The 70,684-nt window shown below is 49.2% G+C and overlaps 2 protein-coding genes across 3 annotated transcripts; both read left to right on the top strand.

The window, feature by feature from the left end:
• Positions 1-28,669: 28,669 nt before the first annotated feature.
• On the top strand, positions 28,670-40,382 carry DLL4 (delta like canonical Notch ligand 4). 2 transcript variants are annotated; one of them, XM_059819292.1, is made up of 11 exons: positions 28,670-29,030; positions 29,164-29,427; positions 29,860-29,917; positions 30,635-30,904; positions 31,907-31,967; positions 32,076-32,206; positions 33,639-33,808; positions 34,878-35,097; positions 35,566-36,274; positions 37,011-37,119; positions 38,562-40,382. In XM_059819292.1, exons 1-11 carry the CDS (start codon positions 28,977-28,979, stop codon positions 38,565-38,567), a joined length of 2,052 nt encoding a protein of 683 aa, XP_059675275.1. In that variant the 5' UTR covers positions 28,670-28,976; the 3' UTR covers positions 38,568-40,382. The 2 variants fall into 2 exon arrangements, with proteins under 2 accessions (XP_059675275.1, XP_059675274.1); XM_059819291.1 differs by lacking the exon at positions 38,562-40,382 and having other exon boundaries at positions 37,011-37,291.
• Positions 40,383-68,660: 28,278 nt separating this feature from the next.
• Positions 68,661-69,849, top strand: CHAC1 (ChaC glutathione specific gamma-glutamylcyclotransferase 1). Its single transcript, XM_059819815.1, has 3 exons — positions 68,661-68,921; positions 69,013-69,048; positions 69,310-69,849. Exons 1-3 carry the CDS (start codon positions 68,661-68,663, stop codon positions 69,739-69,741), a joined length of 729 nt encoding a protein of 242 aa, XP_059675798.1. The 3' UTR covers positions 69,742-69,849.
• Positions 69,850-70,684: the final 835 nt, after the last annotated feature.

Below are 70,684 nucleotides of genomic sequence, written 5' to 3'. Positions count from 1 at the left end.
ACAATATCAACAAATGTTCTTGCTACTAAAACCATTGCTTTGTTCAGGTGGAATCCATAAACCTTGTTATTCACAGACATTTGGGGAGCAAAGCTTTCTTTCCAAGAATGCTCATGGAAAGGAAATCCATTGTGTAGGCCAACATGAATAGCCCCTCACATGTGCAGTTTGTATGGGAAGCATCCAGGTGGCTAGTGAGAAAATAGCTTCTTATCAAATAAAGTAATGCATTACAAACAGCTACCGATGATTCCCAAGCAGTTAGAAGGCATCCCCATCTGTGAAGCATACGTCAACCAAACAGGAGTCCGCAACAACGCTGCATAGCAAGCGTGCTGCAGGAACGGCCAGCCGCAATGCGGCAAGCATTCTCCGTGGCCCACAAAATCCACCATCAACCAAAGCGTTCACACTCACTACTTGCAAGACATATCCAGAGCAACAAAAGCACATTCAGAGTATGAAAAGGAGCATCCCAAATATTCCTTGGACTGGTATCTTACAGTTGCCTTATAAATAGTATACCTTAAAACAAAGGGTTAAAATGTCAGCACAGCGTCCACCGAAACACTTTCCTGGAACTGGCCCGGCTAGCAAACCCATCTCCTCCTGCTTCTTAAAATCATGTAGCTGATAAAAAGCAGAAAGGCTTTCATCGCTATTCTGTATGCATAATTAGGTTTAATTTGCAGAGCAGTGAGTTCTTAGTTAACAAGTACACACACACACAGAGCTTGTTCATTTATGTGACTGATACCCAGAAACATAAATCCTCAGCCAGAGTTTGGGCAGCAAATACAAAAATGCTTTTTGATAATTTTGATACTGGAATGCAACAGCATGCACAAAAATATGTCCACCAAGTGCAACATATTGTAAACAGGAGCATAAGTAAAATAAACAAATACATGTCATTTCATCTGGGTCACAAGTTGACTCAACATGACATTTCCTTTTGTAGTGAAGAACGTTGGAGAAAAGAGAGCCTATTTATACATACTGGAATATATTTGGGTAGGGTTTTTCCTAGCTCTCTTAGCTGTTTTTGCAGTTAGCTGGTCAAAGTTTAGAGGCTTTTCCCCCTTTCAAGGTCAAGATTTTCTTTCTACTTGATCTCACAGGATCATAAGTCAGATTCCTGCATCCTTAAAAATGACGTTGCTGTACAGCTGTGATCAATGACCTCAGTCGTGTGATTTTGCCACAAAGTCAAAGAGGAGACTAGGCTGAAAACAGTAGCTCTGAGTTCAATAGTACTAGCTTTTTAAAAGCATCTGAGGCAACCTCCATTTCTCCCATGTTCGCTTCCTCCTCCTGAATGATGCTTTGCAGCTGTGTCTCTTCCAGCAGCGAGGCAGTCAGGGCTCCCTGGGGAGCCCATTTACACTGTTGCTCTTGAATGGCTAAAGTGGGAACACGCGTCCTGTGTCTCTAGACACACACGCTCGCACACAGAGCTCTGTGCAGCCCGGTGGGTGGTTTTCATGGAAGAAAAAATTTTGGCTAAAGCTTCTCTTCCTCTGCCTGCCTCGTACAGAGTGAATGCAGTGCTGATCTCGGACGTGTCCCTCGTGCTCCCTGAACCGGGCATGGTGCTGTGGTCAGGACCGAATGCTCACATGGGGATCACTGTGCTGGCCACTACCTACACCAGAGCAGAAGGGGAGCAGCGATAGCTGCTCACCTCCTTGTGCAGGTTTCCATCTGGAGCACTCAAAGCACCATGCACAGGTAATAAGAATCACTGGGAGGTATAGAGAGGAAGAGAGATTGACCCAGTCATCCAGCAAGCCAGCTGACTGCAGGATACATGGTTTGAGCATCAGGTTAAGCTAGAAGTGTCACAGCACCCTACAAAAAGTCACTCATTTACCATGAGCCGCATAGTATGGCAAGAACAAATAACACGTTGCGAAATCCCATTGAGAAAGCCAAGCCTTGCTCTGGGCTAGGCACCCCTCCATGGCCCTTTGGGAAGGTGACCAGCAAAGCCAAGGCTCACCATGGAATATCACGTATGTCTGTGTTGAGGTTGTTGGAGGAATCAAGAAGTAGGCTTTTCTTCTAACAAGGAGATGAGGGAACACTGGCCAAGGCAGGCAACTCCCCAGAGCTCTCTGTCCACACAGAGCGATGCTGCAGCACTGAGCAAATGAGATTATAGTCATCAACAGCTCATCAGTCCTGTGAGAAGGGCAAGAGTAATCACCTTTGCTTAACAAACAAGGGACCTGAGACGGGTCAAGTGCAACTACAACAGTGCTGGGAGCAGCGTAGCAAGTCTCTGCCCCGCGTCTCCAGGGTTCGCACTAGACTGGGCCAACAGCGTGGTCCATCAGCCTCGGTCCTCTGGGCAAAGCCATCCCTCTAAGCCAGTCAGCTACAGACACCTAGCAGAGAAGGAGCCGGGAACACACTTCAAAGCCCTTGGCTGTGCGTTACCAACTCAGCTGTCGTCTACACGACTCCCCGCATCACCCCGGTGCTTCCTCTGGTGCCCCTGACAAGGGGCTCCTCGGGCTCACAGCTCACCGCGGCTGCAAGGTTGGCAGGAAAGGCTGACCTAACCCTGCACCAAGCGGGCCCTCAGACCTATTGTCTTGAAATCAGGGTAATGATGGATGCCTAGGATGTTTCATCATTTCCCAGCACTGTTACAAGGCCCACATTTAAACCTCATCAAAAACTTTTTGGTTTCCTTTCTGATTTTTATATGCCTGGAGTGCTGGCCATACCTACCCCAACCTTTGTTCTCCTGTTATTAAACAAGTGGTCCATTTTTCTGAGGATGAGTAGTGCTGTAGAGCAAACCCGTCAATTAACCGCTTGCATGAGCGGCGAGACCCCAGTGAGGTGTTTGCTGCTTGGGATGCATCCTCCACATCCTCTCCGTCCCTCTCCCCCACCCACCCAGGCTCCATCGCTCCCTTCTCAGCTTTTTCCCACACATGCCACAGGGTCAAATAAATGAAAGGCTGGATGAGTCAGCGGTAGAAAACAGGGCAATGAGCTTCCGAAGGCGTTTGACAGAGAGGTTAAGACAAGAAGGTTAAGAGGCTGAGAGGTTAAGAGGCTGAGGGCCCTGGGCTGAGCTTAAATAGAGCCCCGGGCTGAGCTTAAATAGAGCCCCTGGGTCCCTGGGCATAGGGAAGCCCCAGGTGAGGCTGGTCATGGTCGTCCCAGCCCAGTAGTGCCCTCAGGGCCCGGCACCGTCACCTGCTGGATCCTCCTTCGGACAGGAGCGGTGTGTCCTCCTTTGTGCAAGGGCAGCACGGGTCTGTGCACGCAGGCAGGCACAGCATTATTTTGACATTTGCCCCTCTTCGTTTTCCATATTTCCCTTCTGTTAATATTTTTCCCCGCACTTGTGCAGAAATCGATACCCTAGGTTTCCAGTCTTGACCAGGACTTTTCCACCACTGCTGCAATAAGAGCTATTAAAATAGTAGCCATACCACCATCATTTGGAAAAGATACTGTGCGCAACAACTTGCGTGTTTCGTTGGCTAACGTAATAATGCGGCAATTACAGCCCTCCTTTGGGTCTGGTCCAGCTGTTTGTCCAAGAGGTCTCTAGGTGCAGCTGTTCTCACCAGCAGACCCAGATCCTTTTAGTTACTGCTGAAATTGTGCCATAATCCCACTTACAGATTTTGTTTTTCTTCCTTGAAAGCACCTGCTCAAGATGCACTGCTACTTTTGTTATTAGATAGTCAGGAAAGGCAAAAGCTGAATTCTGCTCTCAGGCATTTCACAGGGCGACGCGAGCTCTCATTTTGGAAGACCCTCTTTTGCAAGCTCTGCAAAGAAATTCATCTACATCTGCTTCCCAAACTTGCCTTCTACCTACAGGACACTTGAGATCGATGGTATGAATTAACCTGCCTGTAGGTTAATTAACCTGCATGTAGGCTGGCTTAAGAAAATGCATTTCACTGCAGCAGTGAGTACAATGTAAATATCTATGGGAGCATGGGCAAGTAACTCAAACCAGAGAGGAAGAGAATGTGTTTCTCTCCACAAAATGAGATTTTCTCATCCTCTCTGTGCTTTTGATCCTTAGTACATGTTCAAGTTATTATTTGCACGAGTTGTTAAAAATGTGTGAAGGAGGTGAAAACTGGTGACTCCAGCAGGGACAGGAGCAGTGCAATTTGGGAAGAACAGCGCTGTTATTCAGCTGAAAATCACCCACGTGCATACGAACCTAATGCCATCATCGACACGCGGGAGCAGCAGGGCCTCCCCTTCGGAGCGGGAGGAAACGAGCCGCGGCCGCCGGAGGAGGCAGCTCGCTGGGGTCAGGCGGCACGTGCAAGCCTGTAATGCCGGAGGTCCCAGCGCCAAGAAAAATATCTTGGCCGCGCTTCCTCTGTGCCGTCGGTGGGCAGGACAGCCCCAGTGGTTTCCTCCGAACCGGTGGGTAAGCGGACAAACGGGGACGTTTGTTGTGCTTGGAGCCAGCCGCCTGCCCACCTACAGCCGCCTGACAGCGTGGAGCTCTGCGGCCGTTTGCCGTCGCGCTCGCCAGCGGCGCCTGGGCTTACGCCAGGCTGGCGGAGCCCCGTGCAGGGTTCGGGCTGCCCTCAGCCCTCCTGGCCAGCCTGGCTGTGGCCCCGGAGGCTGGGAGAGGTGGTGGGTTCGTGGCTGGGAGAGGTGGTGGGTTCGTGGCTGGGAAGGATGTCCCCATGGGTCTGCCCCAGGTGCTGGCAGGCTCCTCTGGCACCCGCTCACCAGTGGTGCACAGCACAGCTTCTGGGGTTCATACCCAGAATATACAATTATGACTTTTTTCCCCCTCCTATCCCCTCCGTAATTCTGGCCTTTCTCCTTTAAAGCCCAGCAGCCTGATTTCCCCTTGTCTTCCTCATATCCACGGAGGTGCAAAATAGATCACCAGCCTGAAGATGTAGTTGTGTACAGTAGAGAGTCCTGCTGCCTTTGCAGGGAACTGAACAGCAGCCCCAGCTGCGAAGAAGGGGACAAGGTACCCGGGGGGTCCTCATTCCCAAAAATAAGCCTGGTCAGCTGTACCTCGGCTGCCCTTTTGCAGGCCTGCACCTCACTCACAGAGCACATTTCTTTCTTATTGTTTTTAAAAAAAGAACTGAGGTCACCTCGAACATCCTCTTAATATTGGGGCTGAATGGACCTACCTTCTTAAAGCTAATTGCAACCCCTTTAGAATAAACAAATCGCTTCAAAACCACCAAATAAAGTCAACCCCTCTTGCAAATGTGGCTGTCGTGGTCTGGTGGACGTCGATGTGCTGTGAAGAAAACTCTGTCACGTGCCACGGTCTCACAAAAGCATGAGAAAACACTCGCAGCCTTCTCTTAGATAAGAAGCCACAAACAAATCAGAAACAACAAGCGAAAACTCAATTCAAGGTTTACTCCAGGATGGACGTCTTGCTACGATAAATTAAGGTGTTTTTCATTATTAAAAATAAACAAAGCAATGAAAGTGAACCATGTCACCATTCATATGCTTAAAAAACATCTTTAATCTGCTTGGGAAAATCTTTTTTTCCCCCTAACAGGAAAAAATATTAGTTGTCCAGATAACAAGCAAAACAAAATCAACCAAAGGGCATCAAGAGACTTCCTGAAATTGAAAAAACAATGTTTTGTGTAACAAGTTTAAAAAAAAAACAAAACATACGCAGCAAGCAGAATGATTCCTCCAGCTTCTTCAGGTCGTCAGTGGTTTCAGGAACATGAGGAAGAACTACACAAGCAGTCGAATGTTTTATTTAACCTTGCAGCACTTTACAGCTGTCCTAAGCCTCTTCCTTTCTCCCTTCCCCCCCCCGGAAACCATTTGTCTTTCTAGTGCCTTATTTTTAACAGCTCAGCTCAGCCCCGAAGGGACATGTGTAAAAACAACGAAAGAACCTAATCCGGCAACTTTGGGGTTCCCAGTACTGAAATAGCAAGCCTGATGCAAATCAGGATGGAGGCTGGGTTGCAAGAGGGAGCGATACCTCCTCCTCTTGCAGAAGGGAGAGATGGAAGGAGGCAGAGCCGCGATGATGGGCAACCCAGCCGCTCGCCTGCCCCGCGACTGGGAGATGCGGGCGACGCTGGGCCGTGCTAGCGGGGAGGCTCGGACACCCCATTCATCCTGCGGTAAATCAGCCCCTGGAGATGCGCGGGGAAGTTTGCACAATGTCTGCCCAAACTCTGCCTGGATCCCCGCCAGGGCTGGGAAACTTTCATTCTCAGGAGTTCACAAATTCCACCTACAAGCGCCTGATTAAAACAATACGGGAGGCAGCATGGCGTTCCCCCCCGCATCCCTCTCTCGGCCACTGCGCTGTGAAACCACAGGAAATCATTAGCCGTGCCTGCTAAGAACTTCTGAATCCCAACAAATTGATGTATTCGGAGCTTTTTTTGTTGTTGTTTAAAGTTATTTATGGTTTCCACAGGTTCGTTTGTGATGCTGATTTATGCAGTTTGGCCATGTAGATTAAGCATAGCAACGTAGGGTTCAAAGGCCTCCCATATTAGTTCCCCCAGTTTTAAGTAACGCGCTTGGTTGCAATCAGGCAATTAAGTCATGAAATTATATCTGCTCCCTAATAAATACATAAAGAAGCAGGTCCAACCCTAACACATTTATAAGCCAGTTTCAAATTTGGTCTCAGAGATGCTGACAGATGCTTTCTGTGAATATTTACGGCAGGAGAAGTCAGTCCATTGAATGTTTGCAAAGAGTAATCCCTAGACAGGTGTAGTACTAGCCAAGCAAATTGATTTAGAAATGTCAACATATATTCATGGATTATTTGCCCAGCTCAAGCACTTATAGTAAATGTCAATAGATCTAGGAATAGGGTTCAACTTGCCGGTAAGGAAACCTCTAGCCCTGCGGCAAACGCACGTATCGCAACGGGAAAGAAATGCAAGCCTGCTGACTGAAGGAAACCCCCCCAAAGAGGGTGATGGGAGAGAAAAGCACAGTCAAATCCACATCGACATTTTCTGGGGCCATTCTGCCAAGGGTAGGTTGGCAATCTGTGGTGCTTTCAGCGCATCTGATCTTCCCTGCCAGCACAAGGTCCCTTTGTTCGGCAGGGTGGTTCCCGGCAGCCCAGAGCCGGCCTCCGAGCCAGCCACCAGCCGCCGGGTGAAAGGGGCACATTTCCCATCTGGGCACACAGCACGTGGGTGTCTGGGAACATTCCTAATGCTCACCTGTACCCTTTGGCAAGGTGACAGTCCCACACCTTTCCTCCTCCACCGGGCACAGCCCTTGCCCGTGTTCCACCAGCGGACCATGACACCAGGCTGCGGGCCAGGAGCAAGAAACTCTTTAGTGGATAAATCAAGCAATATACGGCATGTCTGTGCTGTATATAGTGCTAATGCACCCCAGGGGCCTCCACGCATGCAAACCAGAGGATTTGCCCCTACAACCTTTTACAAGAAATTGTCTTCAGGACAGAAAAGCAGCCCGGGGTTTGGTTTCAAAAGCTGCCTGGCAGAGAGCTCCCTCCCAAGGCAGGGCACGGGCAGCGATGTGCAGCCCCGGGGCAGCTCTGGGCTGGCTGTGAACCACTCCATCCCCTCTCTAACCTCTCCCTCCCTCCCTAAGCAGCCTGTCCAGGACAGGGAGCAGCCCGAAAATGAGAACTCGTGCGCAGAAAAGGGCCACGCAGTCTCTGCTGGCAGCAAAGCTCCAGGGAGCTCCCTTCCTAAACAGCGGAGGCTCAGCCATGTCCCCTCCCAGCTGCTGGAAGCCTTTGCCTGAAGGAATAAGTGATTTAAGGAGTCATTATTAATAACAATCAATAGAATTTCTTTTTTTATTTGACGGGTTTTGTAGAGCTGGGACACATACCCCGCCCCGAGCCCACCCACCCAGGGCGCGGGCAGACCAACGCCACGCTCACGCCGTCCCCGCGGGGAGCGGGCTGGTGGCTGCTCACCACGTAAACCTGAACACCCGGCAGACGCTTGCCTCTTCATCCACCTGAGTTTTGTTACAGGACAAGAAATGTGCCAGAGGCCACAAACCTCTCTATCGGCCGCAGTCCCTCCCGCAGTGCCGCTTGCGGCGTAAGCCAGCCTGGTGCCGATTGCGGCTCTTCGCCAGCCCGGTGGCTCGGCTCGGCCGCAGGAAGGCTGATTTTTAATCTGACGGACACCCTGTTTACACCAGCAAACCTGCTTTGATTGCAGCTGGCTTTCGCCAGACCTGCCCTCCCCACACCTAACCCTTCGCGGCAGACGCTATCGAAGCGTTGCCCTCCCTCCCCTGGCCGCAGCCTCCATCTGCTCCAGGGACGGGCCACCACAGGGCTGTGAAGCGCCCGGCTTGGCTGCCCGCGAGCCTCCGTTCGCTCGACATTCCCAAGCGAGGGCTTCATCCTGCAAAGTCACCAGGCCCATCTCGAGCCGAAACTCACTCGCTCAGCCGCACCATATCCTGACAGGATGTCAGCAGTAAACAGTAGGTAAATACTCATGCTTTATCATCGGTTCGTATTTGTTGTTTTTAGAGACCCGGACTAAAATTCCCACTGGAAAAAAAATGCATATGACAAAATAGCTTCTATTTTCTGCCCGCAGGAGAGCCATGCGAAGAAACCCGTTTCCTCCGTTGTTATTCCCCACGCAAAAAAGTTTGATGATGTTTGTGCCACTTTTTTTAGATCTTTTGCATCCGTCTGCTTCATTCTTGGGAAGAGATTTGGTTTATTTACAGACTTATTTTACAGATCAATAAAGGGCTGCCCCTGTTCCCCACAAGCGTTTGCCTTTTGCACGGCGTGCCTTCCCGGGGCGCGGCGAAATGAGTCAGAAAGCCCCGCGACCATCACCCACGGGCAGAGTGGGCACCCACCCCTGGCATGACTATTGCTCACACAATTCAAATTCTGGCGAATGGTTGTGGGTGGCATTTGGAAGTGAGCTCTCTGCAAAACCAAAGTAGCGAGCGGGTGCAGCAAGCAAAAGCCTTACTCTAGCATGACTAAAACATAAACAGATATTTGCTGGAAATCATTGGCAGCGTTTGCTCAGCAAAGGTTATTGTTAGAAAATATAATTGATACTAACGTCTGGGGTTATCTCATCTGATTGTACCAGCAAAATACGGTATCGCTCAGTAATTACTTTTAACATGATTTTCACAGGAGAGCAGTCGATACTGGAAAACAGAGTTGTCTTTTTAAACTCAGAAAAATACCGCCTAATTATGAATTAAACTCCAGGCTGCGGCAAACTAGCAGCCTCCGTACTGAGTTTGAGCAAGCAGCACTTTCCCATTAAACTTCAGATGATTCTCACAATCATTTCTTCATGGAAGTAACACTTTTCTGAAAAAATAACGCTGTTAGCCCACGGAACATTGAAATGATACAATAGCTGCCTGCTTGGAGCTCACTCGCCACCTGCTTTTCCTTGTTTTGTTTTCTAGCCTCTAATTACTGAGCAGAGTCAATTCCTAATGAGGCAGTTTGATTTCCTGTTTTTCATACTTCTTGAGCTGCTTAAAGAGCCCGTCCAACATAAAAGGAACCCTTTTCTAAACAGATTTTAAATTAATTATAATAACCTTGGTGGTGGAGGTTGTTGTTGTTGCTCTGCGTGTGTGCTTGTGTGTGTGTGTGCGCGCATCTGAGTTTTCCATGGCTGTGTTTCTCATTTAATGTTTCCACACGAAACAACCATTTTTTTTCCCTCCGGTTTCCCCCCCCAACAATGCAAACTGGAAATTCTTGTCCAGGAAATTGTAGCCACAGAAACACTGTGTCTGGGGCTGAGGAGGAAAAGGTGGTGATGTCATGAATAATTGGGCTGTGAGAAAAGATGGAGCATGAATAAGGAGGGAAATATTCTGACGTCTGTCTTTAAAGCTGGAAGATAAACACTTGTTGTGAATGGTACACACTGCCTTCCAAAAGGGCTGGTAGGAAGAAGAACAGCATTAAATGACCGCTCAGAAATATATGAATGATGCTAACGAGGTCTCTCAGCCCTCTCCTAGCCCCACCAAACACGTAACGCCTCTCTGTTCGTGTCTCGGCGCTTCCCCTGCGGATAGCGGTGGCACTGGAGAGCTGCTGCCGTTCCTGGGATTTACAGAGGTCTTAGTCCTCCTCCTGCCTCTGCTCCCTCCTCGCTCTGTCCCTGCCTGCTCCCTGGGACCCTGTGGCACGGGGAAGGGCTGCTGTGGGCTGGGGCTGCGCAGGCTGCAGGTATGGGGCGGCCACGAGCTCAGACCTTTCCCCAGAGGTCCCACTGGACACCGCTCCTCTCTGGCTGGCCATGGGGATCTCGCGGACGAGGTGCCTCGGTGCGAGGATGGTACGAAACACTGCCAGGCAGAGCCTCCTGACACAGCAGCAGCCCCTGCCATCATTCACCCCCATTTCCCCAGCACCCCGACTCCCCTCGCTCTGGTCCCGCGGTGGCATTCGCTGAGGCCACTCGCAGAAGGCACCTAAGGACTTTGCTGTGGTGACAGCTCCCCCACCACCCCGTTCCTTCTGTTCTCCGCCCGGAGCCTTCCCAGGGGAATTTCCCACGGGATGCTTTACGTGAAGCAGAGCCCTCTGCCATGCCTCAGGAACAGGCAATGGGCACCGCAGCGTTGAGAAGGTGGCCGATGACGGCTGCGTGTTTGCACGACAGCCGCTCAGAGGGCATCCAGCCCAGCCAGGACCGTCATGCTGGGCCGCTCGACAAGTGCGCAGGAGAAGGGCACTCCGCGTCCCGCAAGGTTTGGAGGAGGAAGCAAGAGGCTTGCACCAGTCAGCCCCTAGACCTGCTACATTTGCGAGCGCTGAAGTTTCGCTGTGGAAACTCATATACAGCTCATTGAAAAAAACGCAACCTGCTGCTAGAATTGTAGAGAGAGTCAATCCACGCTATAGCCCTAAAAATTCAAGTGAGCCTCGGCTGAGGAGGGCTGCATTCCAACCCCACCCAAATCATAAAGCTGAGAAAACTTCAATGGGCTCTAGCTTCTGGATTATTATTATTATTATGACAGGGTTTTCCTCTCAGGATTCAGACTCTCTCTAAATGGTGGGAAAAAGGGTTTTATACAACCTCCAGTCTCCACATGACAAAGTGACTGCCTATTCCTACAGTCATCTGAACAGAATAGACGGAATAAGCTATTGTCTGTGCTCAGAAGTCAGCGACTGCACCGGCACTTGATTGGTCCAGGATGTAGAGGAACAAAAAGGTCATTGAATAAAAGAAGAACAATACTTTTCATGAAACAAATGAGCTTTTGCTAATTTATAACATGTTTGGTTTGGGTATCATATACATCAAAATGATGTAATTAGTAAATGTCATTTTCTGGAGAGAGAGAGCTCAGCAAACCCTTAATGATGGGAATTTCCTGCCCCGGACTGGAGTCTCTGGACTACCAGGGCATCATAAAGATGCTGTATTTCACAAATAATTACAGTGGGCATGAAGCGGGACCTAGATGTGTGACAAGGGAAAAAGGAAAAAGTCCACCTACTGTGAAGGTTAGTTGCGCTGGAGGATTAATGAGAGAAATACAATGGACTGAAGGCTGATTAAGAACTGTCTTGCACATTCCACACCCAGCATTTGAAACCTGGAATCTGAATTGGTCCTACCTCCAAATATCAACATTGCTCAAATTCGTCACCATTTGGCTCCAGCCCTGACCACTCGGCTGATGATCTTTCTGTAATGGGCACAATCCTAAGTTCAGCTGCCAAAGCACCTCAATCAGAGGGACGTCCAGACCGGGACAGAAGCTTTGCAGTTTGTGCAGCGCTCTGTTGTACGCATTGAAAGTCACCCTTGCAATTTAATAAGAGACCTCCATACGCTCAACGCAAACTTCAACTTCGGCAGTTTTGAGGGCATTGCTCCCCTGCACGCACGCACACACACAGAGTCACATTCACAACGCAAGGCATGCTCACACCGGAGGTTATGCTTTCCGGATCTAAGGGGAAAAACTGCTCTTATGATGCTTTTCACTCAGAAAGCAGTCAGAAGTACTGGAGACTTCGTGTAGGACACGTTTCTCAAGCAGTGTCATTCCAGGTTGCATAAGGCCATCTCTCAAGACTCCCAATACTAACAAAGCCAGACCCACTGCAAGACATGAGGGACCTAGGAACATACAGAACCTTCTTGTTAAAAACAGTATTTCACCCTTTCTTTGCAAATTAGACTTGAAGCTAAGGTGAGGGTAGACTTGTCCAAGCCCACCAGAAAAAGCAGCAGGCTGCAGCAGCGAAAGCCAGAAAGTCTAAACCCCCTCTTCAGGTATGCATCCGCCCTCTTCAAATAAGCATATCAGCTACATCTGGGAGACGCCCAAAGAACTCCTTGCATCTCTTCCTCCAGGTCCTGAAGCCAGTTCTGAGCTGAACGTTGTTATAACGACAGAAAAAAATTGTTTCTGCTTGCTTTATAAGGGCCAAAGAGACAAGGCAAATACCTAGGGGTCCACCAGACTCAGAAGAGTCTGCCAAAAAGGCTATGCCCTGACCTAGCTGCTCAGACTCGGGAGGTGACAGAGATCCACTGATCTGTTCTCATTTCATATATTGTTGACCCTTTCCCTCCAGAAGTTTTGCATCAGCTCTACCCTTTCGGACCCAAAGCTCCTGCTGTAGCATGAAGATCCTCAGGACACCTCAAGAGCAGTGTGGGCTCAGCTGCTCCCAAAGCCATGCCGACGGGGCAGGGCGCTGAACCGAGCTGCCACCTAGAAAATCTTTTCTCACGTGAAAAATCCAGTAGGCAGGTTTATGAACAGAAATCTCCTCTGGCAACTGCTGCGGCATTCTCTGAGCTGTGCAATAAATATGTTATATTAGTTCATGTTTCCTTCTCCACAGGAATTACTCAGGCACATGCGAAACAATAACACGATTTGGAAAAACTTCCTTGATCATTTGTACTGCAACTTTGTTCTTTTCGGCAAATTAAACTTATGTGGGGACCAAACCGAAGGCCCAAAGGGCCAGCAAGTACTAATCACAGAGCCTCTTCTGCCAGTAATGGGCATGTTTGAGCTGGAAATGTTCAACTGTTAGGGATTTTCACCTCTCTATTAGTAAAGGAAGGACACCTCTAAATGTGACATTCTTCTCCCCAGGAAATACCCTTACATTCTCTGCTAGCTCAGAAAGGAAAACACTCCAGTGCAAATAATTTACTTCACACCCGCTTCTTTCCTTTACTTCAATTTGCTTTTTCAAAAAATTCCTTCTGCTGCCAATTCTTCTATCTTTTATGAAGATTAACCCAGCAATTCCCACATTTGTGAGCAGCTCCAACGGAAATCTGCTAAATGAATAATCTCGAGTCAACAAAACCGTGTTCTGATGGGCCCTGGCTGAGCCAGCTGCATTTCTGCGACTGCGAAAAGGAAAGCGTGAATTTTCTCCTTGGAGGTAGAGCTAAAAAGCAGAAAAGGCTGCCACGCATCTGTTGATCCACTGTACTTACATCACTGTTTCTCCGCTCCCAGCAAAGCAATGTCAGTATAACCCTCTTTGTACAGCTGATGTGCAATAGCTCATCTCCCCCAAAGGCTCCACGGTTGGCCTGGGCACGGGCTGAGGGTGCCCCAGGCAGCGGCACTCAGCCTTTCTGGCTGGGGGACGCGTATCTGTTCCCAGAGGCTGGAGAAAGCTGTACGCTGCGGCTTTTCTCTGGCCACGGGACCACGTTACAGGACGCACGTTGTGCAATCCTGCTTCTGCACTGGGCTATTTCCCTAGGTTATTTTCAGGAAATTTGCTCCAGGTTAACACTCCTGATCTCAGGCGAAGCAGGAAAGCCGGAGACACCGGAGCACCCGGACCCCGAGAGCCCCCAGGGAGGGCAGGGCGAGCAGGATGGCAGCACTGCAGAGAGTGGGGAGCCGCGAGATGCTCAGCCGGCTCCCGCAACCCTGCCATGTACGGTCACAGAGGCGAGGACCGCAGCCAAGTGAGGTACCTATTTCAGTACTACCCTGCCTGCTGGCAGCCCTCTTAATCATAAGGGGAACAAGGACGCGGCCCTTCCTGCGCAGCCGGGCAGATACCAGCGTATGACACACCAGGACAGCAAGTAAAGGTGTTGACTCACAGGTGATCCACCTTTTTTCAGCAAACTTCTCCTTTACCATAAATGAGCGCATACAGACCACTTTCAGTTCCTCTAAGTCGCGCTTCAGTTTAACTCTGCCTTGGGCTCACCAGGTGATAAGAACACGTCCGTAATCTCAGGGTAATATCAGCTCTCTGCAGCTACAGCTCTTATTAAAATAGCTGTATCGGCCACAAGCGGGGTTCAAAGAAATCAGGTTAATGGGCTGAGTGAGAGGGCTTGTAGGTGGGGAGCGAAAGGGAACTTGCTGTAAAGATTAATAGCCTATGACTGCATGTGGGTGTAGAGATGTGTGGGTGGCAATGCACCAAAGAAATGGGTGGCTCTTGTTTATTCCAGTGGTTTCCTACATTTCTGATGTCTAGATGGACAGAAGCAATAAAGATATAATTCCGGTTAAACATTCATGTATTGTCTTCTTAGAAAATATGCCACTGAGCTAACCACACAGTCTCTTCTCATCATACCAGTCCAGTAACTGCATTGTTCAAGCCTTGCCTTTGGGTTTGGTAAAGCGTGTGTTCTCACAGGTCCCTCACCCAACTGCTGGTAGATGAGGATGGAGCCACCACTCTGTGTCCTCAAACACTTTGTGGCCCTTTCCTGTCCCTTTCCTATGGATGGGGGGACTAGAGCCCTGTGCAGAGCTCCAGAGATTACAATACTGCAGATCGGAATTACGGGCAGTTGAGTTTCATCCCCAATTCCTCTCCTAAAATCTTCTGATGTTCCACCTGCCCGTTCACAAAGGGAGGCGTGGAAACGACAGCAAGCACGAGAAAGTTTCACAGATTCGCTGGGCAGAAGTGACCACCTTCGGCATAACACAGGGCCATCAGATGTCATCTGGGCTTCAGGCCCTGCCTGTGCACAGAGCAAGGGAAGGACTTCTATAACCGTGCGGTATCCAGTAGTGTCCTGGAAGAGCAGTGAGTTTTCGGTGCAGATATGTACATGGTATCGATGTGGTGAGGGTCTCTGCACACGTTTGGAGTAAGAGATCATGGAGAACAGAGAGATACTCAGCGTTCGGTGTTACCAGCAAGCTCACAACCAAACTCCACAGAAATCATCACATATCTATGAACCTCTGACCACTTATTAAAGCAACTCCCTGGTTTGGGGAGAGAGAAAGCGATAGGTCTAATCAAGAAATCTCCTGTGAATGCTAACATGCACACTCCCACGTGTCCACGCACCTGATTTCCAGGAAAATGGCCACAGCAAAGCAGTCATTGCTCCCGGAGTTTTCATACTTCAGTTTTCTCCGATTTGTGAGCTGCTTTCCTGCTGAATAGCTGGCACAAATGGTCAGCCGTTATCTCATCTCCACAGAAATAGCCTCCTTTGCCAGACTAGCGTTCAGCACTTACTCACAGCCACTGGAGAGCTAGGTCTCTATGGAAAACTTCTTCCAAACCTCTAAAAACAACCCTTTGATCAATGCAAAACATCATTGATCCTGATTCACATGTTTGAATTAGGCTTACACCCTGCTTGGCGCTGCTCTGTTCCCTATTGCCCAAATGCCTCTGCAGATGTCCCAAGAGCAGGCAATGGCAGTCCAGCACCCCAAACACAGTAAGATCTCACCTAGATGGAGGAAAAGAAAGTAATAGGATCTAACAGGGAAAATCCTGATGGGGAACACTGCCCTGAGCTCAGCCAGGGGAATTCTTCCCATTACTGTGGCAATGCATTAGGACAGGATAGAGACAACAACTCTGGAAAGAAAGTCAGGTACCTTCTGACCGTCCCTGCATGGCTTTACCAGGTATGGTTACAAACTTTGCACTCCAAATTTCCAAGGACTTCTAACACATCAATGACTTCTGTCTCTTAATAACCTTTAGGTGAAAGCAGAGTAAATTCACTTTCACCTGTTGGCAACTGAGAGCTCCACATTTCATCCAACCCGGAGGCTTTCTGGAGTACAAGCCCCAAGCCTAACCACTGCTGGAAATCAGCAACTCGGCAGCCTCCGGCGAAATCACCAGCAGAGCCTGCTGGCTCAGGGAACTGCTTGTGGCTTCTCTCCAGGTCACCACCAAACGTGTTAGTGACCAAAAGTCACTGCCATCTATAGGTACTACCCATCTTGCATACAATGAATTGGATGGTTTCTGCCTCACTGCCAATGGATATTGATTCACATGCAGACCCTGCAAGCACCTTTACTGATGGGTGTAGTACAAGCTTCCTAATGCTACCGGCTACCCCTCTACATCGGCAGAAAGGAACATCAGATGAGCAGCACAGAATACCTTGCACTGCCACTGCTTGTGCTGGAGTGGATCCATCAGTAAGAGAAAGTATCAGCCTGTAAAGCTGCGTATCCAAAATCTCCCAGCAGCACTGAATTAAAGAAGAATGAGTTTGGGGCATCACAGGAACCTGGTCTGAACCGTGACCCACTGACACAGAATTTGGTGGCTGCTTTCATTGGTTTAACAGTATCTGATAGGATTACGGGCAGCACATTTCCAGGCTAGCTAAGCTCTACACAAAGCACTACAAGACACACGGCAGTACTGAGGCTGTTGTTAGAGGTGCTTTGGAGTCCACAGCAATACAAGGCTTAGACTCTTCAGCAGATTTCTAAGCAACAAAACTTATCAATCTCTGTTATTTCAGGAGTGAACTGAAACCACTTTGGTGGTGATACACCACAAACCTCAACCTTACTGTGATCATTGCTATGTTTTGCTAAGAAAGATCCTGTTCTTCAAGTGTTGTACTTGTACAGCAGCTTTCATTGGTATTTCCTCATCCAGGCTGCAGTTACTCAGAGTATGGTGATTTCTGTAAATCTTCTAATCACCCTTGCTAGCTGCCTCTGAATGCCTGCACAGTTGGAAGTAATGTGAATAGCAATTTTAAGATCGAGCTTGATTTCACCAATTTGCCTATCTGGTAAATAAGAAGAGAAACAAGAGTCAGAGCTAAGAACCAGTTCTGAGAACTGATGCCAACCAATGAACAGCAGAGGCATGCAGATGTTGGTTGGGTTTTTTCCACAAACTGTTGCCTTTAGAAGAGCAGATACAGTCTGGGCTGTTGTAGGTCTGTGTGCTAAAGCAGGCTTCTTGGGCACCTCTTTAGACCCAGCCTTCTGTCCCACCTCCTTCTCCACACCATACAAAGAAAGTACCTCCATACTTTTTCTCCTTTTCCCCTAGTCTTATGTCCTTTTTCAGCTTACCATCATTCTTTATGCTGAGATCTTTACAGGCAACATCACCTTACCTACCCAGTGGTTATCCTCCCCTTAAACATCCAGCACATCCCACGATCTCTGACCTCAGCTGCAAACCCCAAGCAAAACCATACCAGCAACAGATGAAGGATAAGCATCTTCCCAGTCACACAGCTCATCTCTCTCCAACTCACCGCTGTTATCCTGCTATGGCGCTGACTAACAGCAGAGCTCAGGTCAGGGCAGTGTTTTCCATCACGAGGAACACCTGTGTCTGGGTTTAGGAAGAGCTTCCTGGCAGGGCTGCCTTGCCTCAGGTGAGCGTAATGATGCCACCTTCATTAAGAGCCTCACCAGAACCACAGAAGTACATTAGCAGGTGGATGTATTTCCTGCCTTTAACCATTTCCCTGCTGTTTGCAGGATGAAGAGAGACTTTGAAACAGGTTATTTTGAGAGGATATTTTGTGGGATTATATAGCTCCTGTGCCACCCGCCCTAAGCGTACCAGTGAACTGGACCCCCCCCAGGCAAGAAGAGCAGGCAGGAGGGAGCAAGCAGAGCTTGCACTAGCAGTCATATCCCTGCCAGACTTTCATCTCCAGCCTCTTCCTCATTACTTCCCTGCTGAAGCTCCACTGGTGGCTGTCGCTGCTGGAGAGCTAACGTAGGGGATGCTGTCCCTGGCGATTTTTCTGCCCTGTCATCTACACTTGGCCTGAGAAAAAGCAGATATCATGGTGGTTAAAATTGAAGGCAACAGGACATAGACTACCCTCCCATTCCAACTCCTGCTACCATGTCTGATGGGAGAAGGGATGGGAAACGACCAGGAAAAAGGCTCATAAAGGCCTTGCCAAAAACCTCAAATAAAAAAAAGCTACATCTAGGAATACTTTAAAGCTGGAATTAGTCCTTGCAAATGAATGCTCACTGTTTTCATCAATTTGAAGAGTTAGCAGAAATTAATCAGCTGTGAATTGTTTCTAAAATGAGACAAGAAGCAGCACTCATCCTCAGGGGGCTGCAGCAGGCATGAAATGAAACACAACATGAAAATGTGGCCAAAACTCTTAAACGGGAAAACAAGCAGCCACCAAAATAAGCAGTTGTGCAATATATCGTGCAAAGTGCCTTCACTGGACAATTCATCATGAACAGAATAAAACGTTTCCCAGTACATGAGACAAAGCATCCCAGTTTGGCGATATTCTCCAAAGACTTGAGCTGCCACTGTGTACGTTTCAAGACTGAAGGCTAAAGCCTCTACTAGATCCCAGATAATAAACACACTGGACATCTAAATTGTTATATGTCTTGGCATTTGACCAGCAAAATGTCCATGTAAAACCGTATGCCAGTAAATCTGCCTTCTGCTTTTAAGCTGATTATTCAAGGGTTAACTATGAGATCCCCTAATGAATTAATAAAACCCAGACATATTTTAAAAGCTATTGATTAATCGCAATATCTATTTTGGAGCATTCTGAATGTATAAACAATAAGATGGAAATGCTTTGTAACCTACGAAGAGTTCATTAGTTGTGGCAGATGTCATTCAAAACACTCCTTCCTCCACCTTTGCTGCCACGCTCCAGATTTTGTTAGGAATGGGCCTAAACCAGAATCTTGCATTAGACTCTCCATCCCCCAAAGTTGAAAGGGTGCTCAAAATCCAATCCCCAGTGCACAACCCGATTTTACCAATTAATCCATTCAGCATCGTGATTGTGGTACAGATCCCCGGCTTAATCCAGATATCCCAGCTTGCACCCTTTCTGGGTTGGAGCAATGCCTTTTACTCAGGTGTCCTGCTGCGGCGTAAGGAAGGTTTCAATGGAAAGAGTGTCAAAATGCAAGCAATCTACGAGGTTGTATTTCTTTATACCTTGTAGCTAGTTCTACAAGTTTTGCCATAAGGACCCTGCTCTTGCCAGAACTGGGACACCCCCAATCCCAATCTCAGCTAGACATCCCAAGCGCTGGCCAGTGGCTGATGCTCAGAGACACGACCCTTTGCTCCCAGCTCTGCCACAGGCTGCTGTGCATCGGGGCAAACCGCATCGTCCCTGCTCTACTCAGGCACTAAGGAAGGGATTAATCTCACCTCGCTTACAGCTTTCTAAAAATTAGGGGTCTCAGCTGATGCAGGTTCCTCTGGAGTCAAGAGAGAGAGAAGGGTTTCTGCAGATGATGATTCATCCTGTCTAGCACAGAGTCCCCTCCCGGGATGAGCGATATGGTCCCATCTCTCAGTGTTGACTCAAGAGGAAACGTAGATAGTTAACGTGGCCTATATACCTATCACACGGCTAAAGTAAGGTGAGACGATTCCCATCCTAAGCTCTGAGAAGAGGGGTTTCCTACCGCAGGTTTGTGTATGTACGTACAGGAAGAACCACGCAGAACGGCCCCTTGCCTCACCCCAGGCTTTTGAACAAAATAGCACGTCAGCCTTACCCAACTGTTTAATCCCTTCACCGTGACAGCTACATCCCCTCCAGGATGGGATGGCTGCTGCTGTCTGCCCTCCCACAGGTGATCTGGTCACCTGGGCAGCCTTTAGTTGTTGCCCCTCCTTAAGCAGCCCCTGACAAAGGGCCCTCAGTGACTGAAGACTTCTAGATCCCTCCCTGCCGGCTAAGGGTAGCAGCACAGCCCTCCGTAAGAGCATTAAAGAGCCTGACGGGGAGTCCCCACAGTCCCTCGGCTCAAGAAGGGCTCCTGTGTAGGCTGTGAAGGAGCACCTCCATGCCTGTCCAAGGGCTGCTCTCCGGGCACCACGCGGGAGGAAGGAGTCAGTGCCCTCAGCGTACCATGGTTTTGCATCATTTAACACTCACAGATGAAGCGTTTATTGCTCATCCATTTGGGGCTCACTATGTGGTCAAGTACCAGCTTTCTTCAGTCTGCTAAATTACCTGATGAAACTTTTCACTTAAAGAACACAGCCGGGAGCCCGGGCAAGCACAGCTCTTACCAGCCAACTAGATCTGCTGTCACATATGACTGACAAGATATTTATGCTGATGGGTCAACAGACAGACAGACAGACAGATTCATTAATTTTCTTCTCCCTTGTCCCATTATCTAAGCCCCTGTGCCATCCGCAGCCACTGGAGTGAATGTTCATTTCTATTCCATTGTCATACTAACTACTGCTCTAGTTTAAGTATTCTTTTGAACCCCAAGAACAATGTGCGCAAGGCGCAAATCCATCCCGCTCCTCCATGGCTAAGTAGGGCCATTAGACAGGAGAAACAATAGAAACGCAGCGGGTGCTCTGTGTCTGCTCCCTGCATGGCCGCACACAAAGACAAAAAGCGAGGAGGGCTGGATGGGCCAGGGGTGGGTATTGGATACCCCGATGCACTCATTTTCCCAGCATCCCCGGATCACAAAGGAAAAGAGGTTTTGCGTGGGCCTGCAGAAGCTACATCAGTCGCTGGGCACAGGACCTCATTGTCTGGTTTGTTTTGTTTCCCTGAACAATATGTCACATATTTACTTTCCTCTTGGAGGGCTGATGCTAGCATAAAATCATCACCACGTTATGTCAAAATGTCAGCGTGCCACATCGCCACATCTCCACATGAGGCTGCCTCATGGGCCCCCACTAGGATTTCTGCATCCAATCATTTCCCATAAGCAGTGTTTGCAGGATGTGAGATCTTCTTAAAATAGGACAAACCCAGAAATCCTGGAGCCGGTGGCAGCTCTCGCTCATGTCTCTGTCTTGAGTGACTCCATCTGGACGATCTAGGATTGCTTTTGATGGGCTGTGGAAGCAGCTGCTCCTGGTTAAAATCTTTTTTACTAGAAGTAAATATAAATGTTACGGATAAAAAGTCAGGATGGTCTTTCTCTCTCTTCAGTCATTAGCAAGTTTTACCTCCAGTGAAGGGATTTTAAAACAGATTTTCTTTCTGAAGTGCCCAGCTGTATTTTAAATACCTTCAACTTCACCGGTGTGCAGCTCGGCGAAGTTGCAACTGCCTTGCTGCAGCTTGTCCTGGTGCACAAGCAGGTGCACCTCCACTGAGCCCTGCAGACCTTCTCCTGCCAGCGCTGGCCTCCACATCTCTCCAGAAATTCAGTCCTGGGCACTCAACAGCTTCTGCCCCAGGCTGGGCTACCAGGAGAGTGAGGAAAGCAGAAGAGCTCGGCCAGAACCCGGTGCGGCCACCACGCCTGATGGCAGCACACCCCCTGCTACGAGGGACCAGCCTGGAGGAGGGAGATACCACCGGGGTGACGGCGTGTCTTTGACCTCCGCTGGGTGCAGGGTTGGATGCCGTGCACCTCCGGCCGCTCCAGAAGCGCTTCCCAATGCCCCCCTCCGCTCTCCTCTCAGTCCTGCCCTGCTGGGACAGCCTGCGCGATGGCTGCGCCGAGGCCGTACGTGTCTGACTCCGGGATTTGCTCTGCCAAATCTCACATGCCAGAGGTCTGAGGCTTCTTCCTCCGACTGTCTGAAGCGAGCGCCACAATGCTGGGCCCCTACCAAACATCCCGTGGGCTCGGTATGGGGGACGGGAGAGGAGGGACTGGTCATACAGGCGGAGCGTGCATCCACACCACTCCCCGGGGGAAGGGTTAAAACTGCCTTTTACTGTTTTTCTGTGACAGACCTCTTTACTCAGTGCTATATAATATAGCCCCAAACATATTCTAAGTAGCCAAGGGCTGCCCAGCCATCTGTTTGAAGACACAGACTTTCTGAGGCAGGAGTTCCCAAAGCCTGGCCCATGGGACATTTACTATGGAGCCTGCAAAGAGAATTTTTCCCCTTTAAGAAGCCGATCTGTACTTGTTTTGTTATGCTGCTTCAGGCCGGTGTCCCATCCATGAACGTTGACCCATACGTGACTTGTATATGAACAAAAACGTGGGAACCTCTGCTCCAAGTGAGGCATCTCCATCCTCTTCAACTCTCCCCTGCCAATCTCACCCACAACCCTGAGGTTCGAAAGAAGAGAAAGATTTGGTCATCTCCCAGGTACCTACTCTCAGTTCCAACCATAGCTTCCGGGGTGCTTTTTATGAGAAATCCCAATTTGATCCAGCTATCCCAGGTGAAAGTGCCGAATGACTGCATGACTTTCTTGCTGACTTTCAAAGGAAATTAGGCTTTTACAACCAGGTGCATTTGCAAATGGTATCCACGGCCTGCACTGAATTAATTAAGAAAGAAACAGACCCACATAGCTGAAATACATACATATCTCTAACTATTTTTTTTAATTGCATGTTTCATTTTATGTATTTATTCAGATTTAAAGCAATAAAGGCGCCTTTCAAAGGCACCTTTCAAAGGCTCTAGGCACTCCCGGCACAATAAATTACACAACAAACACAGTCAAAAAAACATCCCAGCAGTACCGAAATCGCCTCCTCCGGAGGAACTCGGCCAGCCCGGTGCTGCTCCCTTCCTCCGTGAGGAAACTGCCCCGTAACCTCCCGGTGCTGTATTACTCACTCCACTTTCTCATATCCCCGGTGATGCTGTTTTCCCTCCCCTGAGACCTGCGGGGTGACATCTAGAGAGACCCACCTTTCTCCCTTGGCCCAGCTGGGCGCAGCGCACGGGGGGCGGGGGGGAAACCCGAGGTTTGCCCCGGTGTGGGGCAGAGGAGCCCACGGGCGAGCACCCACCTCTCTTTGCTCTTGCTGTCAGGGACTGTGCATTGCTGCACCTCAGAGGCCGGGGGGGCTCGCCCCGATCGATGCCCAGCGAAGCGGCCCCTCGAGGAGGGCTGCCCCGCCCCGAAGCAAGAAGAAGGATGGGGCCCCCCATCCTACAAGGTGCCTATGAGGGAGGCCCAAGCCAACCTTGCCCCATGCCGTGGGGTGATACACCAAGCAGGCAGAGTGTCTTCGTGTCCTTAAAACACGAAATCTCTTAAGACGTGCAAAGTATCTGTCGGCGAGTAAAATAAAAGGGAACCAAAAATGTCAGAAGCTGCCCTGATGCTTGTGACCCGCAGGACCCCCCGCGCCACGTCTACAGCTGCCAGTGGGCTGTGGGTCAGCTGGGATACCACTTCCCAGGCACCCCGAAACTGCAGCCGTAAAGGAGAAGGAGAGGTCGGTGGGGTTAGCGTTAAAAAAGAAAAATTTTAACAAGTTAAAAATCGGGTTTAAAAAGGCACTTTTGAATGTTTTCTTGACTTTTCAGCTCGCTCCGTGCCCCGGCGGAGGGTTTCTGCCGAGGCGAAGCCCGGGGCTGGGCTGGGGTAGAGGTTTGGAGCTGCTGTGGCATCTGGCATGAAAAAATGTCCCGGGAAGCTGTTACATTAAATGGCCAAATCGATTTATTGAATGGCAGGTGTTAGCTACAAACAGATGGAGAACATAAAGGCATAAGCAGGCATTTGTATGGAAAAGAAGCCATCGATTTGCGGCGAGAGCCTCAATAGTGATCGTTACAGCCTCCAACAGAAACGCCCGTGTTTTTACGGGCCGGGCGCGGAGCCGCAGGGCCCGACCGGGCGGCGGGGAGGGCAGCACGGCGCCCGGCCGGCTCCGGCCTCCCCCCCGGGCCCCGCCGCTGCCGCCCCGGCTCCCGGCGCGGCGGGGGCTGCCCGGGCGCTGCGTGGGGTTTCCGCGCCGCCGCGGTTGTCACGCGGCCGCGTGGCCGTCGGGGCCCGTGGGCAGCACCCCCGCGGCAGATGAGGCACGCGCCGGCCTCATTACAATGAGAATGGGCAGGCTGGAGGAGCCATGTGGCAGCAACAGTTTGCAAATCCCCCCTCCTTCTGTGCAAATCGGGAAACATTTCCAAACATTTGTACCCCAAATCGACCACATTAACACCCCTCGGAGCCGCGCTCCCTGGAGGGATGCTCCGCGCTACGGACATTTAGGCAGAAACAAAACAAGCAAGGGGGATTTTTTTCTTCTTTTCTTTTATTTTCTCCCCCCCCCCCCGCCCTTAGAGGCTCTCGGTGTGTGTCAGCGCTGAATCGATGCGCAACTTTCCAGCTACGGGGTTTAAAAGCCACGGGGGGATCCCGCTGCCGAAGCGGGGCTGTGCGCACGGAAGGGCTGGCGAGCACCGAAATAAACGGGCGAGTGGCGAACTAAGGGATCCAAACGGCAGCCCCAAAGCGCCCAGCCGGGAGGCAGAAACGCTGCCGGGACCGGCGCGGGGGGTGCAGAATAAACCGTCCCGCTTGCACGGGGGCCGGGAGGCTGTCCCGGGCGACAAACCCTTTGCCACAAATGGGAGCGAGCGCGGAGCAGCCCGCGGGGCTCCGGGTTTGCCAGCAGCCGCTTTGCGAGGGGCATCTCGGCTCCCCGGGGGCGAAGGGGGGGGGCGGCTCCCGGGGAAAGGCGGCTGCAGGGCGCGGAGGGGCCGGTGCGCTGCTCCCCGCCTCTGCGGCCCCCCGACCCGCTCCAAAATGAGTGCGGAGAAGGGGAGGGGGGGGGCGGCGGGGGGGCAGCGGCCAAGGGCGGGGGCCGGGGGCTCTTCCCCCGGGTTGGGGGCAAGGGGAAGGCGCGGGACGCCCCGGCCGGGAAGCCGGGCCAGCCCGGCTGTGGCTTCGTGCCGCCTTAGGGGACAGCCCGGGACACCGGGGAGGCAGGGGCAGCCTCCAGCTCCGGCGTGTCCCCTTCCAAAAACCCCGGGTGGCACCACGGCGTGGCCGGAGCGCCCGGGGGTCCTGCCCCGGCGGCAGGTACCGCTGCTCCGTGTCTGCAGGACCCGGGAAGCAGAAGCCATGTAGAAAGCCCCCGCTGGCTGCGACATTACCGGGAGCCCCGCACGCAGAGACCCACCCCCGCGGGAGCTTCCCCCGTGGGGCGGGCGGGCCGGTTGGAACACACGGAGCTCTCCGGGAGAGAGAAGCGGGGCTGATGGCGGGGGGCGCGGCGCAGGTGCTCCCGGCCGGGCTTCTGCCGGAGACACCGAGCGCTTCGCTGCCCCCCCCTTCCCGGGGGCTGCAGCCCGAGAGCAGCAGGACACGGGTGGCAGAAAGGGGCCGTGGGGGGCTCGGGCACGTCCCGTGGGGGAGCGCTGGGCATCCCCCCGCCCCGGGACGGAGGAGGGCAGCCTGGCCCGGGGGCTGGGGGGGAGGGAAGGCTTGGGCAGGCTGGCAACTTTCACCCGCCCGGAATTAATTAACGTTGTCTCGTTAGCGAGATGCGTTTGGCCTGGCCACGCGTACGCTGAGCCGGGCCAGCCTGGAGATAAACCGGCAGCAAATGGGGCGCGGGGGGGGGAAAGGGGGGGGGGGGTGGTAAGCGCCCTACCCTGGAGTAAGGGAGCGGGAGAGATGGGGAGCAGGGGGGAAAGGGTGGGGAGGGGGCAGAGCCCGGGGCTCGGCTCCCCCCGCCCGAGGACATGCGCCCCCCGAAAGGAGCCGAGGCTCTTGAGGGGGGTCCCTGCGCTCCCCCTCTCCCAAGTGACCCGGGACGGCGCGCTGGGCCCGGGACAGCGTTTGCAGGAGTTGCGCTTCTAATCTGCTCTCGGTCGACTTTCAGGCTCAGCTGTTTGATGCCATTAACGCAACTTTTTTTTTTTAATCTGAGCTCCGTGTGCGTGTGTGTCAACATGCAGCAGGTGGTTTATTATATTCCCCCGTTATTATTTTATTCCGGGCTCTTTTTATAGCTGCAATCACAATAATGCCCTGGAGTTTCGAGGAGGATTTGTTTTGCACCGCTCGCTCGAGCTTCTGAAAATATTTGGGTTTGGGGACGACGACACGTGGGGAGCCGGAGCGACTTCTGCTCCTGCCTGGAAGGAGGTGCAAAGTTTGACTCTAAAAGCAGTGGCCGAGCGGGCTGGGGAGCGCTCGGGGGGCTTGCACCCCGCTCGCCGGGTTTGGGGGAAGGCGGAGGTGGGAGCGCTTCCCCGGCCGCCAAGGTGCACGCCGCCAGGATGGCAGAGAGGTTTGGCGGAGCTGTGAAAAGCAGAGATCAGCTTGTCTTGCTTTAACCTACATTAGCTCCGGGTCCATATGGTAGATGCTGCCTGTGGATCCTCAGCACCGAAGCGAGGCCCTATTCTTGCACGCCGCCCTGCTTGTGCCAGATGGTGCCTGGACCAAGTGGCCATGCGTGGGGTGGCTCTGGTTAGCCTAATAAACGTCCAATACAAGTCAAAAATCAAAACACACACATACTAACATCTGCTAGAGCCTGCAGTACCCAGCTAGCCTTTCAATACTGAATTAAAGAGCCCCACAGCCCTTCTGTTCCCCTAGGTTAGACACTCATTACCATTTATCAAGCACTGATGTTATCTGGCCTCTCATTTTATTTAGTACCGAAGCTATTAGCATCAGATTTGATTTTGACAGTTGACGCTGCTGCTGGTAAAGCCGGGATCTGGCCGGGCGGATCGCTGCAAAATTCCGAGTTCATCAGCGGCGACACATTCCTCCTTCCCACTTGTTTACGAGGCCGAGACAAAAGAGCTCCTCGCCTGTGCCTCTGCCTCGCCGTTCACTCTCCACCACGGACACGGCTCCCGCCCGTGCCCGCCGAGGCCGCGCACACGCACACGCACACGCACGGACACGCACCCCCGCGCCAGGCGACAGCCGGGCCGCTCTGGACGGAGCCGAGCCGGGGGCGGCCGGCCCCGGGTGCAGCCCCCCGCCAGCGCTTGTGCCCCCCCCCCGGGCTCCGGCTTTCCCCGGCGCAGCGGGGAGCAGGAGAAGTTTTAATCCCCCTTTTGGCGGCGACCCCGATTCCCGGCCTGGCCCCCTCCCCAAACCCGCCCGCACCCACGCGCGTTGGTGCCATGGCAGCGTTCACGGCGGCGGCCGGTGGCGGCTGTGTCCGTGGCTTTCCCCCGCGGAAAGCTCAGCTATTCCTCCGCGGAAGCCGCGTCGTACCCTCCCGGCCCCACCCCGGGCGTTTGGCCGCCCGTGGGCCCTAACCGCATGCCGGACCAAAGCTCCCTTTTCCAGGAAAAGCGGCCGCTTTGTTGGCAAAGTAGGGGGCCGGGGAAGTTTAGCTGGGGTGCCTCGCCTCCAAACGAGCCAGGTCCCCGGCTTTCCTTCTGTAACTCCCCCCCCGAGAGCCTGGACTGGGGAATTAGCGCTGCAAAAGCCCCTTTGGGAGAGCAGAGGGGCTGAAGGGCGGTTGGCAGCGCGCTGCGCCCGGGCGCTGCTCCCCAGGTGATCCGCGCCGCAAAGGTCCGCAGCCTTGCGCGCCGGGCGCTGGCATAAAGGTGGCAAGACCTCATTATCATACAGCTGAGGGTTTATCTCTCCCTCTCCCCCCCCCCTCCGGCCTCCCATCCATTTAACAAGCTGAAATAAAAAGCCACATGAAAGGCCTTCTCTGTGCTTGGCTTTAATGAGGGACACGCGACCCAACAATAAGCGCACGCTGCAATCAGGCCAAGGGCTTTACTGGCACACGCCAGACCGCAGCCCGGCACCGGCCACCGCCAACCAGCTTGACACGGCCCGCGGCCCCCCGCGGCCCCCGCTCCCGCCCTGCCTGCCCGCAAGCCCCCCAGTCTCCCCCTCGCCCCCGTTTTTGGGGGGGCCGGGGCAGCAGCAGGACAGCCGGGCTCCTGCCCGCCAGCCTCGGCCACCTGGCTTCAGCGCTCCTTCGCCACCCATTTCGGAAGGGCGACGGAGCCCCGCCGTGCCCGTCTCCCTGCCGCCACCCGCCCCGCTCGCCCCCTTCCCGTTAGCGGGGGGTCAGGAACGGCGCCGGGGGGGGCGGCAGCCGGTGCGCCGGGCCCCGAGCGAGCTGCGGCGGGGCCGTCCCGGGGTGCCGGCCTGCCGGGCAAGCACCGTTTTACTTTTACTTTCCACCCGGGGCCAGCCCTCGCCAGGCAGGGCAGCTCCCGGCCGCGGGGCGCAGCCCCGTCCCGCCGCCCCGGGAGGCGGCCGGGGCGAGGGCGGGCGGGGGGTTATGCACCCGTAGCCATGGGGGGGGGGGGGGAGAAACAAACAAACAAACAGACAAACAAGCGTGTGTTTTAAACATTTCATCCGCTATTGTTCGGGCGCTGGGGAGAGCCGCGCTGCGGAGGGGCGTCTGATTTTCGAGGGAAGTCTCGCAGGGCGAGCGCCGTAAATATCTCAACAGATGCTTGGCTCGGCGGTAATCAGCTCGGCTCCTCGGCGGTCAGCGCGGCAGCGGCGGCAGCAGGGTATTAATGCTGGGTGCGAGGGCTCTCCGCAACATTTGGCTCTTTTTTTTTTTTTTTTTTTTTTTTCCAGAAAGGAAAGATGGAAAAGGGGAGGGATCGGCCGTGAGTCTGACTGACGGTTTACATAATGAGCTTGTGAGGATGCGAGGCAACTATATAAACAGCTCGAAGGGAAGCAAGTTTTCCGTTCAGTGAGCGCTGTGAGCACCGGTGAAAGGAGGAGCGGTTCCACACTAAGCACTCCCCTCCGCCACTCTCACCAAACCCACCCGGCTTTGGAGTTTATAAAGGCGACGACAGCGACCGGAGGTCGGCGGTTGGCTGCAGGATTAATTCCCAGAAGGGGACGGATCGACACCTGGATTTTACCTTCCGATTTCTGCTGGTGCTCGGGGAATATTTGGAAGAGCAGGTTGCTGCAGGAGAATCGCCGTGACGCCTCTCTTTTCCCCCTCGGCCGAGAAGCGCTTGCTTGGACCGTTTGAGGAATACAGGAGGAAAACTAAACCCACTAAGAACTGGAAGCTTGAGTAACACAAGGATGACAGCCTTGCGCATCTTTGGCTTGACGTTTCTGTTAATGATTTTGCAGCAGGTAATGGCACATCGCAAAAAAAAAAAAAAAAAAAGGGTTTGCGAAATGTAAAGTGGGTGATGGAAGCAAGTTTGCATGGCAAAGCCGGGGTAAGGTCTGATTTGGCTATTTTGTGTGTCTCCTCTTTGTGCAGAGGGTGTCCGGCTCTGGCGTCTTCCAGCTGGAGCTGCACGAATTCGTGAACAGCCGCGGGTCCCTGGCCAGCGGGGAGCCCTGCTCCCCCCACTGCAGGACCTTCTTTCGCGTGTGTCTGAAGCATTTTCAGGCAGTGGTCTCCCCGGGCTCCTGCACTTTCGGCAGCGTCATCACCCCCGTTCTGGGAATAAACTCCTTCAGCATCAAGGATACAGAGAGATTTGACAGCCCCATTAAGTTGCCCTTTAACTTCACGTGGCCGGTGAGATTCCGCTCTAAGCCCGATGGCGATGGTGGGGCAGGAGGGCGGCGAGGGAAGGCTGATGGCAGCGCGCTGCTCCTCCGTAGTGTAAACAAACTGCTTTCGCCTTTGCACTTTTTTCCAGAACTTCCTTTAAAGAAAGACAGAAAAAAAAAAAAAAAAAGCGAAAAAGCAAAAAAAAAAAAAAAAAGGCGATGAAAAAGCGCATCCAGCCCAGAAGCACCATAATAAATGTTATTAAGAGAAATAAAAGCAAGGGGCGGGGGGGGGGAGGGTCCGCGGTCCGCAGGAGGGAGCGGGGCAGGCGCGTAGCCGCGGGCAGAGTGCCGCTGCGGGGCCCGGCGGGCCGGGGCGGGTACCGGGGGGCTCGGGAGGGGCTCGGGAGGGGCGCGGAGGGGCGCCGGTCTGACGCTGGTTTCTCCCCCTCCGCAGGGCACCTTCTCGCTGATCATCCAGGCCTGGCACGCGCCCGCCAACTACCTGCCGGAAGGTGACTACGGCCGCGCGCCGCCGGCAGGGGGCGCCCGCGCGGCGGGAGCGCCCCTCGCGCCCTCGCGCCCCCCCCGTCCCCGTCCCCGTCCCCGTCCCCGTCCCCGTCCCCGTCCCCGTCCCGCAAACGGTTAACGGCCGCCCCCGGCTCAGCTGTTTATACTATAACTCCAGGGCCGGCTTTATCCCACCGTCGGGAGCCGGTCCCCCAACGATATCCATCAGGGGCCGCTTTGATTCTGCCCCGGCCTAATCTCCAACACAATTGCGTTTCCTCCGGTTTATTTTTGGCGTGGGAAAGCGAGGCGGGCTGCGGTGAGAAAGCCGGGAGGCTGCCAGCGAGCCCCGGCCGCCTTTTCCTGTATTTTACACCTTGCTCGAATTCCGCCCTTTGGAAAGGAATAATGGCTTGGGGATGTTTTTTTTCTGAGCGGAGAGGAAAAGGATATTTCGCGGCAGCCCCCGCTTTCAAAGGCCCCTCCGCTGAGCCCCCCTCGGCCGGGGCTGGGGCTCCCGCTCTGCACGCCCCACTCGCCACCTTCGTACGCGGGGCATGCCCTCACATACATATATATACACACACAGACGTACGTGTACCTATACACAAGTGGGGGGACCCCGCTCCACTCCTCTCCAGCGGGGCGGGTGGTTTTCGCGGCGGGGGGGACGTCGCGGGTGGTGTCCACCGGTTGCTGACACGGGCCCCGCTCTCCCGCAGGCTCCCGGCCGCCCTCGGAGGACTGGCTCATCAGCCAGATGTCGATCCAGCGGTCGCTGTCGGTGGGCGAGGACTGGTCGCAGGACGTGCAGAGCGGCCCGCTGACCCAGCTGCGCTACTCCTACCGGGTGGTCTGCAGCGAGAACTACTACGGCGAGAGCTGCTCCCGCCTCTGCAAGCGCCGCGACGACCGCTTCGGACACTACGTCTGCGAGGCGGACGGCAGCCTGGCCTGCCTGCCCGGCTGGACCGGCGAGTACTGCACCGAGCGTAAGTGCCCCGCGCCCCTGTGCCGCCCTCGTCGCCCCGGGGCAGAACCGGGACCTTCGTGGGCATCAGGTGGGCCTGTAACGCTCACAGATGCCTCAGCGCATTAAGACACATCACCCGCTAGGCTCTCGTCTGCGCTAACGGGGCGTTAGTGCAGGTTAAGGGATGACGCTCAAGAGGCCTTCCAGGAAACGCAACCCATGGCATCAGGGGGCTTATTTGACAAAGGGACCCGGGACCCAAAAGCACATCCCCTTGTCCAGTTCCGCCAGCTGGCCTGACCCTGGTTGTAGCTGTCTTTGCGGTCAGTCCTTAATATAGGGTGGCTGCCACAACGCTGTTACAAAGCATTGCGCAGGGTTACCCGGTAGGCGCCTCGGGCTGTGTTTTCATGCTGACCTTTCCACTCCCTGCCTGGAGAGAGAAAGCTCCACGCTGAGGACTTTGGCCCCTTTGGCTGCAACTACCAATGCTGTGCCTCACCACTGCGAGCGTTAGCAGTGAAGAAAGAGCTAGCAGAGAAGGGATCTTGGCTGGTATCCCTGAATCAGCGATATCTATTCCAAATTAAAATGCTAGCAGCTTGCCCACACAAATGCTTCCACCGCTCCTGCTGCCAGGGGAGATGAGACAGGTGTTGCGGTGTAGTAGTGGGAATCTTTGCTGTGGGCTCGGGGTCCCGTTGGGTTTTTTCAGTCTTTTGTTAGCACGAGCCAAAGGTGCCTCCTCGTGCTCCTTTTCTAGTAAGAGTTGCAAGAGTTCATGTTTGTTGTATAAACAGAAAAAACTAAAGGACAACTTGTCAAATGTTGGCTCTCCTTGTTCTCTTCCTCCTGCTCCAGAACTCCCCGTACCAAGAATTTTTAAAACAAAGCTTTGAAGGTGCAAAACTGTTTTTCAAAGTATTTTTTTAAAAGCTGGCATTTGCCCTTTTAAAAGTGTATTCTGTAATGCCATGTGTATTTACCTAAACATTTCTGCTTTTTTATGTTCTCTTTACAGCCATCTGTCTGTCGGGATGCACTGAACAGAACGGATATTGCAACAAGCCTGGAGAGTGCATGTGAGTAGATGGCAGTTGCAATCTGAACTTCAGTTAATATGTCACCTTGTAATAGAAACTTCAACTCTTTTCCATGTCATTAATGTTTTAATTTGACTTTTCTTTTAGCTGTCGCCCCGGTTGGCAAGGCCGCTACTGCGATGAATGCATTCCCCATATAGGCTGCCGCCACGGGACTTGTAAAACACAATGGCAGTGCATATGCGATGAAGGATGGGGTGGCCTCTTCTGTGACCAAGGTTAGTTCTGAAGCTCGCGCTTATGGCTCTAGATTGGGTACTGCTTAGTACTGGACTAAGGAATCTGACCCGTTGGATCTAGAATCAAATTTCCGCAAGGTACATGTTCACAGGCATCAGTTCGTACCACCGCTGTCTCAGATACCAATTCTTGTATTTGTAGTAATTTTGTTTGAAAACCAGTGAACCTTTTTGGTAGCTGCAGTTTTTCTCTTGCAAAAAAAGTTTTTCTCTTGGAAAAAAACCCCCAACAACCTGGATGAGTGTTGAACATGCAAGTTTTCTACCTGCTCAAGCTAAGTTGAACTTATTCCCTGTACAACCTTAACAATTTACTAAACAGTTTCCAGCGGCGGTAAACACCATCATTTGGGCCTTCCTTATTTTGCATACAAGGAAGTTAACTCATGTGATAAGTCTGGAGCATGAGAGAAAAATCATGTAAGCAAGAATGAAAAGTACAGGTTCCATTTTAAGGTACACCAGACCACTTCCACCTATTCAACCCATTGAATCACTGAACCGTAGCCAGCTGCGCAGTCATGTCCTCAAGGCCATATATGCACTGCTGGCACTGAGATCATTAAGAGCTCAAAGCAAGCGAAGGGTTTTCAAGACAGTTTTAGGATTAAGATGTTGAAGTCTGAATTTAAGCAGGAAAAGTAAAGTTGCAGATTTTTTTCTGCTTGTAGTTATCTATTAACCAGTTGTATTCAAATTACTCTGTGGTATTTATAGAGATAATAAAGATCTTCTACTTACGTCCTATGAACCCGTGTGCTTAACCTCTGTCTCAAATTTAAAGGGAAAAAAAAAAGGACCGTCAAGCTTGGGGGAGCATTTAGACAGTTTAAACTACTAACATTCATAACAAAAGAGCACAGTAAATAAACAACAAAAGATTTCCACTGTTTGTTTAAATCTCCAAGCCAAAACATCGTTATTTCCTTCCTGCCTCCCCAGAATGTGCCTCAGAGCACACCTTTTAAAGACGGGGCTCACTGTTTTGGTATGTGACATGTTGTGCACCGAGTGTCTACAGTGCGGTGGCGTGTCTTTCCAAGAACACACACTTACGAAGTACATTTTCCAACTTGGCATCTAATTCCCATTGCAGCTAACAGGTTTATGCACGCAAAAAAGGGAGAGTATACGGAAGCACTAAGAAAGTTAAATTTTAGCCAGGTCTCTCAGAATTCAGACCTCACCTATTACAGTGATGGACGTAGAGAAATATCTAAAATCGATGATAATCTGTAACATGTGGTTATTACTGATAATAACCCGGATAATCATCTCCAGTATTCCTATTGATAGCAAAATGAAACACTTCATTGAAAATTCTGCCTTTTTTGTTGACTAAAGCGTTTTTTTATGAGTGTCTTTTCCCAGCTGTCAAAGGTGCATTCTCTAACTCCCGGTATCTTTGCAGATCTGAACTACTGCACTCACCACAGACCATGCAAAAACGGAGCAACGTGCATGAACACCGGCCAGGGCAGCTATACGTGTGCATGCAAACCCGGCTTTACCGGTGTTGACTGCGAACATGAGATCAGCGAGTGTGACAGCAATCCCTGTAGGAATGGTGGTAGTTGCACGGTAAGGGCTTTTTAAATGTAAAGTCTTTGGGTGAAGCAAGCCCCGGTGTACCTTTTCAGAAATGGTTCTGTAACAGCATAATGGGAATTCGATAGTACACAGGTTCATTACTGACGCTCACAACTACCATACTGAGCCCTTCCCGAGAGGTGTCGGGGGAGGAAGTCTGTTACAGGAGGAGATGTATCATCTAGATTAGAACTAGTCAACTGATCCTTAGGTTTCTGTGGCAGCCATTACGAGAGCTTGGCAAGATGCAAGGTTGGTGGGGGAGCAGATCTGTAAAAAAAATAAGCTTCTCAAACCAAGGTTCACACAGAAATGTGCTAAGTCTGTATTTTAATAGCAAATGAAAGAAAACTTCTGCTTCCTGCTACAGGAGTGTGGTGTCAGACAATATGAGGGCAATCAGCGCAAGCACTTTCTGTGAAACAGGGTTCTGCATTTTCAGTTTCCTGCAGTTTAGTGTTTCAGTGTGTTTGCAGACCCAGCCAATGATTGATTCTACCTGTTGATAAAGACTGATCGATTATAGATATCAAATGTAATCTGATGCACGTTTAGATTAAAGCTAATGGCGCAAGACCCTAGCTCCCTTCTCCCGAGGCCTTGGACATACAGTACTTGGAAAGAAGAAACAGTTTTGTTGTGATCTAGGTGGTGGGACTTATCCACGGCAAAGCAACATAAGCCCTTGTAAAGACAAAAAGGGCTCTCATGCCGAGGATAAACGGCCTGATCACAGGCGTGTGGGTCGACACACGACATTCTGCTCTGGGAGGACCTCAGGGATCCCATTAGACAGTAGTGGTGTTAGTAATGTTTTTGTCTAGCTGCCTGTCTGCTCGCGTAGCTGCGTGATTACTCTTACACGCTGAGTACAGCCGATTCACAGCTCTATCCCTCACAGTCCAGCCTGCAGTTACTTACTCTCCAAATGTCGTTTTTGCCGCATCAGAGTGTGGATAAGAAGGGACTGAACAGCGCTCACAGCCGACCAAAAATAAGCAAGCAAGCAGCTATCATTTGGTGCCATCAAATAACAGTGGCCTAATGTTGTGTTTTGCAGGATATGGAGAACGGTTATCACTGCCTGTGCCCCCCTGGCTACTATGGCACTCACTGTGAGCACAGCGCTTTGACGTGTATAGATTCTCCGTGCTTTAACGGCGGCACGTGCTTGGAAAAAGAACAAGGGGCCAGCTACACTTGCGTTTGCCCTTTCGGCTTCACAGGCTCAAACTGTGAAAAAAAAGTAGACAGGTGCACAAGCAACCCGTGCGCAAACGGTGAGTCTTTTTATCAAACACTCTCGTGTCTCTGCCTTGTTTGTGCTTTTCAGTGCAGAAGTGATAGAAATCCAATCTGACCTCTACTCTTCCTCTAATACATTAGTCCCTCTCCCCCGCTGCATTCCACATCTACCCTAATTTTAGCCTCTTGCTTGGGGGCGGGGGGGCTTTCACTGGCATTTTCTATGCAACAAAACAATGCACAAGGTTTACCAAGTGATGGGGAAGATGACAGAACTAAGTAAATTCAGGTAACTTTATTACATATTTAGAAGGGGCCCTATTTTTAAGGCATGGTGATACAAATTAGGTAAACTAGACGGAACTTTCGGATGCGCGGTTGTTTTCTAAAATAACCTCCCTGTTCTTGAGATAGTATAAAACGCTAACTGGGGAGAGGTTTAGGTTTCCGAGTGAAGTGCATTGCAGACTAATTTTTTATTTATTTTACTTTTTTTTCCTCAGACGGTAATTGCTTTTACCTTGGTCAGATTCGCGTGTGTCGTTGTCGGGCTGGTTTCTCTGGTCAGAAATGTGAGATAAACATCAATGATTGTGCCAGAAACCCATGTTCCAATGGGGGAACTTGTCAGGACCTGATCAACGATTACACCTGCACGTGCTTGCCAGGCTACAGTGGCAGGAACTGTGACATCAAAACCAGAGATGAATGCGCTTCTGGGCCGTGTGAGAATGGGGGCACATGCTACAGCGGACTTTATAGTGCCAACTTTGTCTGCTACTGTCCTTCTGGCTTCATGGGCAACCGTTGCGAATTGCCAGTTTATCCAGTGCCCGTTACGCTTCCTCCTAAACCAGTCCCCTGGATTGCCATATCCATGGGGGTGGGGCTGGTGGCGTTGCTCATACTGTTCTGCATGATAGCAATGGTCATCAGGCAGATGAGGATGCACCCAGAGCAGGACTTGGAGACAATGAACAACCTGTCTGACTTCCAGAAGGACAATCTCATTCCAGCTTCCCAGCTCAAAAACACCAATAAAAATAAAGACCTTGAAGTGGACTGTGGGCTGGAGAAATCAAACTACAAACCCAAGAATCATAAACTGGACTACAATCTGGTAAAAGACCTGACAAGTAGAGGGACACAGGAAGATAAATATTACAAAAGTGAAAAGTGTTTAGGAGAAAAGTCTCCCCTCCGACTACACAGGTAAGAACGTAGTCTTCCTTCTAGTCTTTCTTAAGGCCCCTCATCTTCATACTGGTCTAGAAGCAGATGAGAAAATACAGGGAAAAGAGAAACCTCAAGCAGATAATATACAAAACAAACCAGAGCAAAGCCAGGAATCTTCATACTGGAGTATGTGTGTCACGCCCAAGTGGTATCCTTAGCTAAGTCAACTAAATTGAGTGTTTGTGCAGGGTGCTGCTGGTATGGGTACTGGTCAGTCGTAAAAGAAAGAAGTGTCTTTCCTTCTTCAATAGATCTTGGAGGAACAACAGTTAAGGCATGTAGTGATTAAAAATAAGTATTTCGCTTATTGAGAAGACAAAATCATCTGCTTACTGAGAAGAATGATAGAGTAAAAATAACTACTCTTTTTCAAAAGAAGAAAAGGGCAGGTGTTCACTGTCTTATCAGTCTTCTGATACATGTACTGAAAGTCTTGTCTGGGATCTGATTGTGGCTGTTACACTGAGGGATCTGAGGAGCGTGCTATCAGGTTGGAAATGGCAGAAGTGTAGGAAGACAGGAGCTAGTCCTTACTTCCATTTTTCTAGTATAATGCCCTGCCATCATATAGAACATGTGAAACTTCATCCTCTGCACTTCCCTCCCACACCTTCACGGCTATCTCATTCCAACCCTCCATATTCATGGTAGATTTTGAGAGTCAGGCTTGTTAGTAGTCAACTAACGTTCTTTTCTCTCTGCCCTGCCTTAGTGAAAAGCCGGAATGTAGGATATCAGCGATATGCTCTCCGAGGGATTCAATGTACCAGTCCGTCTTTGTGATAACAGAAGAAAGGAATGAGTGCATCATAGCTACAGAGGTAAGTAAGTACACGGGTGGACAGGCATAAATGCACAAAGTAAAAGGGTAAATTATCCTTTAGACTAGCATCTGAGAAGGTTACTCTATTTCCAGGGATCCCAATGCTTCCCAGCATTCACCTCTCCTCTTCTGTGGCCCACGTAGAACATACAGTGGGGAAAATAAAGAAATAAGCAGCTCTGATTTTATTAAACCAGAGATTTTGAGCTTAGATAAGTCAGCGGGAGATGAAAGCACAGAACATCAGCCCATAAAAATTCAGCACATTGTAGGATTATTTCCTCTTAAATAGGTAGTCAGCAAAAATGGAAATAACGATCGTTCATAGGCCTATTGATGTAAAGCCACGTATTTTCCCATGACTACAATGGATAATCTGTGTTCTGTGGAAACAGGCAAAGCTATAGATTTCCAGCAGGAGATGGAGGTAGCTGATTGTGTTAGTGGATAGGCATAACAGCCATTTAGGAAGTCTGTAATAAGGTAATTTCAACCTCTTGGCATTTAAGCTCCAGCTGTATATTCTCTACAGAAGTCAATGCTGTTATTGATAAACATATCTAGATTTTGATGTTATATGGAAAAGTCAGAGGACAGATACATAAAAAAAGAAGAGTCTAGCATTGAACCTGAAGGACTTTAAAAAGCAGCTATTGAGGAACCAACTAGTTCCTGAAGAATTACTGACCCTTTGGAAAAAGGCTCAATGGAAGTTAAAGGCACTTTGACATTAACCAATACCTGCCTTCTTCAGCGTGGCCATCTTTAGGACTAGTTTCAGACTCCAGGAAAGAGAAGCTTGCTGTGCCATATAGCTGTGATCTGTGAAGTCAGATCTGCAGGATTCTGTCTCGCTTGCCAGGGTGGATATTAGATTTCCTCTTGAAGGCAAGCTGGAACACAAGTCAACCAACAATATTTGAAGTTTAAACTAAGTGAAAGGATTTTCAAAGATACAAATGACAGCTAGACGCTTCATTCCCATTAACTGACCTAAATACCATATCTTCCTTTGAAGGTCTTGCTGACCAAAGCTAGACTCCCAGATTTACATCAGGCATCTCCAGGAGTGTTTTTATTTTCAGAATGACAGCCCCTGAAACCTCTCTCCACATCATTCAGGCTTAATGCTTCTGAACACAAACTATTTAACTATACCATATGCTTTTTACAGAAAGCCAGTGTTAAGCACCCAGATATGTAAGCATTCTTCCCCTCAGTCCAGGTAGAGAGGCTATTCATCATACAGATGATTTTTTTTGCTGGTGATTCTTTGTCTCTGGACCCAGCCAAAAACATTGAACGCTGAGAGTTAAACCGCAGTAATGTCTGGCTTAAATTGCTTTGGTTTGACATATATGAATTACAATTTTTTATTTCTGCAGTACTCTGTATGCTGTGCTTCTTTCTCACTCCTGGTATTATTTTCTATCCCGACAGGTATAAGACTGAAGATCAGCCCATTTGCACCTCAGATTTGGTAATGCCAGTAGATGGACGTTCCTGCTGCATTGTTTACAATTCAGAACTGGATTGGACTGTTTTTAATTACATGCAACTTGCTGCTCTCAGGCGGAGGATGGAACTGGGTGAACTGGACAGACTGTGAATTTACTGAAAGATGCAATACACCTTTTTGTTCTTACTGCCCTTGTTTGAAGTTTGATACCAGAAATCTCATTGGCTATAGAAGAGGGGAGGCAGAGGGAAGAGAGAGGGGTTAAAAATGTTGTTGTTTTAATTTGTTTTTAAAAGACACTGAGGCCAGTTCCTCATGGACAGACCCCTGGCTTTCCAGAACTCTGGTTATGGGAGGTGCCGGTAGATGAGGAGGCACTTAACTACACAGATGTTGCCATGGAAGGTGTGGAGAAAGACGCATTGCTATGCAGATAATGGATACAGTAGAAACGAGGTCTCCTTTTTTTTCTGGGTTTAAAAGTGCCTAAAATGTGTCAAGAGGATCTAACAAGCCCAAACAGAGACTTGACTGCTCTTTTTGCAGTTACCTGAACAGTATGGGGCAGGGGTGGTTGATACCTCCTGCTACACACCTATTTGCATCTCCTTTCTCCTGCTGCATGTACTTGAGACAGTGTAAGGGGCGAGAGGAAGAAGGAAAGAGGAATACCGAATTTACGTGTCATCTTGTTTGGTGATGCTTTGGAGAACTGATTGACCCAAGCCACAATATGGGACAGGATTTTTGTGGATTTAAACATTTGAGAAAGAAAAGTTGTGATAAGGAATGTGTACTGCCTCTTCCCCATCGATGAGGAGGAGGCGTGATCCCAGCTCTATTTAAAGCCTTACAAATGCGTTTAAAATCAATCAGCTCCTAGAACCTTTATGCGCTGAGCTGTCGTCTCAGCTGTTTTCATGCCCTTTGCACTACCAGTGATTGTGAATAGACATTACTTTTTTCTTCTCCTTCTTCATTCTCTCCCCCCTGCCTTACTTTGACGCAAATTTGGGGGTTTATGTCGTGTTTCTGAATTAGGTGCCACCTTCTACTGCAAATAGTCTCAAAATTGCAGCTGTTACTTTCTGAAGGAGAAGAAGCCGTGTGACCCCCCCTATTTCTCCATCTGGTTGCAAAACTCCAACTCCTGTCCTTCATCCTGGTTCCAAATGCCCAATAGCGAAGCACCCACTGAGACGCCCTCTGCCAAGACAGGTGGAGGAGATTAGCGGTAGAAGGTTCTAGGCTCGTCCTGTTGCTTTCATAACCACCCACTCCTACACGGAAAAGGGGAAGCCTGCCCCTGGAAACCAGAGGCGTGCAGAAGCTCTTTTCTTATAAACATACTTACAGCAATAATACTGGACATCCCAGTAGAAAGTGCTGTGACACTGACGAGATGAGACCGCGGGATGGGGCAGAATGAGGAGGGAGGAAACAAGACCTCTTCGAAGAAACCTGGACCTTGCTATCTCTCGGACAGCGATATTCTTGCCCTTGTAAATCCTGTTGTTGGACTAGCCCATCTACTGCCTTGAACTGTGCAGACAAGACCCCTTCATAATGTCCACTACTGACCTTCTGCTCTGACCACGTAGGACCATTTTGAAGATGACCTTCAGAAATCAATAATATGGGTTTTAGTTTGTCTGTTTGTAGTTTATTTTGAAGACTAGTATTTCAGTAATTTAAAAAAATCAGAAGCACTGAACTTTCTACGTTTTATAACATTATTTTGTATATAATGTATATTTATAATCAAAACAGAAGTGTAAATATGTTTATTACTTCTCATGTAATGTTTTTAATGTGATGACAAAGTTTGAATTTTATTTTTTTTTTTTCAAGCAATGAAAATACTTTCCTGCTACTACGAAGCTTACTGTGGTTTGTCCTTTTACACTTCAGAGTCCATGATTCTGTGACAGCCAAGGTTACTTGAAGCCGCAGAAGTAAGCTTGTCTGCCTGCTCCCTGCAGTCAGCCCTACATTTACGTTTTGCACACCAACTGCTGTCAGCTGCTTTTATAACCGTTAACTGATGTCAACAAAGTTGTTCAGCTGAGCGGCATTCATCTGACAGAAAAGTTACACATACTTATATTGTGATATATTATGTAATATTTAAATTACATATATACATATATATATTCTCTTGCTATGGAGTGGGACTGAACTACCAGGAAAGTTATTTTTACTAACGCTTCACTCTTCCTCTTCCATGACAACTTGTGGCATGGAAGATACAGATTTAATACCATTTCAGAGTGGCCTGTGGCTTAATAAACGTGCTGGCTTGGGGTTCATTTACAGAAGAAGATATGATTACTACTTTTTTAAATCCCATTTCTTTAAATACTTTCAGTAAGACCCATATCTTGCCCTACTCAGGTTACCTTTGCACAGCATCTACAGCTACACCTGCAAGATTGTATCCCCGTTTGTTTGATTGCAGTGGGTAAGATTTGTCTTTCACTTGTGGGATTAGGGGGAGTTTCAGGCTTTCTCTTCCTGAGTTCCCTACGCTACAGCAGCAGCCGTGTCCTCCCAGGGCATCACCAAGTCATTATCCTCCACAGCCCTTTCGGAGGATATTTCCACAAAAAAATGTGTAAAAAGCACACTTGTATAAAACACTCCCAGCAGGTTCAGTAGCCTTTCAAGCACATAAATTTACAGAACATTAAATCTCTCACTAGATCAGCTAAGTGCAACACAGCCAACATCTGAATGCACAAAAGCAAAAACTATAAGAACAGGAAACCACTGCGGCTCTATTTTAAAAACAGACTTTTTTTGTTGTTGTTGTTGACAAAATGCCAAAAAAGCATCTTAGTGTTGGATGCCTTTCCTATCTTTCCCCAAAATAAAATTAACCAAAATTTGCTAGTTTTTTAAAAAATACAAAACAAAAAACCCCACTGGCGTTAAAAAAGCACTGCAACAAATTATTTTTACTTTGTCATTAAAATCCTGCAAATAATGGTTCATAAGGGTCCTTCCGAGTGTATTATTAAGGTTACATAAATACTATTTACTTTGGATGGTTTGTTTCTCCCTCTTCAGTTCTTTTCTTAGCGAAATTAACTTTCAAATCCCAGCCAATTTCCCTGGCTACCATAAAAATAAATTTAAGATGAAACTCAGAAATAAAAAGCCACCTCCCCCTCCCCAAACATTCACCCTGTAGAGCAAATTATGAAAAACAAGCCATTGACAAAAAGCCGAGCAGATGCTCCCTGCTTGCAGTCCTTCCTCGGCAATGTGAAATAAACCCAACAGATGCCTCTCTTAATTGAGCACATGGATTACATACACACATGCACTCTGTCCTGCTTAAAACAAAACACACACAAAAATCAAACAGGAAAATAGCCAGAGAACTCTTCCCAAAGCCTAGGCAAGCAGGAATGCTAAGACCAAAAAAGACTCAGCTCTTCCTGCTCAAAACGAGACAGGAAACTGTATCTGTAGACAGAAGGGAGTTGAAATCCATTAAAACCTGTGGACCTGATTATGTAGATCCCACAGGGTAAAGCAGGTACAACACGTGCCTTTGTGTATCCACACAGGAGGGAGGAAAGAAAAAAAAGCATCAGCTTACAAGGAAATCTGTGAATATTTACTGGAGGCAGTACTGCACTATGCAGCTACCAGAATAGATCACAGATCCTACACAGGAAAAACAGGAGCGGTGCCTGCTTCCACACAGGAGGAGATGGAAAGCATATGTGAATCTATGCACGTGTGCACATCCCCAAGTCCTGGCCAAAGAAACTACAAGCAAATTAGCTGAACACATAATATGACCTGGATTTAACCCACATCTTTGGCCAAAAACTTCCCTACCAAGGGCTGCTGTGCTCTGACTGCTCACCAGCCCGCCCCCCCCCCAGGCGAGTGCATCTCAGAGCCACAGTGTATGAACTCACTGGGAGAAGCTCCGAGATCCTTCTGGGCTGTAAAGACTCAACCTGAATTTCAAAGATTCCTCTTGAGGACCACAGATGATGCCAGGACCATAAATGTACTAACAAATAATCCCTTTCCTCTTAACAAGCTTCTAGCGTTCTCAGAACCAACTACACAACTAACTTCTCTCAGCACAATTTGCACCAGCTATGGCAAGATTACGGATTTGGCTGGAGGACTACACCTAAACTTGGCTTTCAGTTTTAAAAGACTGCACAAGCTCACTTAAAAGCTATGTGACAAAACAACAATTTTAAGAACAGACTCCTGACTCTGAGAAACTCTTTGGTGTTTCCTTGTACTAGCACCCGATAGAAACTATTTCACAACCACGCAGAGCCCTTCAGTCTAAACAATTTCAGAGCTGGATTGAATGAAAGGGGTGCTGCCCCGTGCAGCGCTTCGCTTGAGTTGTTACATGTTCGGCTCCAGCCCTTCATCATTTACCTCTTTAAACAGTCCGATGATTAGGGGAAACAGATGCCGGGATATACCCGTAACTATAGCACCCACTGGTGCTGAGACAACATGCAGCAGGACTGTGCTGATGCAAACAGCACAGGGTACGGAGGTCAGTTAGGTTAGTGCAGATGAGGGATGCTTGTAGAAATTAGGCTTGATACAGGACATGCCTAAAATGGGATAAAATGCAGAATGCATTTTATTATGCACAATACTTGTCCTGCAACAGCTCTCAGTCTTGAAAGAGCTGCTGAGAAAACCTAAATTAGTTATTGTACAATTGCAATCATCTAGTCCAACAGATGAAACCATCTCTGTAAAAACGCATTTTGAGTATTTTCATTGCTCCTCGGTCTTTTTTTATTAATTCATGCTAAAATGAGGAAGGCACAGCAGGTCAATAACAAACCTGTACTCTAGTGGCTTAAGCAACAGTTGTGTATCTATGTTTGCCTGTCGTTCCCTTATCTCACATACCTGATCCACAAATACATATTGATTTTATGCAGTAGATACGACACTCCCAGCACATTTCACTCACAACCTAAACTCCAGTTGTGGCGAATTGACATAACTCAGTGGCCCTCTGCCACGCTTCACTATTTTCATAACTTCAATTTTGCGGCCTCTCTGGAGAGTCAACATCAAGATTTCCCCCCCTCCACACTCTCTCTGTTTAAGGTTTGCCAGCTCAGCTTCCAGAGCTTGCAGGTAGTGACCTTCCTGGCTGTTGACGCCCAAAGCAGAGAGATTTCTCCTTGATCACTCTTGCCACCTCCTCTAACCCTGCCTACTCTGCTCTCAGACCTTGTCTAGGCAACAGCGTGACTCAGCACCGTAAAACTACCCTTTCTCTTTCTCCTCCCTCTGCTCCTCTTATCACCACCGCCGTCCTCGCTCCTTTCCCCCATGCAGCTTTGGGGGGTATTTCTGCAGCCCAGTGGTCTATCATGCTGCAGGGTTAGGATGGAACTCTCTGATTCACCAAGTAAATGATTGCGTACAGAGCAATAATTTCAGGTGCTAGAACAATTGTTCCATGCACAGCATTTGATTCTGGGGACCAGCACGTACCTTTGTCCCTTCCCTTTTAAATCTTGATGGCAGACCATCACCTTCCCAGAGGCTCTCCTTTCTCCACAGATAGGTCAGCCGTCCTCTGCAATGAGCTGTTCAGCCCTTGGGAGATGCAAGGGGGGAGAAACGCAACATCGATATGCTTACAAGGCTCACTGCCACCCAGAGGTCTTCACTGTCTTCCAGCACCCCGCCCCACATGTCCCTGAGGGACTCGGTGGTGACAGGCTCTGCGCAGCTCTCCATGCTGCAGGAGTGCACCCCTGGGCAGGAAGAAGAGCAGGTAAAGTTTAAAAGTGCAGGGCATGGAGTGGACTGGAAAATAACTCCTGCTCCCCAAGTCTCCATCTCACTGTCCTCCCCTCTGACTGGGTCACTCAGGGCTTCTGACTGACATGCCATGCGAGAGGGGAGACCTAAGGGCTAAAGCAGAGTGGTCCACATCTGGAGATAACATAACCCTGCATGTTATGTGACCTGCATAACACAGATGATCGCATGATTAATTTACCTCTTCCATATACTGTAGAATAGTGATGGACTTGCCTCTCACATAGGTAACAGTGTAGCACATAACTGCCATAGAAGGGCTTAATCCTTCTTCATTTCCTCTGCGAGCGTCATGTTTTCCCTCCTGCCAACGAAGACGGAGAGCGTGCTCAGACTCCATCTATCCCTGCAGCCAACCCACCCTGCAGGCTGCTCTGCGTGAAGATCAGGTCATTCCCAGGAGGAGTCCCAAGGTGCAAAACAGCACCTTGTTCATAGTCATGTTTTGCAAATACACAGATAAATGAGGGAAACATGCAGTTTGAGGAGAGGCTGTTTGGTGATGACATCTTTTATCTGTGCTTCATGACTTATTTGTTGAGTTGTCGCTGGCTTCACGGTGGTTTTGTTGATTATGTTTTTAACTAACTGCCTAGAAGGTCACAGAGGCACCATGTTTGTTTTTATAAATTAAATTAAACCAGCTCGTATTTAACATCCAAACAGATCTGCTAAGAGTTAGGTTTATAGCTGGAGAGGCCATCACCAGCCAGAACAGGATTCGACCATTCCTGGCACCATGCAAGAGCTCTGACGATCCCTGTACTCGGGCACATGGCTCCCACGGTGGTTTGTGAGCAGGGTCAAAATTCCTGGTGCAAATGTGCATCACTGTGCATTTGAAATTCCTTTTCTATTAACACTGTTTAATATTTGCCTTACATTTTCTGCTTTGGCAGAAAATGCCAAAGCATTGCCAAAGCATTTTTGTTCCTGCCCATAAACTCATTTGTTCTCTGGAAGATTGTCAGTAAAGAAACAGAAGACAATCTGAACAAATGTATTTGGGAGGGAAAAAACCCACACAGGATAAAAGTGTGATAATTACAAAAGAAATGGCCCGGCTCTAATCCCCTCTCTCAATTCAGCTCACCAGGTCCTGGCGTTAGCTTCTTCATCAATAGCTTCTCCTCCTCTCACATCTCCTTATAGCACAGAGGCTCTTTTCTTCCTCCAGACCCCCCTCCCTTCATGAAGATTACACTGATTTTCACTCTATTAAAGGTATTGACATTTGTCATAAGTTGCTTAGGAGGAGGTTTTTGAAGTTCTCCAAAACTCTAGATACAATTCACAATGCATGGCCAGGTTTCTGGAGACAGAGTTCAACTTACATCCTAGGAACAGGTAAAAATGTCCACATGCTTATAATTACAAAAAGCTCCTTTTTCATGGAGTCAGCACGGTTAAGAATCCCTTACATCAGACACACATTTTTCATACGTGGGGAAGAAGAATTTCCTCGCCGTTCTGGCAGTTGCTCCACAATCTGCTCTCAGTCATCCTCAACAGACACAGGTTTATCTCACCTCACCGCAGCTGTCCAAGCGTGAAGCGTCTAGTTTAAGCCAACCGTGCGGCTTATCTAGGGTTCATAGAGAAAGGTAGACCCTTCCAGCGTTTTCCCCTGGAGAGGCATCTGAAATAACTGGGAGCGAAGGGTGACTCTTGGAAGGGTCAACGCCATTAACTGAAACCTGACAACTACCTTTAAAACTGTTCGGGCTATGCAAGAGGCATCCTTAGGCGCGAATTTGAGGAGCAGGCAATGCTTCTCTGAAGGGAGCAGGGTGCGGACATTTAACCCCTACACAGCCTCCCTTTCGATGGCTGCCAGTTCCCCTCTCCTGAGATGCGAGACGGAGTTGTTAACGCTAATGGGACTCAGAAGGACGTTGTGAGGACTCATTCATATCCCTCAGACTCCTCGCGGCTGCGGAAGTGCAAATAAGCCTCTACCGGTCTCGTCTTATTGTTTAAATAGCCGCTCAGTGTAAACAGCATCTGGGCAAACCAAACAGTGGTGCGCGGGCGCGCAGAGGCAGTCGTTGCTCCCGCCGCCTCCCCTCGCAGCAGAGGAGCTTTTTCCTTGAGTTTGAGCCCAAACCGGCCGCGTTGTGCTGCCATCATCGCTTCCTGTTTATTACCTCACGACACTCTTTCCTGTTTCCTGCCTGATTACAACCGTGCCAACTGTTTTTCCCAAGCCTGAACCAGCTTCCCAGCACCCTCCTTTTCAGCTCATGCGAAAATACCACCATCAACACCGGCATGGCGGCGAGGGGTGCGGCTGGCTGCCGTGTGAAGCACAGCCCTCTCCGTCCACCAGCATCTTCCCTCTCCCTGCCTGCTTGGGCACACAGTCCCAGGCTAAAGAAGCAGGTCTCACACATCCCATAAAGTGGGAGAGAAAGAAACGAGGTGCTGGTAACTCCCAGGGTTTGATTTCGAGCAAGCGCAAGGCAGCAAGGTGCCCACAAGGCATTCAAGTGAGCTGGATGCAGAAGGTGGTGATCTGAGGGACTCACAGGGCTCACCTCTTCCAGCACCCCGTATGTCACAGGGCTTTCCGTTTACTCAGCAACGTGGCACTGAGCTGGATAAAGCAAACGCTGCGGGAAAGCACATTCAGGTGTCAAAGTACAGGGGATTAATGTGGTCCCCAGCAGCTAGTCTCAGTGGCTCATCACCCCCATGGTAGAAATGCTTCCACTTTCATAGCTGCATTTGCTTTCAGCATCCAGGCACTTCTGGTTATGTCTTTCTCCACTCTATTTAGGGCCTTTTAGCATGTAGTATTTCCTCTCTGTACCTGTAATCAAGTGATGTCCCCAGTCCTGTTTCGGTACCTGAGCCCTTTCAGTCTCTCCCTGAATGCCAGAGCCTCTAACACTGAGGTGAGCTCCCTGGCTCAGGTGGGAAGAACACCTTCCTCTTCCTACTCTCTACACCCTTGTTTAAGCACCCAAGGTCCACATGGACCCTAGAAGGGGTCCCTTTCCCAAACCCCTGGAGGACTGCTGTCTTCTCACCAATCGCCTGATGGTGTATCCCAAGTCCTACCAGGATCCTGGAGATCTCTCAGAGACAGGGAGCCGCAGAAAGCAAACACTCTGCAGTTCTGATTTTTAAGGGGCTGGGGGCAGGGACACACAGGGGAACAACCTGCGTTTAATAGCAGTTCACACTATAGCACAGAGGAGCCTGTTAGGAGCTGTTACATAGCTCTGGTCGGTGCCTTTACCCGCTCTCCTGCAGCCACAGCAGCAATGACCCAGCACAGCTAGATTAAGCAAATCCTCTTTAGAGTCCAGTACCCAGTGCAGAGCCCAACCCAGCTAACAGATACTACTAGTTACTGTGTTGGGTCACCACCTTGCAAATATGAAGAAAAATAAATAACCTTTGCAGACATACGCCAGAGGCACGTGCGCATTTAAGCTTAGCAGAATGCCAGTGAAACCGTGAGCTGGCACTTTATTTCCTCATATCTCTCCTACCCTAGGCAAAAAAAACAGCACCCCTGTTCTTTCACCTTTTGCCTACCCTGTCTATGTAACCTGTGAACTATTTGAGGAAGGAACTGTCCTTTTCTGCAGCTTTCATAACATTCAGGTGCTTCTGAGACACAGCACAGGAAAGACCCTGGACATCCTGAACTGCAGAATGAAGACATCAAAGTGGCAATAACTGGTCTACAATGAAAAAAAAAAAAAAAGAAAGCCGATTTCCCTAGCTGACCCTAAACAAGCATGACATACGCACACTTTGAACTAGCTATTTTCTTACTAAAACACATGGAAACAAGACTGTACTACTATTAGTGGTCCGATTGCAGTACAAAGATTCATGGCTATTCCATTTGCGTGGTGTTGTCAGAAATCTGACCAGGCAACGATAGCAGGGCATTTTCTGCACATTAACTTCATTACGGACTGTCCCACCACGAGTAACTGTGGGGCATGCTGTTGGGAACAGGCTGGAGAGGAACAGATTATACCACGCGAATCCGAACTGGCAGCATGTGGGAGTGGTGAGAGCTCTGGTGTTGAAGGAGCTCTTCACCATGTACCAGCTATCGCACTCACATTTTGTCTTTGGAAAGCCGGGTACGTTCATCTGTGCCGGAGGGCAGGGAGAGCAGCGGGAAAAGGGCGTAAGTATTTGCAGCAGTTCCAAAAGCCTCGCACAGGCGTGTGCGCAGGCAGTCTCGCAGTACCTCAGGAGCCAGCGATGCAGCATCCCTGAGCAGCAGTGGTTAGCCAGCAGAGGTCTGTAGAGTAGTCGCAGCCTGAGGCTGCAGCACAGGCTGTGGAGGCTCGGGGTAGGCGGCAGACTGCGTCTGCCTGTCACAAGAGGCACCTTAACCGAGTAGAGCGGTAGGGTCGCTTGTAACTGAAGGCACAGCAGCGCTCTGTCACTGTGCACTCTGCTTAGTGGGGCTAACAGAGAGTAAAATGCCCTGTGCTGCATGGCCGCAGGCATGCACTGGTAGCATGAGCAACATTTGTGGCCGCAGGGATTGCTTACTAATATCAGGAGTACAGGTGCATCATTGCACAGTCACAGACAGAAGACACCTGGCCAAAGTGCGTTTTAACAGTTAGAAGGTTTGGCACAGCTCTGGGACCGCAACAGCAAGGTCACAAGTGACCCTGTAAATAAGAAGTCTTTATCACCATGGAAAGTGCACTGAGGTGTTGCAAAATGCTGTCCGCAAGGACAGGTGCCAGGTTGGAGTCAGAGGAAGAAGGTGTATAGCACTGAAACCCACATTACAGTACAGACAAGGTATCAGAACGGGCCCCTGCAGCCAAGGGGAGGCAACATGGGCATTTTCAAAGAGACTGAAAGCTAACGCCCTCTCCCAAGGCTGTAAGGGATGAAACAACCTCTACCCTCTGAGAAACCCACAGGGACTGGGGAATTTATACCCCGGCCTTCAGCGACTTACTGCAGCGTGGCACATGATGCAGCACACCAGGTAATGCACATTAATTCAGCGCTGGTGTGCAGGGCCAGGAAGGGCATCTCTCTGACAGTCGCTGCTCATGTTTCAGCTTCAGACTGCAGCTCCACACAAGGAGCATTACTGCAGAGCAGCAGGCACGGGGAGAAAGCAAACAGCATCGTTTCCCCCCAGTATCAGATCCCCACCCCAGGACCCTCCTCCAGCATGCTCCCCCAGCCACGAGCAGGGTCCCTGGGCTGCAGCTATGGCACCAGAAGGAGTTCTTCAGCAACAACAGACAAGCTAACAATGGGAGAAAATGTTTGTGTGGGAGGCAGCAAGTTGCACCTCTCCCCAGCCTGCTATCACAAAACTGACTGAAAATAGCTGAACTAGAAGGCTGTGGAGCAGCCACCCTCCGGTCTGTGCCTTGAGGGGGCAGAAAGCTTTCTGGATTTCTCACTTGTCCCTTTGCTTTAGGGGACACCTGTACACCTGGCTCGGCAGCAGCATGGGGTCCCTGGTGCGGCTGGGAGCCCTCAGGGAGCCAGGGACCAGCTCCAGCCCCCCGAACGGCAGCCTGCCCTGCGCAGAGTTGTGTTTCTTGTCAGAGGCTCGTTAACATATCAATATTTAATCACTGCCACTAGGGCACAAAGGAAGAGGGGCTGGGGAGAACCTGGCTTTCCAAAGTTCGCAGGAGAGGCAGCACACGTGTCAGTGGGACCCCAGGCTCAAAAGCCTGACCCCCAAGGCAGCCTGGAGGTGGGTGGGGAGAGCAGGGCACGTGCTTCTCTAGGTTTGGTTAAAGATGTCACCATGTCCCCTCAGGGACGGGCACAGTTAGTCACTTCTGCAGCATCGACGTTTTAGGGTATGGCTGGTTGGCTTTTGATTTCTTTTTCTTAGGCTCACACACACGCTGAAAATTATACTAGCGGAGGGGCAGTTAAAGTAGTTCAAGGAGTATTTGTAAACCTACAGCAAAAGGCATCAGCATGCCATGGCAAGCAGCTGCACTGTGCACACTTACTTTGAAAAGGATTACTGACTGTCCACCTCTGCTTTTCTTTCACTCCAGCTCCTGTTTCATTTCTCCAGGACCTGCCACCTCCTTCCTGAGAGTAACTAACTGCAGCTCTCCAACCTTTTGCAGTAATTTTCCAGAGAGGCAGAGGCATTCGAGGCAGAGGCATTCAAGGCACCACGGTGCAACCACACAGGATACCACAGGAGAAAACCCCACACCAGACCTGCAGAGGTCAGCCACTTCCTTGAAGAAGGGTGGATGCCATCCTTTATATCTTTCTAACCTAACTGTTCACTTCCATAAACACCACCTTCATTGTAATGCTGTTAGTCCAGCCACCCCGCTGTCCGGTGGCAGTTAATGCCACAGGGTTGCAGTTGCCAAATGAAAGGGAACGCCCCTTCATGCAGCCACACGGCTGCCTTGAGGGTGCTGAATAGCCCTGGCTGTCATTTTCTAGGACTGGATGATTAGGTCCAAAATGCCTTTGCATTAACCTGTGCAGTATTTGATGTACACATCTTGTGTTCTTCTCTTGTTCTCTGCTTTTTTAAATATATAAAAAGCATTGCTGAACAGTTGCAGCATGCAATTTCCTATAACCCGGATGGAGCGTGTTCTGGAGTGTGACAAAAGCTTGTGCTAATAGCACAAAGAACAACTGTTGAAGAGACATGGAGCTCATTTTTTATTTCTCAGCCAGCTTTCCCACTAATGTAATTGCACTGACTCCAACAGTTACATGGGTGTAAATCAGGGTCACGGGAAATCAGGGTGATTTCCTCTCCCAGCTCGTACTGTTCAGGCTCTGCAGCTGCCCTCTGCAGAATTCACCCTCTTTCTCTGTCCCTCACATTCTCTGTCAGGTATTGTTATCCACTGTAGGTTATAGCAGGAGTTTGTACAGTACTTTGAGATCCTCCGTCAGTGGAGGCTGCATTACCATTAAAGACAAACACCTCTCTTTAGTTCTACACTCCATTTTGCCATCACTATCACCTTGCAGGATGTGCCCAGCTAAATGGCACAGTTCCCATACTGACACAAGCTGAAGGCAACACTGAAGAGCCTCCTTTTGGCTGCAAAACCAGGCTGCCAATGATGATGGCTTGTCCAAAAAGAGGTGTTACCACACCATGGCGCTGTAGGTCCTGTGGGCACTCCAGTTCCCCAGCTCTGAGCTCAAAAACATTTATACCGAGGAGACGGAAGAATAAAGAGAAAAATAAGAAGGGTTGATCTTTACCTGGTGCTCCACTGGGTTCAAAAGGTTTCAGTGTGGGTTCGGTTTTTGCCCCTTCCTCCCCCTGTCTCAACAAAAGGACTCAAGATCCTCACACAGATATTTTCGCGTGTAATGCAGCCATCTTCACAAAAAAGAGACATGAGCTGTGCCATGGAGGACTGTTTCAGTGCATAGCCATTTATGCTTGCCTGGCAGGTGAGACACACACACATTTCTCATTCACGACTACCTCCTTTAGGGAATGATTAAGCTATGCTTTTGCTGCCTTTTTCCTCTGGGGCCATGGGGACTGCTCAGGGGATGAGAGAAGGTACACCTTAGTGCTATTAAACAATCAAGAGTCTTGAATAAGCCTGTAAGGAATTCACCCTTCAGCTCATAATTAAGTGTATTACATCTTTATTACCAGTGTACCCTGGGGTTTCCAAAAGGCCATTGTCACTGCCACGGACTCACACTCTCCAAATCGTTACGAATGCCATACAGAGACAGAACGGTCTCCTGCACAGCTCCTATTGGAATTCTCCAAGCACAAGTCACTGCTCGGTACATAATCAGCTCTCTGCTTCTAGTGTTCACTTAAAAATTCATCTACCATAGAGGATGTTCACAGAGTAAAGGGAGACACCATCTTTCCCAGCTATGATTTACCATAGACACAGCGCAATAAATAGGTACTTCTTGGAGTGCACTCCAAGGCTGGAGCAAGAAAAGTGGACGAGATGTGCAGCAGAAAGGGGTTTTTATCATTTTTTTGTTTTGTTTTCCTTTTTAATAAATACCTCATTACTTCCATGCTTTCTCTTCATATTCCAGGTCAGCAGCTGATGGTGAAGTTTGAGAACAACCATGAAGGATGAACCTTTATGCTCTTTGGACCACAGAGGAGCTCACTTTTGATCTCTTTAAACCTACCCACTCACACTTTCTTGCAGAGAAATTCCTACTAGCTCAGGATGACATTCCTGCCAGACTCTGAATGTCATCATATGGAGATCTGCTCCCACACAGAAGGGTGCAGAAAAGATGATGTGCTAATGAGCTACCTTCTTATCCCTGCTGTCAGTTCAGTGACTCTCCCTCCTCCTCTTCCCTTCCCCTGAACTGCAAATGTAATTGCTTTCTAGCAGCACTTCAAAGAGCCCAGTCCATCTGCAACCCTGGAATCCCTCCAGAGGGCAAAGTCTTGGCTTTGTGCTTCAAATGATCTTGTCTTTTCTCTAGAGAAGAAGGAAGGAAATACCAACCAGGGCACTGATGCAGCCAGACAGAGCAGTTGAAATGAGGCCAGCATCCCTTTTGCCATTGGACTACCCAGGCTGTCCTCCTGCCAGCACTCAGCAGGCCAGTGCAAGCCTGTTGCCACCATGTCACTAGTACTGTTATTCTGCTTGGCAGCACAACTTGTGCCTCTGAGCCTGCTCCCCTCATGCCTTTCTCAATACACTACCTAGCACCCAGCAAGCAATATAGTATCTAACACAGAGTGGATAGCCCAACGCTTAACTCATCTCCCATGTTCCATAAAGAACTTTACAATTTCTGCATGCACAGGGCTCGGATGCAGGCAAACAGGGTACTCTGACACTGCTCACACCAGTTGCCACTTAAACTTGGGCAAGCCACTTTCCCCTTCCACTCTTCCTAGGTGTAAAGTGGGGCTAATACTTACTCATCTGCCTCTGAGAGGGATAGTTAGACTCAATTAGCTAGTGTAAGAAGAGTTCTGCTCATTACTAGAGGACACTGATGCAATGTCTGAGCCTGCTCAGGCAAGAAGTATGCTCAGGCTAAAGGCAACGAACACAGCAAGGTCAACGCTATGGTTCTGTGGTACTTGTGGCCTACTGAAAGCATAAAATCATTTCAGGTGTCACGGTTATTAGCGTCTTTCTTTCACATCATCTCGCCATATGCAGATTAGAGCTTGCTGAGAGGTGAATGGTTCTGCTTAGGGCCCTTGGAAATGAATGAGGAGAATAAGAGTTGAGCAGAGGGAAAAAACTGATGAGAACCCTGTATGGGAAGAGGAGCAATTTGCCTGCTCAGTTTTCTTAGAGGATCCATAGGTACAACATTTGGCAAGTAACAGTATCTAAGCAGTTGCTTTAATTTCTCTCATACAGAGGCAACATACCAGGAAAAAGATTTGTCAATAAAAATCTGACGAAAACCAATGAAGCTTTCAAACTATGTTGTTCCCCAACTCCCTTGTTTGTGAAATCTATGCCAGCCTTATTTAGCTTTTTCAATTTAAAGGGTCATATTGAGAGCTCAACGCTGTTTTCTGCCCTGCCATTGTTTCTCAGTTTCCCATTTATAGCTGATTTTTGATTAGCCTGGTCACAGAGTATGAAATTATTTGTTTTCAAATCCAGTGCACTAGGTTCTCAGCAAACAGCACAGAAAAACTGGTGGATTCAGCTTGTAACTATTTTGATCTGATGTCTTCTGGGAAAAGGCACATGTAGCCACCAGCTGGCCTTCCCACATGGATTTCTCCCACTTTAGGGCTCTTTAGATGTTCTTTACTGCTAATGCTCAGCCATCTGATGCAACCTTTGCTACGTGTATCACCAATAGTGTAACATGCCACAATGACCCTTCCACTCAGGTACTGAGTCCTCTCAGTGCATTCCGGCATGAGCAATATGGAAAACACGAAGCTATTGCACAACCATACCATGACACCTTTCTTCCATTACCTCCAGCACAGCGTCTTGCAAATCCTTTTTAATTGCTCTCATAATCTTCCTCTACCACATATGCATCTAAAGAACAGCCAAAAATAGCTCGAAGAAAATAGGCAAATTCTGTTACAGGAAAGTGGCTGAAGTTTGACAGAGGGGTTACTTCTCAGGCTGAAGGTTTCACAGAGGATGCTATGGAGTCTAGTTTTGGCTCTTCTTTGGTGCAGAACTCATTATTGTGACAGAACTAGAAGATCTCACACCTGCTGATGTTTGAAAGAAGACACATGGCAGAATTATATCTATGTTCAACATACACCAAGTCACCCTGGCTTGAATGGAGGAAGAGAAGAGACCCAGTCCTCAGCTTAGATTTGCTCCCTCGTATTTGTACTACTTAACTGCAAGAAGTGCAGTACGTAGGCTTTACATTAGATGAATGGAGCCCTCTTCAGCTACATCCATCACCACTTTGGGTCACTCCATCACCTTGCAGCAAAATCTAAATCCTTGCTGCTGTTGCACTTAACCTGCCTACCCACGTATCCATCCGCAATTACTCATAGCCAAGGCCTTGACATGCAGCAGCTGTCTACTCCCCTCCCCTCTGTCTGCTCACCCATGGAAATCCAAGGGCTAAGAAATCCCAGGGCTCTACTGTGCTGCTTTGCACTACATGGCAGTGCAAACTTGGAAAGCCACTTTAATGAGGCAGCTAAGGGGGAAGAGGAATGCTCGGAGGTGGATGTGCACCCTAAACTGCTGTGCTATCAGATGTTAGCTTAACCTGTTGAATAGCAGTTTGCTTGCACTGCTCATTTAAAACGTATACACACAACCCTGCCAGCAGGTCTGGAGGGGCAGTGAGAAAAAGCTGGGACAGACTGAGTGTGGTGAACTTTCCCACCAGCTGGATCTAGAAGAGAACAGCTGTCCACTGCCTTCGTTCAAGGAGATTTCATATTACAGGCTCACATTTCAGCACAGAAGGTGATGAAGCAGGGGATAGGAGAGGAATAAGTGGCCAATGATTCAACTAGAGATGCAGCATTAAACGGTCCCTGGACAAGTTCGATCTCCTCAGCCATCTCCAGGATTGGAGAGAAAAGGCACTGGCAGGTTTGGAGAGATTCTTCATACCTCAGACTCTGAAGGCATCTGTTACGTGTAGACTCAGACTCAAATTAAAGGAATCACTAACTGCTTAATCTCAAGCATGTTATTAAATTCAGCATCAAGTGATTTAAACATATTCCTAACAGTCTTCACCCAGGAACCTCCAATAATTTTGGTCGAGTCTTGCTTTGATAAGATCTTTATTTTCTTGTGTAAGCTTTAAAACATAACAGGGTCTGATCATAACATTATACAGGCAGATGGTCAGTCCATGAGCGGGCAGCAGTGTGGCTGCCCACTCCTGTTTGACGCAGTGGAATATGGAATAAAGCTAAAGATTTTGGCATTAGCCTGCAGTGACAGACTTTAGGACTAAGCCTCTGCCAACCAAGATCCTAGAGAGCAGAACACTACTGTCCTCTCACCCTGCATCCACCTCTGCATTAAGCCTCTCTCCCCCAGACAGAGCCCAGGTGCTCCAACTGACATCGCAAGCTACCTGCTGCTAGAGGCTGGGGTCTTGGCAGGTTGTAGCCAAGCACTATGGGATTGAAGGTGGTGAGATTTGAGGGTGATTTAAAAAAAAAAAAAAAAAAGAAGAGAAAACTATTATCCTAAAGAATCATTAGCCTCTTAAAGGGCTACAAGGCAACAGCTTTCCTATCTTAGCTGGCACAGATTTTCTAAAATGGGACTTCTCTTGGAAATTACTAAAATATATTGGAAAGCCCCCACTGTACTGCAACATGACATGTATGTGTACCCCACAAAATTAAGAATGGGCTGTGCATGTCCCAGCACTTCCGAGGGCAATTTCACATTCATCAGAAGCTGGAACGCAAGCAGCTGTACAACCACTTTGTTTTAATTGTCTAGGGACTCTGGGGTAAGAGTTTGTTTATTTTCTTACAGGAAAGATGGACTCAAGGAATTGGTTTCTATCCAATGCACACAGGTACCAGGACAGAGAATCTTTCCTCGATAGTGCAATTTGTACTAAGGTGGGGTTCACACATCTTTGAGGGTTTGAAATACATGTGTTAGCTCAGAGTTGTGAAATCTTATACTGAGGATACCATCAAGGGAACATTTCAAGGTTTTTCCTTGAAATGAGAGGAGGAAAATACCTATTAAAAAAAGCTGACATTGTCAGCTGTTGTCCTGGCACCAGTCTAGTGTTCCCACCTCACAAAGATCTGGCTGTGTTCTCCTTTAGCCTGATGTAACCTCAGGCTACATGTAACACCAGAGTTAGTAAACAGGCGGTGACGATGCCCCTGCTTGTGTACAGCATTCCAGTCCAATCATTACATCACATACCAATCAGTCAGGTTATGACTTTGATATTCCGCTGACACACCAGTCATCAGCCTCCAGCATCCACGCAACCAGAGTGCCCGCAGCTTTAGCCTGCCGCAGGAGAAGATTCCCCATAGTCAGCACTCTACAGCTCACCGCCAGATCTCACACTGGCCATTAAACAGGGAGGGTGCCCTGGTAGAATCTGGATCCAGATTCATCCAAACTACATTGCACTTCACCCTGTGTTGTTATGACTGGCTGGGTGGCTCTGGAGGTTGAGTGTTAGAGATGTCTGTATCCCTGCACCCACACTACCCTTTACTCCAGCCAAGGCAGATAACCTGCACTTACATTCTGATCTGGTGACATTATCACTGTCACCATGCACAGACAGACATAACTAGGCAGGGTATTTGGCACTGGGAGATACCACAGCACCTCAAACTTCCAAAGAACTGCTGAGAGCTGACATTAGAGGGGGAAGAGCAACAAGGAAAACTCTGGCCTTGGTATAAATAGCCATGCTGAATTCAGTAGCTTCATCTAAGTTTGGAACTGACCTAAGAGCAGAAGCTAAAAAGTTCAGCGTGTAGCAGGGTCTGAGATAAGACAAGGTTAGAAACATGAGAAGAATTAATATCTGCAATGGAGAGATGTCATGGCAGAGCTGGAAAAGTTTAGTGCCAAGTCAGGATCAATAGCAGAAGCAGAGCAGATGGAGAAAAACAATCTCATAGGGAATATTGATAGGTCAGGGTCAGCCAAGAGAGACGCAACATCAGGACATGGTCAGTGAGTGCAGGAAAAAGTTCAGACTATGCCACTGCAGCTACATGCACAGGGGAGTTTCCCAAGCAGACATGAGAACAGGCTAACAGTAAATACCTTGTTCTGTCAACACTGAATGCAGGTTTTGGCCACAGGAATTAAAACATTGGCAAAGTATGACAGCTCTTGATGGAGCAGAACTCTATTTACTGGTGCCCACAGGTCACAGATAGCTGAGGAACTCTTAAGTGGAGCTCATAGTCTTCACTAGTGATCTTAACCATCCAAGAGCTTGGTCACTGGCAGCCTATATCATTTCGCTGTCAATCTCACAGCTACTGTGTGGCCCAGCGCCTGTCCCTCGAGTCACCATGTTCCCTGCGCAGAAGGGGATGCAATGTCACATGAGTCACTTTCCTGTTGCCTCCCAATTAGGAGCAAGGACCACAGAACTGCACTGTCAACACTTCCCACACACAGCTGACATGGCGAGGAGGTGCAGCAGGAACATCTTCCCTGCACCTAGAAAAGCTGTCGAGTTACCCTTCCTTACCATAATTCGACCAAAAGGCTGGCAGTGGCCTTCTCACATTTGCACTGGGAGCAGGGAAGCTGTAACCAGTTAACAGACTGGCTGTTCAGGGCTGCAGGAGCCCTGCTTGCTTAGGCATTCAGACACAGCATGGCAACACAGCTACTATTTCATGCAAAACTCACCTGTGCCTTATTATACCCAGGGAAGAAAAGCAAAGGACACTGCCTCTGGGTAGTGACTTCCTGTTTCTGCCTGGAGAAGGGAGGTGAAGTCAGTGCCTCCAGGTACAGGCATGTCTAGATGACACAAAGCTAGGGCAGAAACGCCAGCGATCACAGTAAGCCCAGCTGGTACAGCCACCCAGTCCAAGGCTCTTTGCCATGAGTCACGAGCAGTAGAGGTGGAGCAGCCCAGCGGCTCCCGGTCTTTGTACGTGCTTGGAGTCAGCTTCCCCAAAACACACCCCCTTGCACAGGGCAGCCACAGGGAATTCACCCCAATTTACGCTAATGCTCTGACTCACCCTGTTTATCGGTCTCTCTCTTTGCAGCCACTACAAGAGCAGTCTTGGCCAGGCAGTCAAGTGCCTGAAGCCTGGCCACTGGTGTTCCTCCTACCCGCCTTCTGTTACCACCACAGCCTGTGACTTGATGCAATATGCCCTCACGAGCCTTCTGTTTCCTTCTTAGTGCAGGGCAGCACAACCATTCTGCCACACAGCCCAGGTTTTTCATGCAGGGGCAAAGGAAACTTTCCCTCCCCAAAAAGAGCACAGTAAGACACACGTATGGCTGTTTTTCTTTTTAAAGCCAAACCCAGACTTCAAAGAGGCTGCAACCAGAGCCACTGCCAGTCTGGTAACGGACCACAAAAATCATGACTTCTCTTAAAAAGAGAATCCATTTTACTCCACTAGAAAAATTCTGTTCCCAGATGGGCTACAGCTGCACTTTCTGACCTCTCATTCCAGAGGGCTTGGAAGCATCATATCTCCTAAATGGAACTGAAAGAGGTTTAATGTTGAAATAATTTTATCTTCATCATCTTGAATAGTTTTTAAGCATTTGAGAGTCATGACATCCCCATGATGGAAGTGATAACACCAAGCTTTCAAATGCTGCTACAGTGAACTGCCACAAAGGCTATGAAGCGTGGAATGCACCAGGACCACCCAGGACAGGTCAGAGCCAACATGCACAACAACTCTGTCCAGGCAGATGCTTTTCCTGTTTTGATCTTGCGTGTGGTTGAGCGTAGGAGGACAATGCCATACAGAAAGCCCAACAGATACTGATTACTTTTGAATATTCTCAGCTGTCCAGCCATGCAAGTTCTTGCCGTCCCCACATGCAAGAAGATGGCAGGCACTTGACTTCACAGAGCAGCACGACTGGCACCCAGGTTACAGGCAGGAGCACAGCCAACCTCGGAGAGATGCTCCAGAACTGACCGCTGGCCCACAGTATGGAAAGGATGATCTGGACAGACTGCTGGGCAGCACATGTTACTTATGCATTTGTGCTCCAGGCTGAACAAGAGTGTTTCTGTGCAACCTGCGCGTATTTATGCAAGTCCTCTGTGCTTGTTATCCTGGCACTCAGCTTTGTCTTCTGGGGCAGAAAGACAGCCTGATCTGACACACAGATGCTCTCTCTGAATTAAAGAGCTGGCAGAACTTGCTTATCATATTTGCCAGGGCACCACAAGGAAGACAGGCAATGCTTAGCAGGTGTGCGAGTCATTTCTTGGCTTATTAAGTGTTTTTTCCATAACATTTTGTTCTAAATAAATAGCATTGTGCTTTAAAGGAAGGTGACGATCATTGGCGCATTCTGCTCCTCATCTTTAAGAAGAGCACCTGTAATTAGTAAGGACAGATCTTCAGATCTGCTGGGCTAATCACAAAGAGATTCAGCAAAGGAAACCACAGACCTAGGTTACCAAACTAAAGGGAGAGCAAAGCAGAATTTTATTTTGAGACAGCTGAGAACTAAGGGCCCAAAACCTAAGTGGACATGATTTAGGAAATCACAAAAGCAGCGGAGTTACTGTTGAGCCAGAATCTGTCCTATTAATACCACAAAACCAAACATGTTGGCTCACATACAACATATCTATAGCTATTTTTCAAACCTCAAACAGTTCTCAATATAGGTGCCAGAGGTACTAAAACATAAGGACAAATATTTTCAGCTGTTTATTATAGGAATTCTCCCCAGGACTGCAAATTCCCTTCAGACAGAGACATAGTCATCAGAACACAAAATTCTGCTCAGTGTGGCCATGCTTAAAGCAAAGTCTTTCAGTATTTGTCACTAACAATAACCTACTTGGTTATTTGTCACTAACAATAACCTACTTGGCCACAACTTCAGGACCACATAGGGTTTTTTGTCACAGCAACCAGACTTTTAGTAAAATAAGCAAATAAAACATTTTGTCTTCCTCTGCATTAAGCATCACAGTAGCTAGCTCAGTTGCTTGCAGCAACACTCAAGTATTCAGAAGAGTGAAATGCAATATAAGCAAGGCATACTTACGTATTAGAAACTGTAAAGGAGAAAGGATCCAGTGAAGGAGCAGCTTCCTATCAGGATAGCTACTTATCTCTCTTTCTCCACAGTGATCCATAAGTCCCACATGGAGAGTAGTTCATTTATTGCTTTGATTGGATAGCCAACACACACATCTTCCTGCCCTAGAGCAATCAAGAATTGAAACAGAAGCACTGTTACTACCCTCCTTTTTGCCTTGACAAGGATTTGGATGGGTGGGTAGTAGGTGGGTTTCCTTCCTTCCTTCCTTTGTTTCTCAGATGAAGATTATTAGTGACTGGTGCAGGTGCAAATCCTTCCCTCTGGCCACAGCAAGGAGGGGCAGGGCTGCTGCGGGACTGGCTGCTCTCCTTACAGTAGGGCATGCTGGGCTCTACCAGCTGGCTGGTAAAGGGAGGATTTGGTCCCACTTCATGCTGCTTAATCTCATTCCAGACTTCACCTTTACTCTCGCTTTATAGGCCTTTCTCACACCTCTTTAGCTGTGTGGTTTATGGGCTTTGCTCCCAAGGAGAAGCCTCTTGTGCCGTTATTACACTTGGGAACCTGCTGCTTCCTGTCTTCAGAAAGTGTGCCGGCTAGTTCTGGTCCTTTCTTAAAGCTTGGTGACAGACCTTGTAGCTCACTTCTCTGCTGGCAAGAAGAACATGAATTTCAACTTCCTTCCACCCTTCAGAATTCCAGCTGATGCTGTAACGTCACCTTGTTTGGGGTTTCTCAGTAGTCAGGGGATGAGATGGTGCTTCAGGGTTTGCGTTTGTTCTGCAGCTCTTGCTTTGCTGTTAGTACATCGATCAGGTATTTCAGAACTCTCAGTTTGTGCCTGTTTGGGGCTCTGTGGTCATCCTCTAGCTAGCTGTGTCTTGGGTTTAGTAGAAAATGAATCCATAACATTCAGGCCACAGGGAAGCAATGCTTGTTACTGTGATGATGTGGCCAAGAACAGCTGCAAGCAAGTCAGGACAAAACCTTATCACTGCAAACTGATGAAGCTTTTCCAACACCACAAATCTGTGGAAATTCTGGAGCTTGGCTTCAACTGACTGAGGCTACACTCCACTATTTCCTGTGATGCTCCTGAAATGGAAACTTTCTGCTCTTCAAACCAGAGCATTGGATGGAAAGGCACTGTAGGTAATAGATTTAACGACAACACATAATCTCTGTTGCAGTTAAATCTACATGAAGTAGTTATTGTTCTGTTATTGGTTCTTCAACTGGAGGAATGGGGGGTGCAATTTTAAAAACTTGCAGCTCGGCAGGTTAGGATATTCTTTTCAATCTCCAGGCTATGCTACTCATGTCCAGTTAATGCTCATATGCTTTTGTGCCAATTCAGTTTCAATAACAGCTCCCTTCTCTTCTTCTTTCCCCCAGTCACCAGGATAAACCCCGTGATGTAAACCAGTCCTATTTCTCTGTTTACATATGTCCAGACTAGGCAAGTCCAGCATCCTCTGTGAGGGAGGGCTCTTCATCCCCTCGATCAGCCTAATAGCTCTTCCCTGTTCTGTTGATGCTTTCATCTTTCTTTTGAACTGTAAACAGTCTTTCTGTTGCAGCTTCAGCAGGGTATTGTGCAACAGCATTAACTCTTGTTGATTTGGCAGGTGTTGCCCCCGTGCAGCCTGGAACTGCACCAGCATGTCTCAAAATAACAGTACCCAGTTAATGCCCCCCAATTTTCCTCTCTTATCCAGTGCAGTCATCTCCCCTCTAACAGTTCCTGTCTGCATCTCACCTAGTAACTTGTCATGCAGTACCCTATTAAATACTTCACTGAAGCCTAGACAAACTACATCTGTACATTCTCTTCTCTGCAAAAGACAATTATCGAAGACAGCTGTGAAGTTAGTCTGCAGTGAAGTGTTTTGCTAAGCCCATTGTGTATTTCATCTATATTTGCATCCTGAGTTATTCTTTCTGTCAAAGCACATAATAGAAAGATTTGTGTGTTATTGAGGTCAGGTTAACAGGTCTTCAGTTTGCTACATTGCATTTTATTTTTCATGCCTCAAATACAGGCACTGCTTGCTATTTTCCAGGCATGCGGTGCCTGCCCCACTTAGCTATATTTACATTCCTTCCAAATAAACTCTTGGTTTGTGTCTGTTTTTTCACCTCCCTTGACACAAGCACCAGTTCTTTGAACTGTGCTTTTGCTTCAGATGTTGTAAGTTTTTAAAAGCCTCGTAACAATCCCCATCCTGTCTTTTATTGGTTTCCATCTAAGCTATCCTTAGTCTTGACAGTCATATTGCTACCTGTTATCTCACTTCTTTCTTGATCCTCTTTTTATTTGACTAGAAAGCTTCTTACTGAGTTTTAAACTTTAAACTCTGCAATGTGTAAATTACCCTAACTTCTGCAGCTCTTGCTTCATTCCATAGCAAAGTGCCAAAACAGAGGTTTCTCTGTTGCATTATTCCTTTTCCACCCTGTATGAGCTCCCTATTATTTCTTGAATCTTTTTTGAAATCAGCTGGTTACTTCCCTAACCACTTTTCCTTCCCTGCTTAGGATGCAAATCGTAGATTGCTCTCTACCTTTGACTTAAAATTCTGAGGGTCTTCCACATTTCTGTCTTTGGACTCTTCAGCCTACCTGCTTGTATCAACCAGTTCCTTCAAGCTTTTCTCAAATCTGCTTTGTTAAAATTTTAGCTAGAAACCCATTTTTCTTCTCTTTATAGTGGAAGTGAAACTAAATGACAACACTGAATCAGCCTGGATAAGGAGCTGACATTTACAGTCAAGGCTGAGGTTCCCAGCCCAAGCCATGTGAGCCCATGCCTCCTCTGCCTGTGTCTCACCTAAAAGCTGCCAAGGTGGACATCAACATGACTCCTCAAAATGCCCTTCTAGGTGTCAGTGTAGTGTCTGGGCAGCAGAGTAAGGCCATGGGAGAGCAAACAGCAGGGAGTTAGTTACACTGCACCGAAGGAGGAGCCAACCTAGCTCACGGCTTACAGCCTGGCACTCGGATGAGCTCCTAGGCTTGGGACGCTATGGGCTCAAGCAAAAGGGGTTTCCAGCAGGTCTGTACTCAGCTTTTACATTCAGTATCCAATTTGCTCATCCCTCAAGCTGTGCTAGTAGGAAGTGTTTGAGTTTCTTTCCCACCCTAAAGGAAGAAAAGACAGAATTCCCTAAGCTCCTGCTACAACCCTCCACACTGTCTCCTCAGTCTCTGCTCACTATGTCTGCCTTTAACCAAGATAAAATCCAGTCTGAAATTGGAGTTCTGATTCTTTATGGAGACATTTTTTATGGACCAGTGCTGGGGGGACCTCAGTATCAGTCAGCATCATGGAACGTGACAGAGGGGCAAGGTGACCAGAGCAACCGAGGCCAGCTCCTGCCAGCCGGGTCAAAACTGCCCACCAGCTTGAAGTGAGAACGGGAGGGGAAGGTGGCAAAAAGCATAGTGCAGAAGATCACTTTGGTGTACGTGACCTAAAAGCCAAAATGATAATGCTGGGTTTTCTTCAGAGGACTTCTCCATCAACTACCAGGCTGCTGGGGATTGATGGCCTGTTAGAATGCTCTTTGGATCTATGGATTAGGTCGTGTGTGTCGTCGTGTGTCCCCGCCCCCCCCCCGTCCCCCCCCTAACTAATTCGAATGCAAATCAAGTTCATGGTGGCTCAATCAAGTTTGTCATTCCCATCTGTGGGCATTCAGTAGTCTTTGGGATACGAATTGGGCACACTGCAAAAACTACCAAGACAGCTGGCAACAGTCAGAGCTGTAGGAGCCATAGGGGTGAACAGACTGTGTATGGAGTGGGTCAGCAGCAGCAGCAGCTTAAGTTCTGTCCTGCAGAAGAATCCCTCAAACTATTAATCCTATTAGTAGTGTTGACGTGCAGGCCACCTAAATGTGGAGACTGGTTTCCCTGCCTTGTTTGATTTCCACTTGAATGGTGCTTTGTATGCATGGTTTCCTTGTTGTCCTAGATAGGCAGGCTTTTGTTCTTCAGTCTGGTGACCTTACAGTACTGTATCCACTAGAGTTTAGGGTTGTTCTCTTTAAAGTACTGGCATGTCCTTTGCCATTTTTTCTTCTTTTTGCTGGGGACTGTATTTAACCCCATGAGTTAAAGCATTTAGCAACGAAAGTGCATTCCCCTTGGATGTAGCAAACAAATCCAAATACAGCCCTGCCTGCTGTCCCATACATCATTCCTGATCCCCAAGCTTTAATATGGAAGCTTTGACAATGCCGCTTCTGTATTTCTATGTTTGAAACAAGGACGACTGCATATTTATATGGTAAGTGTTCACGTCTGGAGGAGACTTGCAAATGCCATAAGAATTGGATTCAACAAACAGAAGTGAGTAAGACCCTTGGTGATGCACATGGATATGGCATTGTGATTCTCAGGGGAATAGTACTTGATCTACATCGCTTCAAAACATCAGTGGCATTGTTTGAATCTCATCTCCAATTGCAGTAGCGGTAATCTTTATTGAAGCCTTAGGGAAAAGGGGCAGATTTATTTTTTAGATTCGCCTGTCTGCTCACTATAGAGAGAGGAAAGCAGTGCCAAGCTGTTGGAGGAAGATGTGGTGGTACCTGGAAATGAACTGGTAACCTTCCTGTCCCCAGTCTCTGTATTTTTTGAATAGAACAACTTTTGGTAAAACCCAGTGTGTGCCCTCAGCTTACTGAAGCAAATAAAAGCCTGAAACACAAGATGAAGCTAATGACAGTTTCAATCCACTGCTACGTGTCATGCCAGCCCTGTTGTTGGTTCTGCTGGCTCTGGGGTGATTCACCACTATCCTGAAAAACAGGCAGCTCTGGCACTGTTAGTCACTAGGCACTAACATGGGAACGCTCACTCTGGGGAAGCAGAGCATATACTGCTGAAGAGAAACTAGCTCCTCCTTTTCCTGAAACCTGGAAAAACTAGTTTCAGGATGTAACAAATAAAGCTACGACTGCCTTTTCCTCCTTCCTAAAGGTTTCCAGGCCAAAATAAAAATTCTTACTACTGTTAAGCTTTTTTTAAATTATAAATGAGTATGACCATTTTCTTCCACTCCTTTTCCCCTTAGTCACTTTTAAACTGTTGAAATCCTACGGTTTTTTCCATCACCTTTTGTTGTACTCCCGAATCGACATCATTTTCCTTAACAGTTAACTCCATTGCCGCTCCATATCCTCCCTCACACCTGTTTGCACATTCCTGTGGTTTAGTTTGGCAGGCTGTTCTCCTTGCCTTATGAACGCAAGCTAGTCTTATGAACAACACTAGCAGACACTAAATCCTCTCCCTAGTATCCACGCGCTTTACTTGCATAGCCACATCTCTACCGCCTGCGAGGTAGCTGTTCTGCTCATCCCTTCACCCCTGGTGATCCTCATGCCCTTTGATTTATTTAACCAAAGTACAATGAAGGTACAGTCAGTAACAAGAAATGGATTAATGAAAGCGTGAAACAAAAAAATATTCTTAACCTCTTGCTATATATGCCACAAGTTCAGTAACAGTCTTCCCCCAGGCTGTGCTCCTAATGATGGAGCAATATCCCAATGTCTTTACAAGACAAAATCAGGGACTTGACTTCAAAAGGCGTTTCTAACCTCATACGTAATTGACCTGGGTGTAACAGCACTGAAGGGAGCAGAGATCCGCAGTGTTTAACTGGTGCGGGATCTGAAGCTGGTCCCTTCAGGCTTTTGCTTTAGGCATTGGCTCTCCATTGCAAATCTGGCCTAGCTATGTAGCGGAGTCCTTTGGCAAGGTAGGAGTCACAACTGAGACAGCTCTGCAATGGAAAGGAGCAATTTTTCTCCCCTGGCAGCAAGCATGCAGTCACCCCCCAGTAGCACATTTTTAATTTCTTTATCCAATTTTCCTTAGCTTGTACTAGCAGATAAGATATCTAGTGCTTCATTTGCAAGACATACATAATCCAGCGCATTTCTCAGATGGATAAAATTCACATCCTGGGGAAAGCTGAAGAAAGAGGCTAGATTTTTTTTACTGGTATCACTAAGACCAGAACCTAGCAAAAGCTTCTTCAGCTTATCTTTTAGACACTGATTTGTCTGTCACTGTTTGTGCCCGTGCTTGATAAGGATGATGCAGCTACAGCCAAATGTTTTAATGCTTTTTTTAACTACATATTGATGTTTTGCTCAAATTTCCCTGGTTTTAGCAGGAAAAATTTCCAGAACTAAATACGAAGAATATACGCTTGCTCCAATGGGACACAGAGGACTGGTTCAATTCCCAGATGAAACTGGTTTCATTTGATTAAAAGGCCGTGTTATTTTAGCATTGAGAAACTGTATGGCTAAGGCAGGAGTCTTGTATCTTAGGAGCCAGGATCTGCAAGACTGAAAACGTGAGACTAGAGATGTAATTCTTGTTTTGCCAAGCAGAGGTTTGATACAGACAGCTGCTAAGAAGAACACTTTCTAGAGCACTTTCTTGTCTGTGACTAAGGCGTCCGAGTATGGCAGCTGTACAAGCAGGGGATGGAGTCACATTCTGCCTATGGAAAGGGACCGGTGGGGAAGGAATAAGAAGCCGCAAGCCTATCACAGCATGGGTGTGCGGTGCGAAGGGCTGGGAGGACGCAGAGCCTGAGTAAGACAGAGAAGGTGACTGGGAAGAATGCAAGTGGAGAGGAAAATTAAGGAGCTTTGAGCTCTGCTAAGGCTGACCTTGTGAAGGGTCATCCAAGGTGACAAGTCAGAGAGTCAGTCACGCCGGGCGGGAGAGACGGGCGTGCTGTGTAAGGCATGGCAGGACAGATGTGAGAGCATGCAGGCTGCTGAATGTGACTGTGAATTCACCCCGAGGTGAATGTGCCAGCACCCACCACAGTCTGTGTACATTGCAGCTGCAACGCCCTGTTAAGTAGAATGGAAATGTGGGTGCTGGTTGGGTGGGACCCAACAGGAAACTCAAGAAAAGACTGTGAATAGACTGGAGTTACTCGATGCAGAGGACAAGAACAATAATGAGAAATAGTTCTATAAAAACAACTCAATGGTTTTGCTTCTCATTCTTTCCTCTCTCCCGCCACCAAAATGAACAGCTTTGTTATTTGAGCCCACCTATTTAGCTGGGCTCTTCAGCCATCACAACCTGCTGAGAGCTGATTTACAGACCCTGGTTTACAGCTGGGTCTCCAGGACGTGATCCAAACACAGATCTCGTACACAGACAGCTCCCGGACCCATCTACATAACGAATGTCATGTATTCCAAGCCCACACTCCAGACCGAGTATGACACGAGGGAGAACGGCGCAGCTGGCTGTATTCAGCGGCGTTTCCTCGCACTGGTGTGGCTTCTGTTGCTGTTTCACCTACACTCCTCACGCCTCAGCCCTGTTGATGTCAGGAGCCGTCGCTTCACCCAGTTTAATATTAACCGCTCGCTTTTCCGACGCAGCAGCTCACGCTCTCGGAGGAAGCCCGACCCGGGCGTGCGGGGCCGGCTCCTGAGGGGGGCTTGCCGGCTCCCTCCACCCCCCAGTGCCTCCCTTTTGGGCACGGCGCGCTCCGCTCCCTCCGCCCCAGGGCCGCGGCACCTCGCCGGGGATGAGCAGCCGCCCACCGCGGCGCGCAGGGCTCTGGCAGCGGGAGATGCCCTGGGATCAGCAGGCGGTCCCCCGGCAGCCTGCACCGAGCGCTGACAGCACAGGCCGATCCCTCGACTCGCACCGGACCCCGTCTCCCGCGGCGGGCGCCTCCCGCCCCGCCCCGCCCCAGCCGCTTCTCCCCGCCGACGGGCCGGGCCGGGGTCTCCTCACGCCCGCCCCGCCCACGCGCGGGCTCAGGGTAACGGCCGCCCCCGCCCCGCCTGACGCAACCCGCGCCCCGCTTTGCCCCACGCGCGGCGCGGCGAAACATCCCGCCCTCGTTGCATCACCCGGCGCGAGCCGCGCCGCCCCGCGCCAAGGAGGGGCGGGCGGGGGCGGGGCGGGCGGCCCGGCCGGCCTTTAAAGCGCCGCGGCGGCGCGTGCCGCCCCACGAGCGCCCGGCGCCGCACCCCCGCAACGGCCCTCAGCGCCGCCGCCATGAAGCGCGACCCGCAGCGCCCCGAGGAGTGCGCGGGCCGGCCGGAGCCGCCGCCCCTGTCCCCAGCCCTCCTCCCCTCCCCGCCGGGGGAGGCGGAGGGCGCGGAGCTGAAGCCGACGCCGCCGGTGTGGATCTTCGGGTACGGCTCGCTGGTGTGGAGGCCGGGCTTCGAGTTCACGTCGCGCAAGGTGGGCTTCATCCGCGGCTACAGCCGCCGCTTCTGGCAGGGAGACACCTTCCACCGCGGCAGCGAGAGGATGGTAAGGGCGGGGGCGCCCGGCGGGGGGGCGTTGGGCGGCCGTCGGCGCGGGCTCGGCCTCTAACGGCTCTCCGCTTGCCTCTCCCTCACAGCCCGGCCGGGTGGTGACGCTGCTGGAGGACGGCGGGGTGAGTACCGGGGGGGCCCGGGGCGGGCAGGGGGGTGTCAGGGCGGCCTGGGGGGTGGCGCCTGCATCGGCAGCTGGAAAGTGCTGTCGGCAGCCGACTGCTCGTCTGCCCTCCCGGGAGCGTGAGGGGGCTGTTACCCTCCTCCGCCCTGTTACCAGCTGTGCACAGACCCCAAAGCAAGGCAGACTCGCTTCGAAATGTTAGCGGACTTGTCCGCTGCGGTTAGAGCATCCCATAACCACCTTGCTCTTTCACTTTTAGGCATGCACGTGGGGTGTAGCCTATGAAGTCCGTGGGGAACAAATCGCTGCGTCGCTCCAGTACCTCAACATGCGAGAAGCTGTCCTGGGAGGCTACGACACCAAGTTGGTGAAGTTCCACCCTCAGGAGAAAGACGCAGAGGAACCCATCCTGGCTCTTGTTTACATCGCAACACCCCAGAACCCTTCTTACCTCGGCCCAGCATCTGAAGAAGACATTGCAGCTCAAATCATTGTCTCCAGTGGTTGTGCTGGTCATAACATTGAGTACTTGCTGAGACTGGCAGACTTTATGCGCTACTTTTGTCCTCAAGCAGAGGATAAACATCTCTTCTCCATCGAAGAGGCTCTTATTTCCATCCTTCCATGCCTATACTACACAGAGGACTCTCTAGAGGAAACTGCAAGTGTCCCTCAGAAGTCGAAGGGTTGAAATAGAAATTTTCTTTTGCAGGGTCCCAGTAGAAGGAACATAAGGGAGAAAGCAGTGGGGATGCTCTTAACTCTGATAAAATATACTGGACTGAGTGAATAAAGGGAGGATTAGCAAGTAGTAGGGGAGGGAGGAAGTGGAGTAAAACATGCTTGCTAAAGGACTTGCAATGAGTACCTGTTACACTCCTTACCTGCAGCACCACGATAGCCATCACTGCTTTCCAGGTGGGGAGCAGGGATCTTTGCTGGAACTTTGCTCTGTAAGACTTGCTTTCAGGGGTCAAACCCGAAGCACTCATTTTCTTTAGAGAAGAAAGAGGGTCATCTATTCTGTGCACTTTTTTCTTTTTTTTCTTTGAAGACTGGTTGAGCAGGACTTGACTGGGTTTAAGCAGTATATATGTAATTCTACCTCAGATTGGCAAAAAACTGTTTGTGTGGTGGTGGAGGCTTGGGCAGGTTCTGCCAAATAAGACCTCCTTTTTTTCCCCTGCCATGTCCCACCTCCAGCACAATGACTAAAAAAAAGTCTAGAATCGTAGAACCTGATGCTAAATTTCAGGACTTCTGTGCAATATTAAGTGAACCAGCCTCTGTAGGCTCTTTGGATCCTATTTCCTTATGTTGTGAAGGATCACAGTAATGCACTTAGTTTCTAAAATGCCATATTGTATTTATTATGTGTTGTATTTCCCTGTAGGAGGGGTATCTAAACTGCTCACATGCCACACTGGTATGTAGCCCACATTGAACCTTGCATTTGTGCCTTCTAGTTTTAAATCAGTTTTCTGAGGAGCTAAGCCTGCTTTAATGACAGCAGCTTTTCTCCAAGCTTCACTGACCTTGTGCTGCTACAGACTTAACTGACTCCCTAAGAAAAGGTCCTGCCTGTGTGGGAGGTCGGTGCTGTCTGCGTGCAGCAGCACCCTAACTAGCCCTGG

The sequence above is a fragment of the Gavia stellata genome, chromosome 7 (genome assembly GCF_030936135.1).
Source record: "Gavia stellata isolate bGavSte3 chromosome 7, bGavSte3.hap2, whole genome shotgun sequence".
NCBI classification, from domain to species: Eukaryota; Metazoa; Chordata; class Aves; order Gaviiformes; family Gaviidae; genus Gavia; species Gavia stellata.
The sequence above is the reverse complement of the archived record's forward strand: the minus strand, read 5'-3'. Positions and strand labels throughout refer to the sequence as shown.

Coding starts and splice junctions, on each gene's coding strand:
- DLL4 (XM_059819291.1), top strand. CDS start 28,977: ATGACAGCCTTGCGCATCTTTGGCTTGACGTTTCTGTTAATGATTTTG. Junction 32,207..33,638: donor TGGCCTCTTCTGTGACCAAG/GTTAGTTCTGAA, acceptor GTATCTTTGCAG/ATCTGAACTACTGCACTCAC. Junction 35,098..35,565: donor AAGCAACCCGTGCGCAAACG/GTGAGTCTTTTT, acceptor TTTTTTCCTCAG/ACGGTAATTGCTTTTACCTT.
- CHAC1 (XM_059819815.1), top strand. CDS start 68,661: ATGAAGCGCGACCCGCAGCGCCCCGAGGAGTGCGCGGGCCGGCCGGAG. Junction 68,922..69,012: donor ACCGCGGCAGCGAGAGGATG/GTAAGGGCGGGG, acceptor TCTCCCTCACAG/CCCGGCCGGGTGGTGACGCT. Junction 69,049..69,309: donor CGCTGCTGGAGGACGGCGGG/GTGAGTACCGGG, acceptor TTTCACTTTTAG/GCATGCACGTGGGGTGTAGC.